The following is a 72089-nucleotide window of genomic DNA, read 5'->3' on the forward strand; positions in this document are numbered from 1 at the left end:
ATCTAAGCCATTAAAATGTAGCTTCAAAAGTAGTCAACTGATCTTGAAAATGCTAGTGATGTGCAAAAGCCGCAACTAATCATGGGCATAGAATTGGAATGGTAAATAAAGTATATGGTCATTGATGTGGTGTCCTGATACCAGTCAATGATCTTTGTCCCTCAAGAGTTGTACCAAATCCCTAAGACCCTGAATAACGTAAGCAAACATTACCAGAGAAAAAAAAGAACCATTGGGCCATAGAGAGCTCATAAAAACTTGGGAAAGAACTAATCACCCAATCTTTTCCTTTCACTCTTGTTGTCTTACCTCTTAAGTTATTTTTTTGACAAAGCAGTTGTCTTAGGTTCTCTCTCTTTCTCGCTCTCTCTCTTGTGTGTGTGTTGGAACACTCAGGCTTCATTGCTTTATATGGAACTTAACAACAACTCTACACATTTTCACTACTAAGGTTGTCTTTTGAACTTAATATCTTCTCATAGTATATGTATAGATTCTTAATAATGCTTTTCAGTTTTCCATATTTTTAATTGTTTGTTTATCAAAATAGTTTTAAAGTATAGAAAACTAAAGAGCTTTATTGCAAATTCAAATTTATGTTTTCCATAATTTTAAATGGTGCACATTTTCATTTCTGACAATAAACTCTAACATATAATCACACTTTTAGATTATCATTTTGTAATTTTTAAAACTCTGTTTAATTACATCGATTTTACTTGTACAACATCGTTGTTATGAGACTTTATAAGATGCCAACTAGCTGGTTGGTCGTAGCGAAGACTTGATATCAAATTTCACCCAGGTTGGGAGATTGCCTATCCGTCTACCTCATTGTATAAGTCTTTCAAAAGAAAAAAAAAAAAATACTGTGAGATTTCTGGATGATTAATAATAGTTTTTCGCAAGATGAATCAATCGGCTGATGGGTTAGCCCACCAAGTTCATAAAGTGTATTCGTATCGTATGTTCTTAGGCCATAGAATGCAAAACCTTACATTTTATATGTATTTATACTCTTCCAAACCGAGTCTATAAAAGATGAATAAATAAATAAATAAATATTGAAATCATGGGAAGTTGAGTGGGCCAGGAACAAGACTTTGTTAACCTGAGTGGTCATGCCCCGCCATGTGCTATTGTGACGTAAGCCTCGCCGTAGACGAAATATATCAAAATAATGGAGTGAATTCGGTCCACTGACAGAGACGGAGCAACCACCTACAATGCTACTTTTTTAATGAGCATCATGGGCAAGATACCCGTTTGCGAATCCGCTTATGCATCCCTGACCTTAAATCCGTTTTAAATTTATCTAATTTTTCCCTTCAATTTCTCAAAATTTTCCCATCCCAAACCTGTTAGGCCCCACCGATTAAACATTTTAATTAAATGTTTTCTACTAAAAAGAGCGCCCAATAACATTAAAAGACATGTAAGATTAGTATTGATATCATTCATGCTACGTCTATTTAACAGACTCATAAAACGAAGTAGCATATGTATGTTATAAGAATTCTCATTTTTTAAATATCTCATAAGATATGTGGCGAAATCCTAGCAGTGTTCTTTAATAGATGACACTGAATCGAAGATTCTCTTTTTTAATGGGAGTAAAATACTTTCAGCTCCGTCCTTTCGGGACCTCGGGATCTCTCCTTATATATAGAGGTTTAACTCATAATGAAGACATCATTCTATCACTTAGAACCTTTAACCTACCCTTTGCCCTCAACCTTCCTTCGTCCTTCAAGGTAACCCCTGCATGTAACCTTACCACCACATTCATAGATGGAGTAACCACCTAGTGTCATGTTGGATGTTGCTTCAACGAGAATATGGTGTTTCCTCTTTTGTTATTATTGATCATGTTCAATACAACTATACAAGTAGTAGTCAATAAAAACGGTGGAAGCTTAGAAGAGTGACTCATTGTTTATTGCTAGCTGTTATGCGATCAGCTTCCATCAGGGCAATCCTATATTCACACCATTCTAACAACCTTTCCTAACCTTGCATTGGGAATATCTCCCCATGAAATAAAGCACATAAATACAGAGATATTCTCAATGCAAAGCGGTAAAGGCTGCCCAAACAGGCTTTGCCCTGACTGAAATCGGACTTGGCCAATGCACTCTTGTCAATACTCAATAGTGTGATGGAGGAATTATGATCTACTCACACAAGCAACCTCACAACGATCTCACAGGCACATCATACCATGCATTGAGAACATTTTTTGTAAATAATAATACATAAGTACGGGAGATGTTCCTAATGCATGGTGGAATGTGCCTATAAGGTCAGTATGAAGCGCCATGTGTGAGGAGCAAATCCATCATTGTGATTGTGCATTTCAAACCATGTTACGCCAAGTTTATAAGATTCTCTCTCCGACAAAGATCAAAATATTGATATAATGAAATTGGATTTGGTTCCCACAAAAGTGGTCTTTCGCACCATCTATACAAATGATTTGTAGTTATGCATTGGAAACATTTCTATATTTTTATATTTCGTATGTCCCCAATGCCTATAAAGTGTAAGGTGTTGTAAGGATAATCCAAATGCATGAGCACATCAATACTTCCACAAAATCTCTTTTTGTTTTTGATTTTTAATCTTACATAATTCAACATAATCTATTTATGGCCTAAGGCACTATAGAGATTTTCATGAAACAATGATTCGGGGAGAGACAAAGAGATTTTCATATTTTGCAGGAGAGAATTCCAATCACTCTCCAAAAGAGAGAGAGAGAGAGAGAGAGAGAGAGAGAGAGAGAGAGAGAGAGAGTATCATTTAATGAACAAACACACTAAATTTGGCAAATTACTTTGCTAAGACAGGAAGCACTTCGTGACCTAGGCCAAGCACGTCCCCACAGCCTCAACTGCCCATAGACTTACACCCCAAAATCCCCAAGAAAGGCTAGGCCAAGTAAGTTAAGGTGCGCACCTCGCCTAGAATCCTCGGTGATACAACTCGACCTTGGCTTAACTACCTTGACGATGATGGAGAACAGGCTCGGAGAGCTAAGGCATTCGCCTCCCTTTCCTTCTCGCTATTGGCCTAACTATCTTGATGGGGATGGAGAATAAGCCAGGAAAGCTAAGGCATTCACCCCCCCTTCGTTTCTATTAAGGAAAGAGGCTCCAAGCCCTCGGCGGCGTAGTTTGGCCTTAGTTGGAGTTCTTTAACCTTGTTTCCTAAATGAACGTCTAAGTAATAAGCCACTACCTTTTTCTCTACCTGTGACCTCTTGGAAGAGGACATCGGCCCCTAGCACACCAAAAAAACAAAAGCACAAAGAAAAGAAAAGAAACAGAAGCATAAACAAGGCACAAGTTATGCAAAATGAGTATTTCATTGATGTCATCTTTGAAACTTTACAAAAAGTGGCATCGAGTGGGAGAGAACAAGCCCCTTACAAAATTTTGGAGAAGATGAAAAAAGGGGAAGGGGCAGCAAAGGACGACTCTTCAGGCTTTAGCGTTCCCCTTGGCCACATCAATTGGCATAGGTTGCTCTCCATCGGGTAGACCCTCGGACGACTGCACTCCATCGGCTGGAAGGGACCCCTTGGCCAACGGATCAGGCTGAATCCCCAACTAACTAATGTCAAACTAAGGCAGCAAGGTCAACACCTGCGTCTTGGTGTCCTTGATGCCCTCTAGGTACAAAGCGGCACCTAAGGCAACCATTAAAATTTATTCAAAATCTATTAAACATTAAAATTTAAAATCAATTAAGTAGTCCACAAAACAACAAAAGAGTTTAAGATCTATAAAAATAACTTCATTAGCAGCCTAAGATCTTCCAAAATCTATTCAACTTCTTGTTCTTGAAAGCAAATTAATAAACTCATAAATTTAGTAAAGAAGTAACAATATTTAGATGGATTGGAAATACATGTTTAAAAATCTAATCACCTCAAGCACTCATTATGTAGTAAGATTAGACACATTAATAGAACAAGCCGGATGGAGCACCAATTTCATCTATCAAGACTATTAAAAAGGAAAATGAGCTTTATATTATAAGTTTATAATAATAAAACAAAAGGAGAGTACAACAAATAAGTAGGAATTGAAGTACATGTTTCTATCTCTTCAAGAACTTCTAATTTTTCCTCAATTTGAATTGGGTTTGATGGACCTTTTAACCAATCTTGGGTACAGATCAAAGACTTAACAATCCTTGGTCTTAATGAACTACAAAATTGGTCAAGCACTTTACCTCCTGCACTAAAGGCAAACTCTGAATCAACGGTTGATACATGAATATCTAAGATATCTTTTCCTATTTGAGAAAGTAGACAATATTTGTGGCTATTCAATTTCCACCAAATCAAAATATCAAAACTTGAGTTCTCTTCTTCTAGTGCATCCTCTAAGTAGTAGTCCAGTTCTGATTTCACAATTGTTTCTTCATTTCTTAAAATCATACGATATTCTCTTAAAAGATTCAGATGATTTAATAAACCCCTTTACTCTACCATTACGAACTTCTCGTGAAGGTTCAATTGATAAGACAGATGATGAATCTACACTACAAGAAAATAGACCTACAGCTACGAACAAAACCGTAGCTATAAATTCAAAAATTCGTAGCTATAGGTCTATAGCTACAGACTAGCTACGGTCAAAAAATAGTAGCTACAGTCGCCGTGGCTATAGGATATAGCTACGGATGCTAAAACCCGTAAAACTAACCTATAGCTACGACTGTGGCTAAAGCCTTAACAAACCTATTATATGCAAAATTTTAGCTATGGTTTTTAAGTTATTCGTAGCTACAAAATTGACTTTATAGCTACGGTTGTGAAATAAACCGTAGTTAGTAAGATGTCTAACTATAAAATTTGCATCTATAACTATGGCTTTTTACAAATATGAATCTATAGCGACGGTTTAATTTGACTGTAGTTAGAAAGTATAAATTTGTTGCAACGAATTCAGGTTGTCCATGGCTAAAAGTGAAAGCCTATAGCTACGGGTTAAGCAGTCTGTAGCAAAAAACCATGAATAGCTATTGCTTTTAACTACATGTAGATAAAATTGTTAATAATGATTGATAATTAGATCTTGAATTTCTTTTCATTACTTTTTTAATCCATTTTCCCTCTATCGAATACAAGCACAACTTATTTCATTCATAATATAAGATGAAACTTGAACACAAAATTTTAATAAAACATTATATAATGAAGAAATGAATTACATCTCAAGGGTACTTTTAATGCATCCATGTATTTAAAATCTATTACAAATTCAAGGTTCTTGAATACTTGAAACTAAAAGCATAAAAATTTATCTCCTACACGTGTGAAGTATCTCCTTTATCATGCTCAACCTATAAGAAAATAATAGAAAATAAGTTAAAAATCACACTTTTAGAGATATAAAATCATGTATGGAAATTTAATAATTAACTGTGCAATACAAACTTGCCTACTTCATCCCAAGCCTAATGTTAAACAAATCAAAAGTGCAAGGATTGAGATCAAACCAGAAACAAGGCTTAGGATTTGATACGTTTTTATGAATAATTTGATAGTTGTATATTGTTTTGTTTTGAGACAATGTTAAGGAAAACTATGTTCCCCAAGGAGGTACTCAACTAGAGCACTCTTTCTTCATGTTGTAGTTTTTAATATATTGAAATTAAATAATTGTCATTATTTCCTTGTGGCTACCGGTGATAATTTCAATCTTCACAAAAGGAATAAGAAATAATGACATTTTAATAAATTTTAAGAAGTAATGAAATTTCATGAGCTATTTCCATGTAGTAAAGAGATTACTGTTTGGAAATCTACTTGAATCTAATGCATTAGTTAAAGGAATCAGTGGAAGTTAATAACTTGAGTCTGACTTTTGAATCTTCTTGCTGTAAGAGCAACCTTCCCAAAATCCTTGAGATCTATAGACTTCTCATTAATCCTTTCCAATTTCAAAACCAACTTTTTTTCTCAAAAATCCAAATTGAACCCAACTTTTCACCCTTTTCATCGATAGCCCCAACAAGCCCAGCTGATCTCTAATCACCTTGCATAACTTCAACCCTTGAAATATTTCCTTAAGAGTCTAGGAGTGACCAAACGACATTAGTAATCTTTTAGTCATTGCCCCTCAGCCCTTCATTAGTAATCCTCTTAATAGAAGAAAAAAGAATACATATCTTCAACAATAATGTACTTCAAAAAAACTACTACTCTTTATACAAGCAAAGCTTAAAGAGTGAAGCAAGTAAAACAATAAGTATTAGGCTTCGAAAAAAAAAGTAAAACAATAAGTATTAGAAGGTTGCCCCTTAGTCACGAGAATCTTCATATTGCCTTTTTTCAAGAAATTTCTCTTGATATCAATAAAAATATTATAACTAAAGTTTGAATTAATGTATTATCGAAGAGTATTTTCAAGAAATCATTAAACTAAAAAATCTATCATATATTAGTGCATACTGAGTTCATTAAGAAAATCCAAAAAAATATGTTTAAAAGATTGTTACAACAATAACCAAAACATAAAAATGGAAAAAAGATCATGTGCACTTTATGCAATTAATTTATCACCTTATTGCTTTTTCCTCTAAAACCTAGCTTTAGAATATATCATTGTGCCAAAGGATTTTCTAAAATGAACTTTCAAATCAAAATTAATTCAATATTAAAGCCAAAATTAATTTTCAAATTCATTAACATCTTTTCATCGGTGGAATGTTTTCCTATTCCTAAAAGATAGGGCTTAGTCATTTCCAGGAAAAGTAGAGGTTCTGAATTTCTTTTTATGGAGAAGATCCAAAGTGTTGATCTTCTTCAAACTGGCTTCCCACACAAAAAAGCAAAATCTAAAGGGAATAATGTGAGTGCACCAGACTGTCTTGAACGGGAAAAGTTAAGTTATTTGATCTTTCTTGATTAGAGCTTTGGAGTAGAATTTGGTTGAAAACTTACCTTCTAGGTGTAGGGTCCAAACTCAAGTGCGAGGGGTGTTTGGGGAAAGGTACACTTTCTGAGTGAGAGTGTAAAGGAATCTAGATATTCCCTCAAGTTCATTTTCTCTCAAAAGTCTTCTAAGGTCTAGGTTCAGGTTGTACCGAGAGTGATGTGAGGATAGGACAAGGGAAGGAGATGGGCGCTTCATTGTTTCGGGTTAAGGCTATAGAGGCAAGGATAAGACAAGGGAGATGGGTTAGTTGACATTAGCTAAACCATAAGGATAATTTAAGAAATTTATCATTTTATGTAAAGAAGATAAAGGACATGTGGTATTAATCAGTGCAACCAGCGGCTGTACAAGGTTATTGCTGAGAAGAGAGAAGAAATGGCCGAGTCAATTGCCATCAGCGTTGTTGCTCAAGAAATCCTTAGCAGGGTGATCTCCCTTGCTGTCCAAGGGATTAAGCTCACAAAGGATTTAAGGGAACAGTTTACATATCTGAAAAACAAATTAGAAATGATCCAATACGTGCTAGAAGATGCCCAGAATCGCCAAGTAGAGGATGATACAGTCAAACAGTGGTTGAAGAAGCTTCAGGATGTAGCTTATGATGCAGAGGATGTGCTGGATGAGTTCACAACGAAGACTCATCAACGCAAGACGACGACGAGAAAGAGAGACAAGGTACGCAATTTCTTTTCCTCCAACAATCCGGATGTAGTTCGCTTTAAGATGACCCAGAGGATTAAGAATATAAATGAATCTTTTGACCAACTTGAAAAGGAGGCCAACGTGATCCAACTTATGCGCACAAACAGAGGGACCGTTGGAAGTCGAATATACCGACACACCCATTCTTTTGTAGATGAGTCAGAAGTATTTGGAAGAGATGATGACAAAGTGAAGATTGTGAACCTTCTAGTTAATCCAAATGATGGAAATAAAGTTATTTCGGTCCTCCCCATTTTAGGTATGGCTGGTCTGGGAAAGACCACCCTCGCTCAGTTGGCCTTCAATGATGGCTTAGTAGTGGCTCACTTTGATGAACGTATATGGGTTTGTATCTCGGTAGTTGAGAAGATTTTGAAAGAAATCCTAGAGAGCCTTGGGGAAATGAACGCCTTATCAAGTCTGGATGTGATGCTCCGCAGACTTCAAATAAAGTTGATGGGGAAGAAATTCTTGCTGGTACTTGATGATTTGTGGGATGAAGAGCGGAGTAATTGGAGTATATTAAGAGATTTTCTTTTGAAAAGCCAAGCGGCCAGAGGGAGCAAAGTTATTGTGACTACTCGCAAAAGTGAGGTTGCAAAAATCATGGGTACACTTCCCACCCATCACTTAGAACTATTATCAGAGGAAGAGTGCTGGTCTATATTCAAAAAAAGAGCATTTGCTGAAGGTTCAGCAGCGCAAGAGACTCCAAAGCTCATTGAAATAGGAAAGAAGATAGTAGACAAATGTAAAGGCCTACCTTTAGCCGCAAAAGCTCTTGGAGGTTTGATGTACTTCAAGCAAGAGGAAAAAGAGTGGGTGTCCGTCCAAACAAGCAAAACCTGGGATTTACCAGAGGCTGGATCAGCTGGAATCTTACCTGCATTGAGGTTGAGCTATGACCATTTGCCATCACATCTAAAGCAATGCTTTAAGTACTGTTCCTTGTTCCCTAAGGATTAAGAGATTGATAGAATGATGCTTATACAGCAGTGGATAGCCCATGGATTCATTGATTTCCTAGGGCCGTCCAGCCAAGCTTGTAGAAGACAAAGGGAGGAAATTGGCAATGACTCTTTCAATCACTTGCTGTGGAATTCGTTCTTTCAAAATGTAAAGAAAAACGAGTATGGAGACATAGAAACAGTGAAGATGCATGATCTTGTTCATGATCTTGCACAACATGTTTCCAAGGCCGAATGCTTAACCTCTGTTGAGAACAGAGAGGTTGAGGATGTTACTGCTACTTCTGCTGTTAAGGACGAAAAGGTTGAGGAGTTGACTGTTACTTCTGATGTTCGACACTTGTCTGTATACGCTCCAAATTTACCAAAAATATTAGAAGTCTCAGAATCATATGAGGCGAACAAGCTGCGAACATGCCTTTTGTGGCGTAGTTTTGATGATCTTATGCATATTTCCGGCTTACTTGAAGATTTTTCTGTTGAAATGCCTGCGTGTATTAGATTTGATGGGCATCACTCAGTTGCCATCATCAATCGGCAAGTTCAGGTTATTAAGATACCTAGACCTTTCAGAGAACCAATGTCGCACATTACCCGAGTCGATCACCACTCTCTTTAATCTACAGACACTAAGGCTCAAGAATTGCAGGAAGCTTGTAGTGCTTCCCAAAGAGATGAGAAAGCTTATTAACCTGAGACATCTTGATCTATTTGGATGTATTAGCTTGCAGGAGATGCCAATCGAGATGGGGAGATTACGTTGCCTCCAGACGTTACCCATGTTTATAGTGGGTCGGGACATTGGACAAGGTATTGAAGAGTTGCAACACCTAACAAACCTTAGAGGTCTATTAGCAATTACAAATCTCGAGAACACCAGTAGTGCAAAGAGAGCCCAGGATGCAAAATTGGAGGACAAGCAGAATATCCAGCGATTGGATTTGGAATGGTGCAGGACATTTGGTAGCAACACTAATGATGATGTGCCTGATGATGATGTACTGGAAGAGCTCCAACCACACCCAAATTTGAAGGGGTTGCAAATTAGTAATTTTTAGGGCAGTAGATATCCTCGGTGGATTAGGGAGATTGACTCATTTCTCCCCAATTTGGTCGGAATATCTCTCCATGGATGCTTGAGATGGGACAATGTTCCCACACTTGGTCATCTAAAATTGCTTAAGATTCTTGACCTACATCAGATGAAATTTAGACGTATCCAATTCCATGGAGTCAGCAGCAGTAATACTGGTAGTGTAGGTGGTGGTGACAACGAAGCAACAACAAACACATTGTTCCCATCGTTGAAAACCTTGTGGCTGACAGACATGCTTATGTTAAGACAGTGGATGGAAGCTTCTACCTGCTCTTCCTTTTTCCCTTGCCTTGAGAAGTTAATCATCAAGAAGTGCCCAATGTTTACAGTGACACCAAATTGTCTGCTTCCTTCTCTCAAGATATTGCGGATTGAATCTTGCAATGCCAGGTTATTAAATGAAGGATCATTTGCAGCCAATCTTACCTCTCTTACTTCCCTTCAAATAAGTGAGTGTGAAAACCTTACAGTTTTACAGGAATGGCTACTGATGAACAACAAAAATTCCCTCCGCCATTTGACCATAACAAAATGTCGCATGCTGGAGGCTATTCCCAGGGAAAAGCTACAAGTCCTTACATCTCTCAAGATGTTGAGGATAATTGATTGCCGGCCTATGCCTGATATTTTATGCCTGGAAGATCTTCAAATGTCGGAGATCAGAAAATGATCTTGAAAGATTGAGAGCTGGGCAAAGAATTTCGGCTATCTAGAGTCGACGGAGCTGTCAATAAGGCTCTCCTCCCTACCATCCCCATGTTAGTTCACAGACTCCTTGTAACAGTATCAGTTTTAGATTCGTTATAGGGAAAACTAACGTGTCATGCAGAAGGAGCCCTGTTGACAGCCCAGGCTGTCACATGGACAGAAAGAGATTTCTCGGGTTTTCTCGTGTTCAAAGGTCACACACTGCAAAGATCTGTTAGGCGTGTCCTCTCCATCATTTCCCACTTTCCTTCATTTTGTAATGATTGCTCCATTGGAAGAATCAGAGACTCAGAATATTGTAAGTGAAATTGTAATAGTGCCCTTCTCTTTCCTCAGTTTCTCTTGTCACTCTCTTTACCAGCATTATCAATGAATTTTATACTGTGATGCCTTTCTTCTTGAACTAATTATAGGATATAAATAATGTGTCTGTATATATATATATATATATATATAGTTCCCTCAGTTTCTATAGTTTTTTGAAAATTTGATAATCTTAAATTCTGTTTCCACCATCCCAATTCCCAACTCAAATTTGTTTCTACATGGTAGAATTAGTGAAGTGTCTGTTTTTATTTTGATAAAAATATGAGAAGAGTTTTAACCAAAATTTTCCCAGTGAGGATCCACCCCAAATTGGGGGGCAAGGATAGGGATGATTTTTTCATGTGAAAATGGGGATAAAAATATTTTCATCCCTATTGGTGGGAATGGAGAAAGTACACTCTCGCCCCTGCCCCACCCAGTTCATGTCCCATGAGGATCCCTGCTTGTATGTCTACATGTATGCAAGTATGTATATATACATACATATATATCTATATATATCTATATATATATATTAAAAATATGTTGAATATATTTGGATTTTCTAATACTATTATAAATTTTAACTATTTTATTTTTAATTTTTTAAATAAAATAAAAATAAAAACAAAATGATTAACATCATAAAAAAATCCCAAGGAGTTGGGATGGAATGGGGATAGGGATTTTCTGGTGGCAAGGACGACGACTGACTCCCCGCCCCCACCTGGCCTCGTTGCCATACTTAATTAAGAGATAAATAATAATCCTAAAAATAAAATTATTTTAAACTTGACCAAAAATGAAATTATTTTATTGTTTGACACAGACCAATAATTCAACATTTTGGGTCAAATGTGTTAATATTTAACGTCATAAATAAATACTAAAAATTAATAAAATATAAAATACAATAAATGAAAAAAAATTCAGGCACATGCTTAATATTATGTAGTTATCATATTAAACAAAAAGTAGGTGTGACATATCATAATTATTTTTTAAACACAGAAATACAAAAAAAGTATAGAAAAAATATAACACATCTATAATTCTATAGTTACATTACTATTAAAAGCATGAATAAGTTTGTAGAACTTTCTTTTTACTAAAATACTCATTTTTAAATTTAGACCCTATTTAATTGTGAGATTTAAATTGTAAATTGAACTACTAGTTTTCACTTCATTCAATTTCTTTATTCAAATCTTACAATTCTTTGACAAATGAAAAAAAAAGATACACTAAAAAGACATAACATTATAAAAAGAAGAATTTAGCCTAGTTGGTATGCTTGTTAATGATATTTGAAACTTCACAACTATATCCAATTATCACATATTTGGATGAAGTGTTTATGTAATCAAACTTGGATTTCATAAATTGCATTCGATTAAGAAAAAACACAATCAAATAAAACAAAAAAAAATTATATATATTTATAGAATTTTTTTTATACATTATTACTACCATTATCATCATTTAGAATTGCCACATACAAAGCACGTACAGGGTGAATTCTGACTAAGAGACTAATTGATAAAACTTTATTAATTTTTTTTTTGTGTAAAATAGTTTTTACTTATCAATGATAAAAAGGGTAAATTGCTAAAACATTCCTTAGAGTTTTTGGGCATTGTTGAAACCTCCATTAAAGTTCGGTAATTTCAATCACATCCCCTAAACATTTTAACAACTGATGCAAATAGACCCCCTCTATTAGAATTCTTTAACAAGAGGCATGAGAAAATGTCAAAAATACCCACACAATTACTTTTGACCAAAATGTTTATTTTCCCAATTTTCTCACCATATTTATCACTACTCGAAACCCTTCCAATCTTTTTTCCCAAATTATTTTTTTAACATTTTAACAACTGTTGCAAATAGACCCCCTCTATTAGAATTCTTTAACAAGAGGCATGAGAAAATGTCAAAAATACCCACACAATTACTTTTGACCAAAATGCTTATTTTCCAGATTTTCTCACCATATTTATCATTACTCCAAACCCTTCCAATCTTCTTTCCCAAATTATTTTCTTCCAAACTTACCCTTCATATTAATTGCTCAATGGTAAAATTGTAGCTTTAAATTCTTATTTTTTTATATTGTTCATAAAGTTTGTATTGTTTTTTCCTTAAAAACTACCCTCAATAGCAATAAGACGGGTATTTTGGACATTTCTTCTTCTTAAAGGATTCTTACAAAAGGAGTCTAATTACATGTCAGAAAGTTCAGAAAAGGTGATTATAATTATCAAATTTAAGAAAGGAATCTAACTCTATTTTAAGTTTTTTAAATACAAATTTAAAAATAAAAAGTTAAATATTTTTCAATTTTTATATAATAAATTAATGTAAATATAACATATTGAATTTATTATATATAAATTCATATATAATTTAATATATAAAATATACTTTTCATAATTTTAAATATAATTATATAAAATTTATGTATTAAAATCAATAAATATTATAATATAATTGAATTGAGAATTTAATCAAATGAGACGAAATCAAATCCAATTACATAAATTATCAAAAATTGAAATATTTAGATCAAATCTTGGATTGGAACATGGATTTTCAAGTATCATTAACCGGCCTATATATTTTGGCTATTTCAAAATTATGTTTCTCTTCCCTATTTAAAACTTGAAGGATTTGTGTCCTGCATGACATCTAACGTTGATTAATGGTAAACTTTTTACTACTCTCGCAATTTACCCTAAAACTTTTTACCACTCGTGCAGATCTCATTTCAACAAAATGGGCTCACGGTTACGAGAGTTGCACAGCAAATATGGCTTCGACCACTAAGAAGGCTACGGAGGTTGCAGCAATATTGAAGCTGAAGCCGCATCCCGACGAAGGATTCTACTCGGAAACCTTAAGAGATTCTTCGGTTATTGTCCCTAAATCTCAACTTCCACCCCGATGCAAGTACCAAAAGTCGCTTATTTTTTTATTGATCTTATAAAACAGCTTCTTTTGATGCAATTACCTAACTAGTTATCAATGCATTGATGTTTACCATTGTGGGTTCCTCTGTATTTGGGCGTTCATCTTGTTGTTTTCCCCTTTCAATTGCTCTTTGGGCTTTCTTGCTGGTTTCTCATAAGAGAAATGATTTGATGTTTTCCTGGTATTTTGTTGCATGTTCTTTGATCAATGCATTTCAGTTGCGACTCTTAGTTTTCTTGAAATGGAGAAATAGACTGAATCACATTGATGGGGGGCAAACAATCTATCCGATTGACCTGATATTGAATACAGAAGGTGACAATTTTTAGATTGTCCGATTAAGACAAATAAGCGAGTAAACCGATTTCATACAGGCTAACTACCGTGATTTTCCATTTTGAAGCCTAATAAGTTATCTATGACCCTATTAATCCAGACTCTGGAACTCGTACATGGATTAGAGTAATATTTTGTTAATATTTTGTAGTTTCCCCTGGACCTTATCCATAACTTGCTAATGAACGTCTGATTTGCATTCTGTCACTTGTTTAGGTATACTCTATTCTTTCATTGTTTTGTGAAGTGTTGAACTTGATATGTGTTAGTTAAGTTCACCAGATAGTGCTTATGGCTGAGTGCTTGTGCTTGTCTTTTAACTGTGCTCTTCCTTGGGAGTCCGTCAAGTTCACTGATCAGGTTATTTTATTCTCTGTCATATTAATAGTTTTTATAAGGCATGACTTGATAGGTTGCTGTAGCAGTCGTAGGTTTAGTGTGAAATCTGTTCAAGAAAAAGAAAAGAAAAAAGAAAGAACAGAGGAGGAGAAGAAGAGAAGAAAAAATGGGAGAAAGATAGGGGCGGGGCATATTTTGTAACTGAACCGGTAGTACCGGTAACCAAAACCGAAGCGGAACCTATCGGTCAGTAAATTTTGGGCTTATTCTTCTTGTGTGTGGGGGGCGGAAATTTGCAAAGGAAACCTTCAGGGAGGTGGAAGAAGATGCTAAATTCCAGTCAAAAAGAGAAGAACAAGGGGATGCCATTTTCAGATGCTAAGGTGGCTGGTTCTGGTTCTGGGAGAACTGAGGAGATTGGAAGTTTGAAGATTATTGGAGATGTAGAGGTGAAGTTTAGGAGGGATGGCCTGAGTGCAGCTCAATTTTTTGAAAAGAATGCAATTTTTGAATTAGAAAGAATCGATGCTAAAAAGGAGGTTGATATAAAGATGGAGAAAAGTACAAATGCAGTAAGAAGATTTGGAAGACAAAACCAACGAAACTGTGCAGGCCTCAAAAGTTTTTGCCAGGTTAAAGTTGGGAGTATTTGGAGCAGGATTAAAGAAGGGGAAGAAGATAAGGAAAATAACCCAGACGAGAAGTGAGATGTCTGTTTTAGATAGAGGACAGGATGAGAAAATGGATAAAGCTTGAGTCAGAAGGTTGGGTAGGCTCAGGGTGTTTTTTTCTTATGTGTTTTATGGCAAGGGTTGGTTGCGGGATCTGCAGTTGTTTGGTTGCTTTTGTCTCTTCTAGTGATTGGTGGAAAGGGTCTCTACGATATTTGTTTCTTTTTTTTGGTAGTTTTATCTGGTTTTGTATTATTGTAGGGCTGGTTTTCTGTTTGAAGGGTTAATTTTGTTAGGGTGGGTCTATCGTATTTGGGTCTGTTTTTACTGGGTGATTCCTTATCACCCTGTTGTGTTCTCTTTTCCCTTCTTCTATAAAGTTTAATTTTTATTTATCTTCAGAAAAAAAATGAAGAGACAGTTCTATTGTTACTTCCTTTTTTATCTCCTTGACCTTTGATGGATGTTGGTGTGCCTTTTTTCTTCAGCTTTCCTATGTTTTGCTGGCTATAAATTCAACCTCTTAAGGTCTTTGTGTCAGTTAGGGTACTGTTTTAACACACATGGTTGCTGGTGAAGCAAGGCTGTTGAAGGCTATTAGATGGTCATATATTGTCGTTTTTTTTTGTATGTATCTTGTTTGCATTTAGATTTCTGGATTTTGCTCCCTTTTGTAAACATATTGGAAAAATGCTTTTATAAATTATTCAAGTAGGCATTCCGTGGTGTGCTTTGGGTTGGTTCAACACACCCTTTCTTTGTATGAATTTGGTTTTTCATGCTTAAGATCTTTGGTTATTCCATTTTTTTTTTCTGTTCAAGAATTACAAGGATTTTTTGTTTTTTGTAAATGGGATATTCTGTTTCCACCAGATGCTATACTCATTTGAAAAGTGAGCACGAAGCATGGTCATCTAGAAGGTTTGGTTTGATGTAGTATGACCCTAAGCATTCGATTTGAAATTTGGCCTATTCCAGTCCGTGTTATTTCTTATATTTGTATTGTTTACATTCTTCCATCTTACTAGAGCTTATATGTAGACAAGGTTGAGCGTCCTGTCAGCACGTCCATTTACTTCTTGCTGCCATCAGGGAGTGTAGCATGTTTCCACCGTATCCCATGTGCAGAAACCTTTCATTTTTACATGGGGGAACCTCTAACGGTATGTAGATAAGTTTTATTAGTTAATTTACAATTTCTACCTACATGTCAAATGGGTGAACCATTTATAATTTAATTTACATTTTTCATATGATACCGTTATTGAAAGACTTGTAAGTTGAATGAAGACTTCCTTTTTTGAATATTAACTTCCTTATTCCCATTATATGCAAAGAAATCTGATTCCCCAGTTAAAACCATCTGTCTGTGAAAACCAATCCTTTTAAAAGCTGAACACACCAAAGAAAAGCAGATACAGATAAATATAATCCATTACAAATGAACCTCTGGCCTAGGCAAATCCCAGTTACTTCCTTGACAGTTGATACCAGTTCCAACTAGACTATTACCAAGGAAGTTGGCCGATCTTGGGACCCACTTGAAGGCACAGTTCAGGTTCCAAGCTGGTTCTGTGTGTGAAGTGGATGCTTTGTGATGTTATTAAGAATATGGCAGATGAAATAATATATATAACCTGTTTTTATCTATTTTCAATATGGTCATTTGAACTTTTTACTTTGATTGGCTAATTTCCTAGCAAGGGAAATTGATTACGACTTTAGTGAGAAATACTATTTCTTAGAAAAACTTATATTTTCCTTTCAAAAGAAAAGAAAAACAGAAGACGACTCCACTCTATTTAGAGAAACATATTTATATCCAAATTACACAACTGTTATAAGTTCTAGCTCCTCTTCCCCAATAAATTCATCTACAGGTAGTGGAGCTGAACGATGATGGGACAGTGAAGATGGCAAACCTTGGGAACGACCTAGAATCTGGCCAGCGACCACAATACACTGTACCCCCTGATGTATGGTTTGGTTCATACCCCACGAGGGACATTGTCATTTCTGAAGATGGGAATTCACTGGTCAAGGCTCCCACCAGGGGTGCTGAGAGCCATTACTCCCTACTTGGGGTTACCTGTGCACCTGCTTTCCAAATTGAGGACTCTGAGGTGGCAAAACGTTCTGAACTTGTTGCAAGGTTTCCATCAAAGGAGCATTTGATCTGTTACCTCACTTACCCTGACTGAACAGTATCCCATCTATGATTTTTCTGGGCTTTTTGATACTGAGCTGTCAGCTTTCCCAATGATCTTCTCCAATTTGTACTCTGGATGCTGAAATGTTGTGCAGTAGCAGGATCAGAACAGTTATATTTCTTAGATATTGCTAAGATGCAAAGTAATTTGAATGCATGGGAATGACAAGGAAATTCATACAAATCTTACAAATATTGATAAAATTTATTTTAATGTTAAAAATATTATAAATAATCTGACCCAAGAGTTATTTTAAATAAGATATAAATTATAGGGATATTATCTAAAACTTATCATCATTTTCCATATTTCTCTTAAACTCAACATGACTTTTCAAAACCTTGGGAGAGCCCCATGTTGCGGAGTTTTATTGTCCAAAACTCACCTTCCATTAGTGATCATTAATAGAAATTGACCATGCATGACTAAACTATTGTTAGTGACCATTAATAGAAATTGTCCATGTAAGCGTTTAAATATTTTACATAAAGGTGTAAAGTGGGTCGTGTTGGACCAGTACGGCATGGCTCGCGGGTGGTTCATGCAAAGTGTTGGCTGTGTCATGCTGGTTCGCGGGTTGTTATGGGTCGTGTTGCCTTCCTTTGTGAAAAATTTAGGAGTTGGCTTGGCATGGCTCACGGCCCAGGCTTGTGCAGGCCCATGCCGTGTCGTATCACGGGCCGGACTGGCCTATGGTCGAGTCTTGGGCTAGGTTGGGACCATGCATCGGGCCAAAACTATTTATATAAAAAAATTGGCAAAAAACTTAAAATTTTAATTTTATATGAATTTTGTGTCTATGGTTGTTTATATATACAATAATTAAATAAATTAGTATAGTAAAATTAAAAAATTATTTATTTTCTTAATATATTATATACTATATATAATTATATAATTATAATTTATATTATATTATATAAATAATATATGCGGGGCGTGTTGGGCTGGGTCATGCCAATCGGGAGGCCGACCGTGTTGGCCTGTGGACCTAAAGCCCCAGAACTAGCATGACCTGCATGATCATGCTGGGCCTGTCACGACTTGCGAACCGTTGTGCCATAGGCGGCATGACCTGATTTATACCTCTAATTTGCATGACCAAACTACCCCTAAATGGCTTATCAAGCTTATTAAATATTTTATAACAAAATTATCCTTGACATGGGCCTAGGCCCATACTATTTCAAGCCCAGACTAGGCTTGACCCAACCTGGATATATTTAAAATATGTGCATAATTATTATATATGAGCAATCAAGGATAATTTTGTTATAAAATATTTAATAAGGTTGACTAGCCATTTCAGGGGTAGTTTGATCATGTAAAATACTTGTGTTTTCATGGCTATTAATGCTCACTAATGGTGACTTGATAGAAATCTAATGGAAGGTGAGTTTGGACAATAAAACTCATTGAGAGAGGGTTTTTGGAGGGTTTGAAAAGTGATGATGAGTCTAAGAGAAATGTGAAAGAGTCATAATGAATTTTAGATAGGATCAATAAATCATACAAAATAAAAATACGTACTTTAATAGTTTATATGAAGTTATACATAATAACATAGATATCTATATGCCAATAAGTAGCTATTAAACAAAACTTCATTAAATTTATTAATTTTGCATCTATTAAACATAACTTCACTATGTGAGTACGATTTGTACATGGGCTATAAGTGCTTTGCCCATGTAGAGACTTTATGTGGTTCTCTATGTCCATCATGGTTGAATGCACATTATTGTCATATGATGTATATGGACTATTGAATGATCATCCACTTAATAGACCATTCTCTTGTTTCCTCTCTAAAGAGAAAAACTGGCAAGAACACTAGTCGATTTAGGGACCACTAAAATCAAACTTTATGAAAGTTTATGGGAGCTACTATGGTAAGACCTAAACTTACCTAAGGATTGATATAATTATTTCCTTATCAATGATATAAATGCTAGATGATAGTGAATATCATAAGATGATATTTTTAAAGGCATTTCATTATTAGCATGGAAATGAGATGAATTGGTGGGCAGAGATGCACTATAAAATTATGTTATTTGATTCATTGAGGTAGTTAGTTGAATTGCTTCATTGGATGATAGGAGTGTTGTAGACCAGTAGGAGGGGCCTATCTTAAAATGGAAGACTCTTTCATAATACATTGGGGCTTCCGATATAATGGGACAATACTTACTGATTAGAAATGTTTATCTTAAAATGGCTATGAACCTTGTCTAATTGAGGCCAAAGGGGAAGATCATGGGGCATGGCTGGATGCATGATCCTTCACAGAAAGTGATGTGGTTATGTAGTTGAAATAGTTGGCCTTGTGCACTTATATTATTCCCTATATTTCCAAAGGCATAAATAATGTTTCCATTATTGAGATAGAGGAAAAATCTCAGAGATGAACAAATGAAAGTGGAATGTAGATAAAAGTTCATTCTATGTATATAACATGAAATAGTAATTAGGTCATAGACTAATTACTTATGTAATTTGTCAAAAATGGCACACAAGTCATTTGCTAAGTTTCTAGATGATAACAAACCAAAAGGACTCAACTATGCAGACTGAACTAACCTTAATTCGATGCTCGCATCCAAGGAATTAGACAAGATTGCTAACTAGAAAGCATTAGAACATCTTGGTGAAAGAGCCTTTGAGGCTACAAGGAAGGAATATCAGCAATAGGAGGAAAAGAACTCTCTTGCCTGTTGTTATATTATCGCCTCACTAGACAACTCTATCTAGAGACAATTTGATAAAATAACAACTTATAAGAAAATTCTAGATAATTTAAAGGCCTTGTATAAAAAGCAAAATCATTTTACATGACCAAAGGTCCACGAATTGATGACCACTAGGATGTTTGAGAACTAGCTGGTTCATGCCATGTTATGAAGATGATAGGATTTATAAATGAATAGGAGGCTCTTAGCTCCAAATTAAATGATAATACAAAAATTGATACCATCATGAATTCTCTTCTCATGTCTTTTAATTAGTTTGTCTTCAACTACAACATGAACAAGCTAAAAGATAAATTGTAAGAACTCGACAATATGTTGCAAAGGGCCAATGAGTTAATTAGAAAGGACAAACCAATAGTCATGTTCATTGGAGGAGGTAAATCTAGCAAGAAAAAACATAAGGGCAAGAAGAGGCCTCAAAAGAAGAATAGTAAACTAAAGAAGTAGAAGAAAGACAAATCATCAAATGAGTATTATTTCTGCAAGTAGATTGGGCACTGGAGGAGAAACTATCTTTAGTATTTAAAATGCTTCAAGAAGAAGAAAGAAGATCATTTCAAAAGGTAAGTTATAGAAACCAGTATGTTGGCCATTTCTGCATCCTGATGTATTGACTTTGGGGTTTCTACTTATACATATAATGATGTGCAAGTGACTTTGGGGTTTCTATTTATACATATAACAATGTGCAAGGGTATAAGGAAATCAGAAGGCTAAGTGATGACAAAATTGTGTTCTACATGGGTACATCTACAATAGTTGCAATTGTTGTTATTGTGGGATTAGTAGAATTAGTTTTTAGAGAATGAATTGTTATCCTCAAAGAATGTCTTTATGTTCCATAACTTAGGGAAAATTTGATTTTCGTTTCTAAGTTATGTAAGGATAGTTATTCCATTCTATTTAATAATAAAATTACAATTAAATTAAATAACAAATTCATTGTTTATGGAAAACTTGAGAGTGGTTTCTATATACTCCACCATTCTCTAGAAACTAATATAACCGAAACTACTTTGGAACACATCGTCATGAAAAGAACATAAGAAATAGTTAATCCCATATGTCTATGGCATTACTGACTTGGCCACATAAACCTAGAATGAATCATAAGATTGGTGAAGGATGATTTATTAGATATTATCACAATAAAAGATTTACTAATTTATAAGCTTTGCCTTCAAGGCAAAATGACTAAGAGGTCATTTACAGGTAAGTCTGAAAGAAGTACAAACGCACTTCACTTTATACATATGAGAATGTATGTGGTTTCGTTATGACACATACAATATTCATATTTTATGATATTTCTTGATGAAAATTCTTGATATGACTATGTGTTCATAATGAGACATAAATATGAATCATTTGAAAAGTTTAGAAAATTTAGACATAAAGTTGAAAAATAATTAAGAAAATAAATCAAAACCCTTTGATCAAATCAAGGAGGTGAATATTTTTTTGACGAATTCAACGACTATCTAAGGACAATGAGATTATATCACAACTATCTCCTCCTATTACACCATAATTAAATAGTGTATCAAAGAGAAAAAATCAGACTTTATTAGATGTGGTTTAACCACTCCTTATCTTCTTAGAGTTACCTATATCCATTTGGGGACATTCATTAGATACTACAATCTACATGTTGAATTGATTACAACTAAATTAGTTCTTAAGATTCTATATGAATTTTGGACTAACAAGAAACAAAGAGGTTCCAATCAAGTCAATTCCTAAGACTCCATAGGGAAAGATGCTTATGATTGAATGTGTGCAATAGAATGCTAAATTAGCAAAGATGTTAGAAGTTAGATCATCATCTTTGACCTTGTCTTAATAAGAGCATGAGAGAAACCTTACCATTATTTCTAAAACAAAAGAGAAATGCATTATTCTATAAGAAGAATTGCACCAATTATGGGAAAAGGAATATGACTTGATGGTAGCACTATCTTCTAGGGAAGCTACCATTAAATATGTAAAGCATGAGTTTGAATCAATAAAAGCATAGATGAAAAAGTTAGATCAATCCTAACATGTTTTGTTGTTGATCATGAGGCCCTTCAATGTTTAAAGGAACAAGCCAATGATAGGAAGCAATCAATTGACTCCTCAATCTAGATAAAGAATGCGACTGGGTTTCCTCCTTTTTTCTCTTTTGAGTTTATTGTTAATGACAAGATATTTCCATGGATTTCTATTGGTTATGTGATAATGAAACTCAATTTCTTATTTTGTTTGACCATTTATAGTTTAGGCTCATGTGGACTAAGAGCATTACAAAGAAAGATAGAGGTCGTGATCAATGCACCAATTATAAGTGATGCACCACTAGTGCGCCTATATGAACATTATAAAATAGTTGGAACTGCTGTTGGTGTTCTAATTGCTTAAAATTCAATCCATGTAAGTTTTATGTACCATGTCTATCTTTTATAGTTGAAATATTTGAATATAATTTTAAACTTTATATGATATGATTTATAGGTTCAACCATTATGCTAAGTATATCCGCGTCCACTCTTGGTGTCTCTTTAGAAAAGTATGGAATGATTGTAAATAAAAATTTTCCCTTGGAAACAATGTGATATGTAAAAAATGCATAAGGTTTTCAAGGTGTTTATTTTATGTTTTCAAATAGGTTATTTGTTAGAATGGAATCAAATTGAAAAACAAAAACATATTTTGATTCCTTGTTAGAAAGAGCAAAGTAGTTTAACTTGTGCTATCTTTGTGGTTAAGGAATTCAGACTTGTGTCAATCTGGCATAACCTAATTTGGTTAGGGTTAGAATGCTAAGCTTATGTTGGGTTAGGTTAAGAGCCAAAGTTACATAAAAGGCTTGACAAAAAAATCAACCCATCACTCCCAATGAATCAAAAAATAAACACAAAATCAACCCAAAAGCTACATAAAAGGCTTGAACCACAACACTGAAAACACTTTTGGTTACAGTTTTTGGCGCTAACAAACAAACATGATAGGAGTGAACTAAAGCCCCTAAAGGATTGTTTGAAAGCAGCTGAAGTGCTTGAATTGAATGACTTGTATTTGTGACTATTGTCTTTTAATGGATAAAATGGTCATATGATAAAATAACTCCCAATGATTCAAATTGTCTGAACTTTCAAACCCATACCCATTAAGTGCCAACCCAATTAACAACATTTATATGGTTGATGCAGATGAAGTCCTAAAGTAAGTGGACTAGTGGAGTCAAATGAAAGGTTGGAAACTTGAACCCCTCCAAACATTCATTCCTATTGTCTAAACTCTAAAGAGGCACACAATCTTCTGATAAGACAATTTTGACATTTTGAGGAATAAAATAAAAGATTTTTCTTCCAGTTGGTGAAGAGAATTATTCTTCACTTCATTTGAGGAGTACAACTCAATATTTGTTTTGATTGCTCTCCTATGCATGGTTCTTTTAGGTTAATATTAAGTTTCCTTTCAGTTTGTCTATTGTATGGTTTAATATAGTTCCATTTGATCCACATAATGTTCACTTTCGGTCCATTTCTTGGCTTATTAACTCAGCTTTAGCAATCTTTATCCTTATGGGTTCTAGAAATGAAGTCCATTTACTAGTGGATTTTTAATGTAGATCATACATTTCTGTGGGGAACATCTTATTGTGGTTAGATATATCATGCAACTATCAAAGATATTTGCAAGAAGTAAAATATTTAAGACCAAAATACACCAATCACTTTTGAAGGTTTAGCATGGCATGAAGATGGATGAGTATGTGTAATTGATTTATAATTGATCTAAAAAAAGGTATTTCTTATAATCAAATTTAATTGTCAAGGTGCTTAAGCAAGGGGTGGATGAAATTTATGTTACAATTTTTAAGTTGAGTGCTCATAGTTACACGTTGCATAGCTTATTCTAAGTTCTAAATGGCAAGATCAATCAAACTAAGGCCATGTTTGGGAGTGCTTAAAAATAAGTGCTTATTTGAGCCAGGACCACACCATTAAGCACTTATTGGTGTTTGAGAAATAAGCACAAAATAAGTGCTTATTTTTTTAAGCCCAAATTTCCAGTTTTTTTAAGTACTTGTACAATAAGCACTTATTCAAAATTTTTCTTCCAAAATTATCCCTAGTTGAATTTTAAAACACCACTTATAAAATTATCCCTAGTTGAATATTATAAAAGTACTTTTGTAAAAGTGCTTTTATAAAAATACCTTCATAAAATGATTTTATTAAAGTACTTTCATAAAAGTGCTTTCATAAAAATACTTTTATAAAAGTACTTTTGTAAAAGTGCTTTTGTAAAAATGCTTTTATAAAAGTGCTTTCATAAAAATGCTTTTATAAAAGTACTTTCATAAATGTGTTTTTATTCAAGTATTTTCATAAAAGTGCATTCATAAATGTACTTTTATAAAAGCGCTTTCATAAAATTTGAAAGAAAATGAAGGACAAAATAATTGCAAATGCTTATTTAAGTGCTCATTGAAGAAAAAACTACTAAACACCCAATATGAAATAAATGCTTATTAATTTAAAACAAGCACTTGAAAAGTTGGGTGCCAAATGCAAATAAGTGCTTATTTGAATATGCACTTGTTTCTATGTACTAATTCAATAATCACTTATTGTTAACATAAGCACTCCCAAACATGACCTAAGCACCTCTCTTAGGGGATTCATCCAAGTAGGTATGGCTCGCCAAGGCCTCTTTGTGCCAACATAGGACAAGCCACTACAATACAAACAACCTACAAAATTAGGCCGACGCACATTACACCTCTACTTTAACATGGAGACTTGACATTACAAAATAGGTTTGGATTCAAGCTACGCTGAGCTGAATATCTAGCTATTCAAACTCGACTTGCCAATACACTATGAGGGTTGAGCTTGATTTGAGCTAGAGACTTGAGCCCAAATTAAGCTCGAGTCAAAAGCTTGTAAGTTTGAGTTCGAGCACGACTATGAGTCAAACGTTTAATAAAAATAAAAATTGTACATTAAAAATTAATTTTTTATTTGAGATATAAAAATTAAGAATATAAAAACTAGTTATTATTATATATATGAAATAAAAATATTATATATATAACATTTTTATTTTTTATTTGTATATATATATATATATATATATTATTTTATATGTAATAGCTCGATTAGGCTCACGAGCCTCATGAGCTGACCTTTATTTGGCTTGAGCTTGATTTAAAACAAGTTGAATCGAGATTTTCATGAACCGAGGTCGAATAACTCAAAAAAGGCTCAACTCATTGCCAACTCTATTTATAGAAGATTGTTGCCTCTCATTTCATTGTAGCTGAAGTCAAAGTGGGGTCCAATGTCAAAAGGCATTTTGGGTGTGACTATGATCCCATTAGTGGCGGATTTAAGTTGAGCCAAGCCAAACACCTGGCTATTTGAGCATGTCTCACTAAAAAATTATGAATTCTTGAGCTTGAACTTGAGTTTAAGCTCAGCTTGACTTAAAAGCTCATAAGTTCAGGTTCAACTTAGCTCAAGGCCAGTTGTGAGCTAAGCCTCCTATAAAAATAAAAATTATAAAAAGTAGTTATTACTATACATATAAAGATAAAATTATTATATATATATATATGTATGTATGTATGCATGTATGTATGTATAAGCTTAATTTTTTTTTGAAAAGTAAAGGAACTATATTAGCTAGGAGAAATTAATATATATACATATATATATATATATATAAAGAATAAAGAAGGGAGGTGAGGGTCCTCTCACCACAAAGCTTACATGTATCATCTCCTCTCCTTTCTCACACATGTACACATCTATTTTTATACTAAATCATTAAAAACCTCATGGGATTTTATTGTATCTAATAAAATCCATATTTACTCTCTAATAAATCTCTCTCTCTCTCTCTCTCTCTCTCTCTCTCTCTCTCTCTCTCCCCTTAGTAGTCAATGTTTGAAATATTTCCCCTCCCCACTAAATCTTTATTTTCATCTTAAATATCCCTTAATCCCTTTTGGCTCTTTCTAATAAAGTAGGGTGTAATGTAGATGGATTGGGTTAGATTAAGGATCAACCTAAATATGAACTTTAGCTTGGACCCAAATTTGCCCACCAATGTACGTAGGGTGAACCAATTTAAACAAATCATTGCTCGTTTCTTTGAGTTACCAGGTTTTTTCCTCTATTTTGCTCCTTTCCTTACGTTCATGTTTTATCCTTTATTTTTATTAATTTAATTTAATGTAGATTTGTTTAATGGATTGTTCTGGTTCAAATGTGGTAAGAAGAACTAAATTTGAGTTTTTTTGTTATCTTCAATTTTAAAATTGCTTTTTTTTAACTTAGTTATTAATCTCATGCTAAGCACCTTTTCTTTTACTTTATAAGACTACACGATGGGAGATAACCCATTACCTCAACCCAAATCTATGTTTACAACTAACTAGATAAGGTATCAATTGAGCCACTATCACTTAATTTATGTGCTTCTCATAATATACAATCCACATTCCAATTAACTTTTAACAAAAAATTACCATTCTCGATAACAACCGGATTAGATGGATTTTGATGGAATACAATTTGGGCTAAACAGAATTGATATGAGATACTAGCCACAAATCAAATAAAATAAAGCACTATAGCATACAAACTCAAAACTTCATAAATTAGAATCTTATCAGGTAGAGGCTTGATTAAATGCCCACGGAAACAAATACCCTGTAGATTATTGAATACAATCAAGCCACAAATCTTGAAAAATCGTTGTGAGATTGATCTTCGCGGTAAAAAGAATCACCGAGCATTCATAGAAGACCTGCTTGACTGTGTCCTGACTTTGAACACACAAAGACAGTGTGAATTGGGAGGGTCTAAAATGATGTCTTTTACATTCAAATACTTATCGTAGCATAATAACGCACCACGTGTTCCAAAACGTGCGCGTGTTTGATACGTGCGAGGTGAATTTAACTCGTTTCATTCCATCTCGCTCCTTTCTCGCCCCTGATTCTCTTGTTCAAGTGTATTTATCGGCGAGTGTAGCAGCGTGAGCACCCAATCCATAGTAATCCTGATCGCCCAAGCCGGCCGACCGGTAAGACCCTCAGCGGCAGGCTTTAAGTCACCAGAAATCGGATGCGGTCTTCCGGTAATGGTTTCCACCGGTTTCCGTTTCTTCTCTAACTCTTCAACTCCGTTATCGCGAGTGCCACCCTTCGGATCCGTCGAATTGGATTCGTTGAACGATTGGTTTTCATAGTCAGATTCTTCGTCGGTAACAGGTTTTCCATCGACGTTTTCTGACTCATCATCTCTCTCCTTTTGTCCCTTCTTATCTCTGAATTTCTCCGACTGGTTTTCCAGCTCATCACAGTCGGATTCGTTGAACGACTGGTTTTCACGGTCGAAACATCGTATCGTTCAACCTCACGTCTAAGCTCAACGACTCTAAGTTTTCTCAACTCTTCGAGCCACAAACTTTCTTATCATTCGTTTCGGATTCGTCTTCTTTTTCGTTGGTTTTGTCATCTTTCAACGTGAATCGACCTTTTGTCTACAGTTCTGAGCGGTTAGTAGATGAAGGGTAGTGATGCAGCTCAGGATAGGATAGAAACTATCGACAGCCGTAGTCTGCTTCACAGGTATGGCTATGGAAGAAAGGCACACGAGTAACAGATCAATGAGATAATAGAGAAATATAGAAGAATATAGAAAGACTAATGAAAGAATTGTGATCGTGTGTGCACAGTCCTTTTATTTTTATATACACTCCTATGCATCATTAACAGAATAACCGCTTGTATCTACCAATAACAAGTATTGACAAAATAATAGAAATAAGAATGTAACAAAACTCCAACTAACTCTCTAACACTGACAACTCAGCAAGTTCGGTAACTGCACTGCATCAAAAAAACCCCCTCCTCAAGAACCTTTGTCCTCGAAGGTCAAAATTGGGATACTTTTGACAACGGTCATAATAAAATTCCCAAGTAGCCTCCTCGGGTGGCCGATTGTGCCATTTAACGAGCACCTTTATAGCAGCAACATTCCACGTTTAACAAGTTTTCTATCCAAAATAGCTTCAGGTATCTTTGGAACAGTAGGATCCACCACAAAAGGAGGCACATCAGAAGCAACAGGAGAAGAAACACAACAACGCTTCAACTGAGAAACATGGAAGATGTTGTGTATCTGAGCACCCATAGGAAGTTCAAGTTTATAAGCAACAACCCCAATTTTGTCAAGAATTTTGTAGGGACCATAGTACTTAGGCCGAAACTTGTGATAAGGCTGCCCTGCAACTGTCATTTGCCTATATGGCTGCAACTTTAAAAACACCATATCTCCAATCTGAAACTCCCTTTCACTGCGATTTTTATTTTCCAACTGAAGCATTCGGTTTTGGGCCCTCTGCAAATAAAATTTAAGAGTCTTCAGCGTAGCCTCTCGTTGTTGCAAACTACGATCAACCTCAACATTCTTCGATTCACCGGGCAAATATGGCAAGTGGAGTGGTGGAGGCTGCCCATAAACAATTTCTACTACTGGGCAAAAGTAGAAATTTTCTGCTCCAAAAGATATTTAATACTCTTTTGATATGTTTTAATAATGAAATGTCGATTGAGCAGATAAGTGCTCTATTTCTGAATTGCAAACAAGACAGCCATAAGCTCTCTTTCATACTCAGATTTCCTTTGATGCAGAGGACTTAGTGTACGACTAATGTAAGCAATAGGGTGGTGATCTTGCATCAGAACAGCACCAATTCCCACCCCTGATGCATCTGTCTCAATGACAAAAGGTTTATTGAAGTCTGGGAGGGCTAATACAGGAGCAGAACATAGGGTCTCTTTCAGTTTATCAAAGGCCTGTTGTGCTTCAGCAGTCCATACAAATTGATATCTTTTTAGTAAATCAGTGAGGGGCTTAGCTATAAGACCATAGTGCTGCACAAAATGCTTGTAGTATCCTGATAAACCCAAGAACCCTCTTAACTGTTTAAGTGTTGTGGGAGATGGCCAATTACGCACAACAGCTACTTTGCTAGGATTTGTAGAAACACCTTTGGCAGAAATGAAACGACCGAGATACTCCACTTGTGAAGCAGCAAAGGAACACTTGCTTTTCTTGATATAAAGAGAATTAGTGTGAAGTCTTTGGAAGACTAACTCCAAGTGCTGAAGATGAGCTTGCAAACTTCGGCTATAGACAATGATATCATCAAAGAAAACTAATACAAACTTCCTGAGATAAGGTTTGAAAATGTGATTCATCAAATTTTGAAATGAAGAGGGAGCATTAATGAGCCCAAATGGCATCACTAAGAATTCATAATGGCCATCATGAGTCTTAAAAGTTGTCTTATATACATCGTTCTTGTGCATACGCAATTGGTGGTAGCCAGATATGAGGTCCAACTTCGTAAAGATACTTGCACCTCCCAACTCATCCAACAAATCATCCAATAAAAGAATTGGAAATTTATCTTTAACAGTTTTGCTATTATGCTCCCTGTAATCTATACAAAGCCTCCACGTACCATCTTTCTTCCCTACCAATACAACCAGCGATGCATACGGACTAACACTTGCTTGTATAATTTCCTTATCAAGCATTTCATTCACTAGTTTCTCTACAATAGTTTTCTGCAATGAAGGGTATCTATATGGCCTTTTATTGACAGGTAAAGCCCCAGGTTTCGTAGGTATTCGATGATCAAACCCTTCCCTATAAGGAGGTAATTCCACAAGTTCATCAAACAAAGAAGCATACTTGTTCAATAGTTGTTCGACTGCCTCAGGTAATGTAGAATGTTCAGTAGAAATAAAAAACAGAGAAGATGTTACCATATCAGAATTGCCTCCTGGTGGACATAATTGGAGTAGTGCTAATTGGCTTCCTTGTAACAATGACTTAGACAATTGTTTACCATCAGCATGCTTTAGTTTGTTGGCAGTTGCACCTCTAAGCACATGCTTCTTGCCCTCTACTTTAAATTCCATCTTCAGTTGTTGAAATCCCAGACTATAGGCCCCAATGTGGACAGCCACTGAATTCCCAATACCGCATCACAAAATCCTAGAGGCAATACCATACAATCTATAGTGAAGGTAATACTCTGAATCTACCATGAGAATTTCTTGCAAATTGTTATAACAATGACCTTATTTCCATCAGCTACAGATACTGCCATAGGTTTGATTGCTTCCACCTTACATCCTAGTTTCTTCACAACTTGTTTATCTACAGTTGTGAGTACTTCCACTGTCAATCAAAATCTGCAAGGGACATTTACTATAATAACCAGTAATCCTCATAGTTTGAAAGTGAGAATTCCCAGTTATGGCATTGACAGAAATACAAGGGCCAGTTGTCTCATCTCTATTGCATTCCTCGACACTATTGTCTTCTTCCTCTTCTTCATTCAACTCAGCCACATACAGATGTGCTTTCTTGTGTTTTAATTGATGGTCGGGAGTAAATGGCTCATCATAGAACATACACAATCCTCTAGCTCTTCTCTCTGCCATCTCAACTACTGTATAGACCTTGGGTGGTTTATCAAGAACAGGCATGTTCTGACTCCTGCTAGGTAATGGCACTGATGGGTTCCCAAGATTCTGTTTGGATGGCAGAGCCAGTGAAGGAGTAGCAGGGTGCAACTGTGATTGCCCATAAGCAGATGGCTTTGAGAAGCCATTTTTGTTGTGGGAGTATTTTGAATGTTTATAATTCTGTGCAGATTTGAAAAGCTTTGCAAGATTAGTTGCGTGTTGCATTGTTTTGGAGTGGAACATCCATACATGCATTTGAGTCTCATACTCCAATCTCGTAACAAAACAACTCATCTTATACTCAGTTAAATCTACTCTGGTCAAGATGTTTTTGAACTGATCCATATAATCCATGACAGAACCCGTCTGCTTGAGAGACATCAACTCCGACATAAGATCGTCGAACACAGGTCCAAAACAATCTGAAATAGCCTTAGCATAGTCTTCCTAATTCATTGGCTCCATTGTCAGCCTTGATTTTATCAAAGCTTGATGCCACTGGAGAGCTTTTCCCTCTAAATGGATCGTAGCCAGTTTAACTTTAATTGTCGGCGATGTGTTGTCCAGAGAGAAAAATTGATCACACTTGTATAGCCAGCCCTTCACATTTTCTCCATTAAACTTTGGAAAATCAACCTTCGTCAATCTAGTCGAAAAGGAAGAATCAGTGGAATGGTCGTCTACATGGTTGCTTCTTGGACATCCTCTGCCGGAATTCTCCCCTAACTGTTCTTGCCTATCCCGCAATTGTTGATTAGCCAAGGCTGCGATCATATCCCACAACCCAGCGATGGCCTGCTCCAACTTGGCATTAGATTCCTTCATCTTCTTCGTCAAAGACTCCTCCACCTCACGAATAGAAGTTTGTTGTCTGGTTGAGTCCGCCATGGCCAAGGTTCGTTCAAGCTCTGATACCAATGATGCAGCTCAGGATATAAACTATTGAGAGCCGTAATCTGCTTCACAGGTATGGCTATGGAAGAAAGCCACACGAGTAACCTATAGAGATCAAGGAAGATAACAGAGAAATATAGAGAGAGAGTAATGAAAGAATTGTGATCGTGTGTATTCCCTTCCGTCTATGCACAATCCTTTTATATACACTCCTATACATCATTAACAGACTAACCGCTTGTAACTACCAAGAACAAGTATTGACAAAATAACAGAAATAACAATGTAACAGAACTCCAACTAACTCTTTAACACTGACAACTCAACAAGCTTGATAACTGCATTGCATCAGGTAGAGCTTTGGTTTTGTATTTCCATGGCGACGGAGTCTCATTTATAGATCCCGTGCCGGTTAACAACGCATTCTAGCAATAGGTCCTCCCGTACCCCATGTTTCCATCTCTGTAACCCATTATTCGCCATGGTTTCTCATCTCTTCCTTCAACCACTCTACAAAGTTGCCATCTTTTTCTCCCTTTTTCTTCAAAACTAGGGTTTCTCTTTTTTGTTTTCGTCTTCTTTCTTCCCTTTTATTTCTCTTGGATTTTTGTTGTGTTTCTCTTTTCTTTTTTCACACAGCAGAAGAGTTCAACTTTAGTCCAGGTTGTTGCACGATAGCTCGTAGAGGGAGGATGAGCTTCTGAAGCAAAGGCTCTGAGACTTGAAGATGAGCTTTTGAAGCAAAGGGAGGATGTCGCAAGACAGCTTGATTTATCAATTAAAGCAAGGGACTCGTCAAGATCGGAGGTCGTGGTTTCTGCTCATATGCTTGTCAAGGTCACACATTTCAAGCATTCACATGTTTCTAGGATGCGTGGCACGCTCTTACGCTACATGAACAATGCCCGAAATGAGAGTGTCTGGACTGAAGCTGAACTCTCCAAAGAAATAACCCGAGAGGAGGTATTGGAAGTTTCCTATAGGCAGGTTTTGACATCAGCCCCACAAGCGTTTCGTATGCACATCTCATCATGCACTGAGAATATCTCTCGTACTTTCATCGGCATCAGTACACGGTTGGGATGTACCATGGTGTCACAAGTGTTCTCTTCGCTGCACCATCAAGTGCCATCCACCGTGCCTATAGCCGCCACTTCAGTGTCCAAGTGTGTGTCATGGGTGGGTTATGTATGTATGGATTGCCAATGGCATTCTTATAATTACTTAGTATGATTTTTCATCCTTTTGATGTATTTTTATGTCACTCCCCCAAAAGCTTAACGTACTATTTGAGGGGAGGTAGGTAGTCAAGTGAGTCATAAGCGTGTAAAGGTTAAGCACGAGATCCCCTCGACACTGAACTGTGTGATTGTGCTTGCCATCCATTAATGCAACACAAGTAGCCTTTTTGACTAATTTGTGTGTCATCTTGTTGCTTTTTTTGTGTTGTTGCTTATTACATAGACTTATTTGTCACATTCGAGTGCCACATGGGGCCCCAGCGACTAGCCCCATGACAATGGGGCATTGATGTTTATACAGTAGAGGCCATTCTCATGACGTATAACCTACCACTTAGTACTTATCAATCCTCTTGACACGGAATGGGATCTGCTCCTCACACTTGGGCGCTTCATATGCATGGAACGAGATATGCTTCTCACACTTGGGCGCCTCACATTGACATCGACCGTGCATTGGGAACATCTCCCATGAAAAATAACTTATAAGTAGGGGAGATATTCTCAATGCATGGTAAGATGTGCGTATGAGGCGCTTTATGTGAGTAGTAGATTCAGTCTCCATCCATTGGGATCATCTCTCGTGAAAAATAAGTTATAAGTATGAGAGATGTTCCCAATGCATGATAAGATGTGTGTGTGAAGCGCCTTATGTGAGGATTTCGGATATGCTTTTCACACCGATATCACGCACATCTTGTCATGCATTGGGAACATCTTGGTGCCCATGTTGAGGAGTAGATCCCGTCTCCCCTTTGCCCACTTCTCACCATGGGACGGATGTCGATTGACCAAACCAAATTACAACTACTGGATCATCGGCGAAACTCTGGTAATCGATCTTTGCTCGTCTATCCACTCAAATTCTGATCTTCCACCCAATCGTCCTCATAAATTAACCTCATGGGTTCTATTTCTTGCTCGACTTTTAGCAATGGATGCAGAAAAAAGAAAAAATTGTATTTTATTTAAGTTGAACGAATTGGCAAGATGGATTGGATTCAGGTAGTCGATTCCATATAGTTGGGATAAGGCATGATGTTATGATAATGATACACCATGGTCATGCTTTCCTTCAATAGAGTGTTTTGGTGCTTCCTCCCATGGTTTAATGATATGTTACTGACGTTGACGTTGGGGATAGAACTAGGTGTATGCGAAAGTTGGCGAAAAACTTTTGTATGGGTAATTTCATCCAACACCTAGAGAGAATTTCAAATTTATTGCTGCTAAAATGAGTCGCTTTTCCGTGTTTTCCACCGGCCAATGGTCTTACCTCTTACGCTCCTTTGACGAAGGTGAACTCTTCATAGGTCATCAATAGACCTATTCATGGGCCAGGTCGGGCCAGGCTTTCACTTTGTATTAACAGATTTTTCTAAGGCCTGAGCCTGGCCCGACCATCGGGCCTATAACTTGGGCCTGAACCTGACCCTCATAAAAAGCTTGAAGCCCGATCCCGGCCTTCATAAAAAGCCTGAAGCCCGAGCCTGGGCTCGAGCCCGAAATTTAGCCTCTGTTGTTACTACGGCTGAAGCGGCTGAATAGAGAGAGAGAGAGTGAGAGAGAAATTATAAAGAAAAAAAATATGTATATATTAAATTATAAATATATATTTCAATAAATATTATATTATTTATATATTTTATATAATATATAAAATATATAAAATACATATTATGTATTTTGTAAAATATATAATGTTGAGTCAGGCCGGGTCGAGCTCGGGCCGAGCTTTTTTGACAAATCCAGAGCCCGACTCGTAACATAGTCGGGCTTACTGTGTTAGGTCCGAGGTCAGGCCCGCAAGCCTAATTACATGACCAAGCCAGACCAGGGTGCGGGCCGGGCCATCGGGCTACCTGGCCCATGAACAGGTCTAATCGTCAAGATAAAGAATCCAAAAATAGAAATGAGATGGAAAGAGAATCTCTCCAATCCCCAATATATCGTTATCTTTCTGTTAGAAAGTTCAACTTCCTTGCCTTTCTTACTAGGTATGGCCGGAAGAAATGGGGAAGATGTACTTGTTTCCCTTCTAGTAGCAGTGTTGCTTGACAAAATTACCTCTCCTGCACGCTGAGAGAATTTGGATTCATGTGGGGTGTTGAAGATGAGTTGGGTGAGCTCTCTGATGTGCTTGAGAGTATACATGATATGCTTGATTTACTAGAGAACGCTCAAAGGGAGAATAAGGTGATAAAGCGTTACCTCATGAAGCTCAGAGGTGAAGCTTACCACATGGACAACATACTGGATGAGTTCGCTTATGAAGTTATCAGGGAGAGAAATCAGACAAGTCAGAGTAGGAGGAGGAAAAGAGTAAGTGACTCTCTCTTCTTTAGTTTAAACTCTGAACAAAAGTTACGCCAACATGAGATTGCACCTCTGATAAATCAAATCAATGAGAAAATAGTTGAAATGGAAAAGAAGCTTGAAATTTATTATCTTAGAAGTCTAGAAGTAAAGAAAGTTGAAACAATTAAGAAAATAGACCTTAGATGGAAGACTAGTACCTTAGTTGATTGAGATCATATTTTGGATGGAAAGAAAGATGTGGATGCTATAAGAAGCAAGTTGTTGTCTAGCCAACATAATAATGAAAGGAGGGTTTTTGTTGTTGCCATTGTTGGAATGGGGAGACTTGGGAAGAATAACCAAAGCAATCCTAGAATCGGCATTTATGGAACCATGTGAACTAAAGGAGCTAGATCCTCTTCAACGTGAACTTAGAAAGAAGCTAAATGGGAAGAAATTTTTGCTTGTATTAGATGATGTTTGGAGTGAAAACCACCGAGATTGGGAGAAACTAAGAGTTTTGTTCAGAGATGCAAAAAAAGGGAGTAGAATTATTGTAACCACTCGGACCAAGAAAATTGTTTCATCCATCAGGGACACTATTTATACTCATAATTTGGAATTTTTGTCAGATGATGATTGTTGGACATTGATAAAAAAAATGCACATTTGTTGATGAGAACTCTGTTGCATCAGACCTAATGGCTATTGGCAGAGAAATTGCAAGGAAGTGTAAAGGTTTACCCCTGGCAACAAATACACTTGGAGGCCTTCTGTGCTCTAAACTAGAACTAGAGGAATGGGAAAATATATTGGCAAGCAACATTTGGGGCTTAGACAAAGGAAACAGATTGCCAAACTCTCTAAGCTTGAGCTATCATTATCTCCCATTGCATTTGAAGCAGTGTTTTGATTATTGCTCTCTGTTTCCTAAAGACTATGTATATGATAAATAATGTTTAATTGAATTGTGGATTGTAGAAGGCTTTGTCTGCAGTAAAGAAAATTAAGTACTTGAAGACACAAGTGATCAATATTTTAATGATTTATTGAAGAGGTCTTTTTTTCAATGTGCAAGCAAAGAAGAACCCCATCATTCTGAGAAGTTTGTGATGCATGAGCTTATGCATGATCTAGTAGAGTCAATATCATGGGAAATTTGTTGTAGAATTGAGAGTAGTGCCAAATCATATTCTATCTCCAAAAATACTCGTCATGTGGCATTACTTGACTCCTACAGAAGAGACTCACTAAATGTAAAGTACTATGAGTCTAAGAGTGTATCCGCCTTGATGTCCCTGAAATATGGTGTCATGAATCACATCCTTAATGATCTATTGGAAAATTTCAGATGCTTGCGTGTGTTAGACCTGAGAAAAACTTTCATGGAAACACTTCCAGATTCCATTGGCAATTTGAAATATTTACAGTACATCAACCTCCCCTATGGTCTAAACTCCTTGCCACGAGGAATTGGAAGATTATGTTGCCTCAAGACATTGTTGCCTTGTTTTCCTGTGGCTACAATCAATGGTGCTGAGCTAAGAGAGTTAAAGAACTTGAAACTTCTTGAGGGTTCTCTTTGCATTTCAAGATTACATAATGTATCTGATGCTATAGAGGCAACAAAATATAATTTAAGGAATATGTTGAAACTTGATTGGTTGGTATTAGAATTTGATGGTCAAAGTGACAGTAGTATAGATGTTGGGGTGCTTGAAGCCCTTCAGCCTCACATGGATCTCCAACTTCTCCTCATGTATGGATATTATGGTGAAAATTTTCCAAATTGGATGTTGAATGCACTTGGGTGTTATAATAAGCTAGTTTCTGTATGTCTCTTTGATTGCTTGCAATGCCATTCTCTTCTGGCTCTTGGTGAGCTACCTTCACTAAAATCCATGGTTCTGGATCACATGCCTCTTTTGGAGGAATGGCCGGGAGCAGAGAGTGGTGAATTCCTTTGCCTTGAAATGCTAAAAATTTTTTATTGTAAGAAACTAAAAGAATTGAGTCCAGCACTTGGATCGATTTCCAAACTAAAATTCTTGATGATCTATCTCTGTCCTAGTCTCACGTCCTTACCAGAGGGACTACTCAACCTCACTTCTCTCAAAAGTTTAAATATTACTCATTGTTCTAATACATTGGCACATCTTCTTGATGAGAGTCTTCCCCCAAACCTTACTCATCTTAAGATTAATTATGGTGTGTCCGAGTCCCTACCTAGGGCTTTGAGAAACCTATCATATCTTGAGAAACTCAAAATTTACAAATAATTGGATCTCACAAGTTCTTCAAATGTTAAGGAACTCAAACTCTTAGAATCTCTAAATGGTCGTCATGTTTATATTCTTGCTAGATACTTTTCTGAGCTGCCCACCAACCTTCACTGTTTGATTGTTGACTATGTGGACTGTACACACCATCTACCATTGCATTCCCAAGTGCAGGTAACTGGCTACCTTCACCTGTCCTTCCCCACTTTCCTTTACAATTCTTTTGTTATTCTCTTTTCTTACTTTATCAATCATTTCAGATGGCAGGAGGATGAAGAGATGAAAGATAACTAAGTTCAGTAAAGTCAATTATTTTTCTTGTTCAGTTTATCCTCAAGTTGACAAGTGGTAAGTTGTAAATAATACTTCCATTGTGGATTTAGACACTGGTATAGCATTTATCATCCAGATACCAATCAAATAACAAAAAATTATGGATCTTTCTGTTGTGTTGTTCACTGTTTTTAATAGATTTCCCAAAATAGAAAAATGAAGATTTATCAGCTTTGTGAATGGGGTAGAAGGTTATTGTTTCAGCCCCCGTCAGTTCATTGCCTGGTCAAGAATATTGTATTTAGCTTCTCTTCTTGAGCATATTTGTTTTTAATTAGTTTTGGAAATTGCTTTTCTGTTGGATCTGAAGAAAGTTCTTAAGACACTGGATAGTTAGGACCATCATTGCATAATGCAATATATGGTCCAAATATGATAGAAATACTTTGCATATTCCAGCTACCATTTCAAACATAAAAGTTAATTATGTATCCAATTTTTCATGGAGGATCATAAATTGATTACATGCCCATATCACATGGACATGCATCAGAGTCTAACACTCCACAAATTATTGGGGACACTTACTATATACATTTCATTTTTTATCTCTTAGCTTATTTGACATAAATGAACATCTAATCTACAAGGTAAATGCCAATTTTCACATCAAACATTACTTAGTAGAAAAGGCAACATATTTTGCAGGTATAGAAAGAATATGAACTATTTTAATAGCATATGCTTTTCCATAGACATGTCCATGAGTTCATATTGTCTCATCTTGCTAATTCAGATTTGTGGGCATACATCAGATTCCAGCCTCCATGTCTGTGTTTGAGTCAGACTCTTGGACACTGAAGAACTTTGTTAGAACAATGAAGAGATCAAATATATCTATTTTTTCTTAGAAAGTTCAAATTAAGACATCTTTGGTTGTGTTATCATTTCTTCCTTGAATATTTCTTGGGACCTTAACTTCAGAAGACAACCAAGGGACTAGGATTCTTTTGATATTTTGATGGTTTAGATTTTCTCAATCTTTTAGGAGGGGTTTTTTGTCCAATGTTGGGGAGAGAACATCAATACATGCTGAGTTGTAGTCCTTGCTTCAAGCTTGACAGTTGACACTTAAGGGCTTCTCATACCTGAAAGTTAAAGGATATCTTTTAAATGGTGATATGATGGATGAGGAGCAATCTATCCAGTCTTTGAATGCTTTAATGCCTTTAGAGAGTCTAGGTCTTTGGCATTCAAGTTGAACACCTTGTTTAGGTGGGTCTGAAAATCAACAAATTATCTAGTAGATTCCTTTGGCTAGAGAAGTCATGAATAGGGATGAGTTATTCAGGGTCCTAGTCAAGGAAGTAGGTAATCTTGTACATATTGGAAACTTTCTTGTAGAGAGTTTCTAGCCACAAGAAAAGAAGTTGAAATTAGATTCCTATCAAGTGCTTTTTATCAACAATAATGTGGCCTATCAGGTTATGATAGTGGTGGAAGGCAGAGCTCTGGAGAGGTGGCTAGTGAGGTATAAGAGTATTCCTATCATCAAGGAGGAAATGTAGTAAGGACAAGGTATTCATACCTCTTGTGAACCTGCATTACTTGTCAGAGCTGGAAAAATTGTTGATTTCTATGTCAACACTAAAGAGTAGGTGTAGTGCAATAGTAAAATCTTAAGCTTAAAAGTATAAGAATGTCGGTTTGAGTCTAGAAAAGTTGCTTTGTGCAAAAATTCTAGATGTAAGGTTCATATCCAGTCTACCCCTCCAGAGTCCCTGTATAGCCAGGACCAATAATAGCCCTTTTGTCAGTACTGAAGACAGGGGATAACCTATTGTGCCATGTTGTAGTGTTGATTAGGGTGCTCCTTTGGGCAAGGCATGATTGCCTTAACTCAGTGAATTGGTAAAGCAAAGTGAGTTCCATTTGATAGATATTATTATCTCTTATTGTCCACTAGATGTTCTTTTTTTTTTCTATCTTTCCCCCTATCAGTCATGTGATGGACTTTAATGTGTTCTTTGTCAATCTATGTTATTCTTTGCTGGCTATGATTCTAGCATCCTAGGGTGTTAGTGTTAGGGTACTATTTTTAACATATAAGGTGGCTGGTAAAATCTTAAAGAATGTTGGGGATTTGGAAGGATGGGTTTAGCAGCTATTTTGAGATATCCAGGTATTCTATGATGTGCTTGTGAGTCGGTTTTGCATCCTTTCCTTGTAGTAGTTTTGCTTGTCATCAACAACATCCTTGGATTTTGCTATGTCTTCAAGAATCATCATTGGGAGTTTGGGTATTCGGTTCCGGTGGATACTATAATCAGTTGAATAGAGCACATGAAGAAAAATTGCAAAAGAAAAAAAAAAGCAAAACAAAAATAAAGAAAAGGCTTGATTTGGACCTAGTATGTGTAGACATTTTGTTTTCTCCATGTGATTGTGTTTGAGCTTTACATTGGTGTTTTCTTAAGATTGACAGAAATGAACTCAAGATGAATCTTAATTGATCCCTTTTTTATTTTCTTAGTTTTTATTTGTTTTTTGCACATTTTTCTGTCTTACAAAAACTTATGTGCAGACAAGGTTGTGCCCCATATCTTTATCTTTACATCCATTTACTTCTTGCTGCCTTCAGGGAGTGCACCTCCTTCAGTGCATAAATATTTTGTTTCTATACAGGAGAACCACTTTTGGTACACAAATTATTTGTCTTATCTGTGAATTTGTGATTTCTAGCTACAAGTCTACTAGGTGCAGTGATTTAAAAGGCATGCCTAGGCACTCAGGCAATGTGCACTTTAAGGTATGCGTCTCACCTAGGCCCCAGGAGCAGCACTTTCAAAAGGTGCACACTTGGTGCACCTTGTGCTTCAGCCTAGGTGTGCACTTTTTTGTTATTTTTTAAGTCTAACAGTTGGTTGGGAGCAGAGCTCCTGGACCCTCCACCAAGCCCCTTGAACATTAGCTAATGTTGTTTATTCATTCATCATGAAAAGGTATTTTTAGAAGATAAATTAAAATTAAAAAATAATTTTTTTTGTAGGGATTAAGAATTTATGACCCTAACATGAACTTGTTTGGGCTTGCCTCAAGGGGCTTGGTACAATGGCAGTTTGTAAAATTAGGAATAGAAGACATTTAACATCACATTAGCTATTTGAAATAATGCAATTGGTAAGAGATAAAGAAATTAAAAGTTTGACATTCCTGAATATTTTAATTTGAGTTAATAGGATTTTTAAAACATTTGTTTAAAATTGAAGTTTGATTTTTTTGAGTAATACTATTTTTAATATTTTCTTAATTTATTTTGATTTTTTTTACATTATTTGCATTTTTTTTTAATTTTGCACCTTACGTTGCACCTTGCACCTCAGGCACAAAATTGCCGTTGTGCTTTTCTTGTGCCTTGTCCTTTTAAATCACCAAGTAGGTGAATAGATTCACATCTTTCATCAGATAGAAAGTGATTGAAAGACTCATAAATAGGAATAGGACTCTCTTTAAGTAAGAAAAAGTGGCTCACCAATAAGATTGGCCAAACGGTTGAGACTTGAGCAGATTGAGATAGAGGGGGATTCCAAATTGGTAATTGGGTGGATGCAGTCAGGCCATCTGGGAATTTGGCAACATAGACAGTTGATAAGGGAAATTTTTAGTATAACGAGGGAGGTAGGTGCTTGTTTTAAATGGGCAAGAAAATAAGCTAATGGCTTAGCTGATACCTTAGAAAAACAAGGGAGAGCTTGTACCGGGCAGTGCTGTAATGTATGCTATTTATCTGCTCAACTTCATCTACTAGGGTTGATTTCTGTACTTCCGTATTTTAAAACTCATTAATGAAGTTACTGTTTCCAATCAGAAAAAAAAAGTGAATCATGACTTTGTGTGGTGATGTCCTCTATTATTTTTTTTTTTGTTTTGATAAATAGTGGTCTTTATTATTTAAAAAGATCATAGGTAACTAGACCTTCTCCTAGGCAACAAAGTGGCAAGGTGAACACCTTATTGTAATAACATTCAAATAATTATATCTCATTGATATGCTGATAATACATTCTATATACTATATATACCATGTAGATTTTGTTTTGAAGTTTTAAAAAATTGAAATTTAAGAGATCAAAGGGTTTTGAGAAGAGAAAAAGAAAGAAAGAATAGACATATAAAAGATATTTCTATTTTATTCTTTTTGTATTTTTCCATTCTCTCTCTTTCTTACATTCAATAAAACGGTAGTTCCACCCTTGTTCTTTTTCTCTTTTATTTTCTATCTTAAATTTTTATCATATAAAATTATGGCCTTTTTTAGTGGCTAGTTGATATGAAATTACTCTATTAAATATTTATTATGTTATTATTACTTTTGAAAATATTATAATTAATGCATTTAACTTCTATCTTTTAGATATGTTGATTTGCCATGTTTTTGGAGGAAATTTAATATTCTTAATAAAGAGAATTGCTATTCTTTCAATTAATATGCATAATGAATGGTATATAAAACTGGGAAACTAGCTAAAATGTGGTTCTTTATTTATAAAATTCTTATCGCCTAAGCAACTAGGTGGCCAACTATCACCCAGAATCACCTAGACACTTTGACAACTTGTTAAAAAGATGAGCAGATAAAATAACAGATACAACTTGTCTTTGTTGAATTTTATTAGCGCCCTGATTTGGGCACATTCCTAACTTGATAAATGGGGCACAGCCATTGAAGAAAAGGCAATATGTAGGGATGCCTGATTTTTCAAAGCATCACTTTTGGTTTATTCACTGAGGGTGTGTTCCCTTTATCAAAAGCAGGGTGTGCTCTAATCACAACTCTTTTATTGTGATCACTTGTGTTTGCAATTACTATTGCCTAGAAAGGGAATTGATTGCGATTGGTGGAACATATAGTTCTCTCTTTCAAAATTTTATATTTCTCTCTCTTTGAAAACTTATCTCCTTAGATAAAAATATTTTCTTCTCTAAGTAACAATCATTTTCACTTACCACTGTCTCCCAATGCATCCATTCTATAGGTAATGAAGCTGAGCAATTGATTACAAGGATGATCAATCCTGGGAATGACCTAGGATCTTTCCAGCCACTGCAATATAGTAGCTACTGACGGATCTGTTCATACCCAGGGAGGGACGTTGCCATTTCTGAAAATGACAACAGTACAAGAAAAACGCTCTAAACCGGTAGTCTAGATCTGGCAGTCTTAATAGGACCGCCTCCTCAAAACCTAAATATGAAAAAAAAAATTAAAAATAGCAGCGTTTTTTGGGAACCAGCAAGGCAGTTCTAATTCTGAACCGGGGAGAGAGAGAGAGAGGGAGAAAAAGTTAGACAAAACTCAAAAGACAAAAGTTCTCCAAGTTCCCGCGTTCTCTGCTATTCGCATGTTTGACAAAGGCAAAAGGTTTTGCTCACAAGAATCCTTTGATGGAGAGAACATTGCTTTTTGATAAAGAAGAGTATTTTTGTTGCAGAACTCCACTTAGAAGCATCATCAAACCTTCATTCTTTGACTGAGAACGCTGAGAATGCAGAAAGAGTTTGAGAAGGGATAGAAGCTCAAAATCAATGGCATTACAAGCTCAAAGAAGTTTGAGCAGGATTCTTGCATGCATGAACCGCTTGAGAAGGCTCCTCGCATGTGTGAACCAACTGATTAGGAGAGGGAAAGATTCCTTTCCATCGATTGGGAGATCTCCATACCAGCATCAATCCTTATTCGTTCAACCAAGAGAAGAGGAGGTAATTCTATAATCCTTTGATTGTTTTTCATTGTTTAATACTTGTATTTTGGGGATAGTGGGTAATAGGTTTTTTCTCCCAATCCAACAACAGCTGGTTGAAAAGGAGTTCTGGATAGGAGGCCGAAGGGTTTTTGATGTAGATAACACATTATTTTTTCTGCTTTTTCATTCATTTAAATGGAGATGGATAGGGGTTTTGGATGTAGATAACACTTCATTTCTTCTAAATCTATGCTAGTTGATGCATTCGCAGGTTGCAGACTTTTGATTGTCAAGGCTACTAATCAGGGATGTGAGGGGCCAATACCTTCTGTAATTCTGTTAGTATCACTTGTGTGCCTGTTTTCTAAATTGAGAAGTGAGGTAACATTTTTTCTAACTTATTTTGTATTTTCCTGCAAGGGAATTCTTGTTATGTTACCTAACCTGTGAGAAAAAAGGTCCCATAGACAGTTTTCTATGGGAATTTGAACCTGAACCATCATTTTTCAATGATATCTATCACCCTAGCCCTCTTTAAAACCTCAAGTAGAAGGTGTTCAAACTACCACACCATGTGATTACCAAATATGATCATCCAATGTGCTGAGATTGTTGGCCTTCTCAAATCTTTCCTCCTCTGAGAACTGAGAAAAATTGCACTACTCCTATTGTTTGGTTACCATGAATCTTGTTTAGATTATATGGTAGAGAAAGTAGAGAATAAGAAACGAGGAGGAAGAGATCACACAGGAAAAAACCCAGCAGCTCCTATTCTTCTCTCATTCAATGGAGACTCCGAATCAACTCCCACCTGGCAGGTCGTGTGATATATAGAGATTACTAAAAAAGGGTAAGTTACAGTGACCCCTTGTACTTTAAGGGGTATGGCACTTTGTCCAAAACCACTTTTGCAACATTTGGTCCCCTATACTTCCATATATTGCAAAATCTCCCAATGGCGTTGATGCCTTGGTGGTGAATGAGAAATTACCTGGTTGCCTATATATTGTTTTTCAACTTTTGAAAGAAAAAAAATCAAGAATAAGTGATATCTAATGTTGGTTGATGCCAAAGACCATATATTCTACCATATGAGAACTCTAGCTCGAATCCATTAATATATTTATGGATACTAATTTGACAAACCATATTTGGTTTGATTGGGTAGATCACTTGGATAGATGAGATTAATCCATTGATCTAAAAGAGCACTTCAACGGCCTTGATTTTTGGGCTGAGTTGTGTCATTATTTGGTTGAAATCTTGGTATAACTTAGATAATTGATATTAATCCATTGATCTTACACACACACACATACGAGAGAGAGAGAGAGAGAGAGAGAGATTAGTCCATTGATCTTAGGAGACCATATTTGTTAATCTTAGCCATCTAAACAATGTATTACCCAATGTTGGCCCCAGCTATGTGAGGTATTGGGAGGGGTAGACTGGGTACAGTCCTAACCTTTAGGCTTTATTTATATCCATTGATCTTAGGAGACTAGATTTGTTAATCTTAGCCATCTAAACAATGTATCACTCAATGTTGGCCCCAGCTATCTAAGGTCTTGGGAGGGGTAGACTGGGTACAGTCCTAACCTTATTTATTGGCACAGGGTTGTTATCCTAAGACTAAACCTGCATTCTCATGCTTGCCAGCCCCAAGATTTTACCATTACACCAAGTAATAGCCCTAGATTTTCTAAATATATCTATATCAAATAAAGTAATGTACAAACATGCCAAAGATATGGATTATCAAAATGGCCTCCTAAGATCAGTCAACTAATCTCTGTCATTTGTATCGAGATCATAGTTGTGAAGCGACGCCTAGGCGACAAGGTGCTCTTTGAGGATCGCCTCGCCTAATTGCCTAGCGGTTTTCTACTTCTTACTATAAAATACTACTTTATTCATTTTTTTTTGAGATTATAATTATAAAATAGACATTATTAAACTAAAATAATCATTTTGCGTGTTTATATACTAATTTTTTTTATTATTTTATTATTTATTAGGGTTTAATCAACACAAACATTGCTAAATGCTGTATTGAACCCTCAAAGACTTGAAAACCTGAACCAATAAGTAAGGAAGAACTTAAAATTTTATCTAATCAGCACATTTTCCTCTTCCATATATTCTTCTTCTTCTTCTTCTTCTTCTTCTATTACTACTACTACTATTACTACCAATACTTTTAATTTTCTTCTTTTCCTATTACAAAAATAAGGGTTTAGCCCCTATATTTTTTGAATTTTATTTTCTTTCTTCTTTTTCTTCTCATGAATATGCTGATTTTCTTACTTTAATATGAAATTTATACTTTTCTTATGAAAATCATGAATAATTATTAAAGAAATATGGTTATGGTACCTAGGGAACTACCCTAATATCTATGGTTTTGACATACAAAATCCATCGCCTAGGCAACTAGGCAACAAGGCGTCCCCCAATTGCCTATCCTTGCCTTGGCGCCTTGAAAACTATGATTGAATGACAGGTTGTCGAAGCCCTCAAAATTATTACTAGTCCCACAATAAAATATTTGCAGTAAAAGTGGTTTTAGGTCGAATCTCACAGGGAGCAAATCAATAATCTCTTAGTCGAATGGGTAATGTAATTGAGTGAGAGAATTTAAATACTGAAATTAAAAGAAAAGAAAATAAGTTGCAACTTAAACATGAGAAAATCAGTCTTACCGAATTCTGCTTCAAGGGTTCGGGTTGAATCGGCTGGCCATCGATCCTAGGTACATTTCAGCATTCTTGCTATTCAAGCATTTAACCTTAGATTTATTAGGATAGCCATAATAAACCTTGTGTTTTCCTAATTCAGTTGACCAAACCCAGCATTTGATCAACACTTATCACCACTTAACTAGGTACGATAGCGTCCATATTAAACAATGATAACATTAAGATTTGTGAAAACAGTTAAACCAAAATAACAATAATTGAGATAATTGCAATTATTGAATCTTGTTCTATCGATTCCTATAGGTTGAATCATGCTAAAACGTTGGTCAAAGGCTGTCACAAACAATTGATCCAAAAAGAAATCAACCTAATTGCTATTTGCACCATTGTTTGTGACAATTACAGATCACCGAAATCATGGATAATAATAGGAAAATCAACATTAGTTCAGTTTGTCAAACTAATTAACATCAACGTCCAATAAAAATATGCACAAGAATCAATGAATACTTGAATTAGAAAGCAAGAAAATAAAGTAACTATAGAACCTCACAATGACACAATCGAACATCCCCCTTGAACTAGAAAAAATAAGCTTAGTTACTCATGATCTGCACAATCTCCATGCCTTTCTTCTCCATAGCCGAATTGCTTTCTTGAGCTTCTTGTCTCCTTGATGATCTCTTGGATCTTGGAATGAATGATGCTAGAACTGGTTTGCCCCCCATTTTATATAACCAAAGGAGATGACTGTTTTCCAATTTCTTCTAGGAGATCATCTTATCTGTAAGGAGTCTTGATCTTCTTTGAACTAATCCTATCCTATCTCTTATCTAATCCTCAACCTTCTTATCCTTATAGGATTACATTCAAAGTTTAGATCTAATAAGATTCTCTCCCTCTTGGGAGATTACATTCGAATTAGGACTCTAGACTCTTGCATCCGAGTTGGGCTTCTCTGCTACTTGGGCTGCTTCCAGGTTCTTCTGCGAGTTGGGCTTCGGCTGTTAAATGGGCTTAGCTGCGAATTTGCTCCGACTTTGGACCCAGTTTCGTACTCGATGCAGACCGAATCAGTCAAAACCCAAAACATAAGAGTTGTGGGCCTTTCTTTCTTCTTTCTAATGCTTCTTGAATTGCCCAATTCGGAGTCCGAAATTGTGAGTTAGGCCCAAATCACTGACTGTCGCCGAAACTGTGTAAAATCACCCGAATTGGCATGTTTCCTTCCAATTGCCTTCTTTATTACCCTGAATCGAAATACAAGAGTAATGAGTGCATTTAAGTGCTAAAGTAGTGTAAAATGATGAAATTAAGGGGACAAAATAAGGTTCTTCTAAGTCTCATCAAATCCCTCCACACTTAAACTTTGCCCGTCCTCGGGCAAGGTAAAAAAACTCAAATAACACAAAAGTAACTAACTATTGATTTTCATTCTTTCTTTTTCTCTACACGAGGCCTGGTTCATTTCATGCTTTAGTTCAGACTTGGTAACCTTCCCTCTTTCATCTCTTTCTCCCTTTCTTCTCGTCCAAGAGTGATCGCAAATCACTCTTTCTCATGGTCCTAGGATAAATTGGCAATCAAGGAGACAAACCTTCCCGAGGTTGAAACTCCCTGGCTGAACGGCTACTCATTGCTTTTGACAAACCAATACAGCCAGATTCACTTACCTTTCTTTGTTTCTTAAACCAAAACAAGGTGTGATTATTGCCATAAGTTTGCTATGTATCACATCTCCACCACTTAGTATGAATTCGTAGGATCTGAAGGTGAGAATGGGGTTGGGGTTCTAGGGTGAGTGCATTTTATGCTCCATCTCACATTGCTTTTGTTTCTAGATGTGAGTGCATTTTATGCTCCATCTCACATTAGTCACGATTCTTTTTTTTTTTTTTGCACAAAAATCACAGGGTTTCGTCGCTTGATCCATGAATTCATTGATCATGGTCTCAATATGCCTAACACAACAAGCTCTAGAATAATCAACTAATGTTTGACAGATAATTATGTGAAAATCAATTATGCATCTTGCCTATTGATCGATTAAAATCATGAGGTACCATATTCAGCCAAGAAAGATTCAGTTAGTCATGCTTGCATCATATCTTATCTATTCAGCCTAAGCACATGATTCTTGATAAGTTAAAATCATTCAAGGATAAGCTTCCAAGGAGCAGAAATTTCAAGAAGGTAAGGTATCCCAAATTTCCATCAGATTTTCCTAATCCCCCCCCCCCCACTTAAGTTATACATTGTCCCCAATGTATGTGATTATGCATAAAGCTGAAGGATTTGGGGGTACTTCCCTGTTCGCTTTTTTTTTTAAGGTTCATTCTAAACACAAAAATCAAAAACAAATAAAATAACAAAATTAACTAAACACAATGGGTTGCCTCCCACAAGCGCAATTGTTTAACGTCGTTATGTTCGACCTTCCCCCTTGTTACCCTAACTCTCGTGGTTGCAGCTTCCGATGTGCTCCCCTTCCATCCATCATGGGCGGGTTCAAATCTGGATTAGGGGCCTTCGTATCCAATTGTGCACTCGATTCTAACTCCTCATTCATATCTTTTTCAAAAATTTCCTACACAGTTGGATCAAAAGTGTCAACCGAATAGATCGAATGGTCTTCAATTGGGTACTTCATAGCTTCAAAAATATTAAATTTAACAGTCTCTCCGTCACATTCGACGGAGAGGGTACCCTCATCCACATCTATTTTGGTCTTGTCCGTTTTCATGAATGGCCTGCCTAATAGAAGTGGGGCTGAACCTTCGATCGTGTTCTCCTCCATCTTCAGAATGTAAAAATCAGCTGGGAAAATTAAATCATTAACCTGCACCATTACATTCTCAACAATTCCTTTTGGGTAGGCGTTAGAATGATCAACCAATTGGATAACAGCTTTAGTTTTCCTTAAAGGACCTAATCTCAAAGCATAGTAAATCGAGTATGGCATGGCATTGATAGATGCACCTAAGTCTAGCATGGCATGCTCGATTTGCTTATTGCCAATCACACAAGGTAGGGTGAACATACCTGGATCAGCATGTTTTTCTGGTAAGGTTCTCTTGATCACGATTGAAACGTTCTCTCCAATTCCTACCTTAATGGGGCTTTCGTTTGAGTCTTGTATATCTTCTTCTTCTTGTCTTTTATCCGCCTTCCTTGGTGAGGTAGGTTCTAGCTACAGTTCCTTCCCGCTTCTCAGCACCACTACACTTACATTCTCCTTGGGGTTGACTATCATTTGTGATGGTAGTTTCTCGGAGCTCTGTGCCTCCAACTTGCTAATGGAAGTGGCAAGTTGGCTGATTTGATTCCCCAAATTCTGAATGCTGGCTCTTGTTTCCTGCCGAAATTGTTGAGTATTAGTAGCTAGAGCCTTAACTATATCTTCTAATGACGTACCTGAATTCGGGGGTTGGCCTTGCGCTGTGATGGGTGTTGAAAACTGGGGCTGTCGACTGGAAAAAATGGGGCTGATATTGCTGTTGTCTTCCTTGGTTCCCGTAGCTTAGGTTTTGATGACCTCTCCACCCCGGATTGTAGTAATTGGAGTAGGGATCACTTTCGTTGGGGCTGGCCTGGGAATCCTCCTATGGCACTCACTTGCTGAATCGACCCATCCTGTAATGATGGACACATGTCCGTAGGATGACCAGGAATCGAACAGATACCACACACCCTAGCAGTTTGAAATTGTCCTGAAGCGAGTTGTCTTACCAAAGCAGTTAGGTCAGAAATCTGATTTTCTAAATTTACATGGCTTACCTCATTAACCCGTCTAATGGTACCGTCTGTCCTTGCACCGAACTGCTGTGAATTTTCGACCATGTTGGAGATTAACTCCCTGGCCACTTCGGGTGTCTTGTTCACCAAGGCTCCTCCACTGGCTGCATCGACCATACTTCTATCCATGGGCTGCAGCCCTTTGTAGAAGTATTGGATTAATAGTTATTCGGGTATTTGGTGATGTGGACAGCTAGCAACAAGTTGTTTAAATCTTTCCCAATATTCGTATAGTGTCTCACCACCAAATTGCCAAACTCTACATATTTCTTTTCTAATATTTGCAGCCCGAGATGCAGGAAAATATTTGTCCAAGAATATCCTATTCATCTCATCCCATGTGCGTACTGAACCGAGAGGAAGAATATACAACCAATCATTTACTTTATCTCTTAAAGTAAATGGAAAGGCTATGAGTTTTACCTGGTCCTCGATCATACCTTGGGGCTTCATGCTTGCACAGGCGACATGGAATTCCTTTAAATGCTTATGAGGGTCCTCTTTTGGAAAACTATGAAATATAGACAATAATTGTATCAAACCAGATTTCAATTCAAAAGCTACCTCAAGAATGGGGTACGTGATGCATAAGGGTTGTTGGTTCATAATCGGTGCAGCCAACTCCCTCAATGTCCTCTCTCTGTCAGCCATTCTTTCTCCTTCTTTGAAGATGGGAAAATCACAAGTGGGCAATTCGTAATCTGAATTCACCCTTTTTGGTGAACGATCCTTCCTTTGCTTAGCCTCCTTCCTTAAATGATGGGTGTTCCTCTCAATTTCAGGGTTGTACTCGAGTTCACCTCGTTGAGAAGCACGAGTCATAAAACAAAAGAGGTTAACAAAGAGAAGGTAATAGCTAAGAAATTAAAGTTGCTCCCCGGCAACGGCGCCAAAATTTTGACGGGTTGTCGAAGCCCTCAAAATTATTACTAGTCCCACAATAAAATATTTGCAGTAAAAGTGGTTGTAGGTCGAATCCCACAGGGAGCAAATCAATAATCTCTTAGCCGAATGGGTAATGTAATTGAGTGAGAGAATTTAAATACTGAAATTAAAAGAAAAGAAAATAAATTGCAACTTAAACAAGAGAAAATCAGTCTTATCGAATTTTGGTTCAAGGGTTCGGGTTGAATCGATTGGCCATCGATCCTAGGTACATTTCAGCATTCTTGCTATTCAAGCATTTAACCTTAGACTTATTAGGATAGTCATAATAAACCTTGTGTTTTTCCTAATTCAGTTGACCAAACTCAACATTCAATCACCACTTATCACCACTTAACTGGGTACGATAATGCCCATATTAAATAGTGATAGCATTAAGATTTGTGAAAACAGTTAAACCAAAATAACAATAATTGAGATAATTGTAATTACTGAATCTTGTTCCATCGATTCCTTTAGGTTGAATCATGCTAAAACGTTGGTCAAAGGCTGTCATGAAAAATTGATCCAAAAAGAAATCAACCTAATTGCTACTTGCACCATTATTCATGACAATCACCAAAATCATGGGTAGCAGTAGGAAGATCAATATTAATTTAGTTTGTCAAACTAATTAACATCAACGTCCAATAAAAATATGTATAAGAATCAATGAATACTTGAATTAGAAAGCAAGAAAATAAAGTAACTACAGAACCTCACAATGACACAATCGAACCTCCCCCCTTGAACCAGAAAAAATAATCTTAGCTACTCATGATCTGCGCAATCTCCATGCCTTTCTTCTCCATAGCTGAACTGCTTTCTTGAGCTTCTTGTCTCCTTGATGATCTCTTGGATCTTGGAATGAATGATGCTAGAACTGGTTTGCCCCCCATTTTATATAACCAAAGGAGATGATTGTTTTCCAACTTCTTCTAGGAGATCATCTTATCTGTAGGGAGTCTTGATCTTCTTTGAACTAATCCTATCCTATCTCTTATCTAATCCTCAACCTTCTTATCCTTATAGGATTACATTCAAAGTTTAGATCTAATAAGATTCTCTCCCTCTTGGGAGATTACATTCGAATTAGGACTCTAGACTCTTGCATCCGAGTTGGGCTTCTCTACTACTTGGGCTGCTTCCAGGTTCTTCTGCAAGTTGGGCTTCAGCTGTTAAATGGGCCTGGTTGCGAACTTGCTTCGACTTCGGGCCCGGTTTCGTACTCGATGCAAACTGAATCAGTCAAAACCCAAAACATAAGAGTTGTGGGCCTTTCTTTCTTCTTTCTAATGCTTCTTGAATTGCCCAATTCGGAGTCCGGAATTGTGAGTTAGGCGTAGATCACTGATTGTCGCCGAAACTGTGCAAAATCACCCAAATTGGCCTTGTTTCCTTCCAATTGCCTTCTTTATTGCCCTGAATCGAAATACAAGAGTAATGAGTGCATTTAAGTGCTAAAGTAGTGTAAAAGGATGAAATTAAGGAAACAAAATAAGGTTCTTCTAAGTCTCATCATTGAGATTTCAACTGATTTAGCCCATCCAAATGAGATACCAAATCAAAACATCTAAGCCATTAAAGAAATTTATAACCATGGATTAAACAAAATATTAATACACCATTCGCATGGTTGGAATTGGTTGATTGTCCTTAGGATGCCACTTCCATGGCCTAGACTTTAGATGATCATGGGTACAACACTTTTTTCTTTTTCATTGGGCATAGACTTTTTTAAAGAAGTTGGTGTTTTTTCTTGAATGGCCAAGATTAGTTGAATTCTTGGTAATGGTTGGCCAAGATTAATTCTTTACTCTTGGGAGATCATTTTGGTCGTTTAGATTCTTTTGTTGCTTTGATACATTGTTTGGACGACCCAGATTACTTTAAATTTCGGTACATCATTTGCATGATTGGGATTAGTTTAATGATCTAAAGAGCATTTTCATGGCCTAGAGCCATACTGGTTGGAATTAGTTAATTGATCTTAGGATGTAATTTTGATGGTCTAGATTTTAGTTGTTTGTTACATCACTTTCTTGGCTTAAATTTTTTAAAAACTTTGTTGCTTTACTTGAATGGCTGAAATTAATTGAATTGTCGGTACACTGTTTAAATGGCCAAGATTGATTCCTTTCACTTCGCAGACCATTTTGATAGCTAAAGGTTTTTGTTTTTCTCTTGTTTTCTGCGTGTTGATTTGGTACATTTCTAGATGCCCTAGATTTGTTGAGAGTAGCATCGAAATTAGATATTGTGTTGATTTGATACAATTCTAACAAAACTCTCCTTTTCTGTGTGTTGATTTGGTACATTTCTAGATGCCCTAGATTAGTGCACTTGTCATAAGACAATCGTGATGGCCCAGATCTTTTGGTTAATCAGGTACTCATATGGATGGGTTAGCTGAAATCTTGATACGTTATTTGGCTTAGATTTTCGGTGTTCTTCAGCACATAACTTTATTTGGCTTAGATTTTTTTAACAAAGTTTGGTGCTTTACCCCAATGGTTAAAATTAGTTGAAAATCGAAATAATGAAAGGTTGTTTGGAATTTGGATGGCTAAGATTCTAAGAATGTTTTTTTTTTTTTCTCTTTTCTATTAGAACATTTTGATACTTCAGAATTCTTGTATTTATTTGGTACATTTTTTGGATGGCCCGGATTTGTTGAATCTAGGCAAATCGTTTATTATACCACTTTCATAGCCTAGATTACTTGAAATCGTTGATATCACTTGGGTTTTTAACAATGGTTTAAAAAATGACTCGGAAACGGAACCATTCTGGGCATCAGTTTCTGGGTCAATGGTTCAATCATCCGGTTCAAACGGACGGCCTATTCTGACAGAAAAACTAAAAATAATTAAAAAAATAAAAAAAGGTAAAAAACCATTGAATGGATCAATAGGTTGACGGTTTGATCGCCTGAATCAATGGTTTTTTATCAGATTCCGGGTTTTAGATAAAACGGATTTTTTTATCAGATTCCGTGAACGCCCCTAGTGCACCTGGGTACTTTATGTCAAGAGATGCAGTGGAAAACAATATAAAGGACTAAATGCCACATCTTCCAAATCCACTACAATTGTAAGTCTATCCCTACCTAAGTTATAAAAGTTCTTTAAAGAGGGCAAATGTCTAAACTACTCTAGCTACATACACTACTTAATGCATAAATTTTAACAAACCCAGTGATGCTAAGAAAATTAAGGTTTCAAGCATTGGTTTTAGGGGTATTGATATATGGTATGGGTGGAACGTCGGATGGCTAAAACTCGATTCCATAAGCTCAATTTCAATCCATCCATATCCACAATATCCAATCCTTAATTGTAGGCATTTCTCTTTCACCAACTCTTAGATTTAAGGCATTCAAATTTAAAAGGGTTTCTCGCATGAATTCATCTAATAAATCCATATTTTCTCATTAAATTTTTATAATAAAGGTCATTTAATAAGTTCTATCAGGGTTGAACATAAGTTCTATCAGTACAGTTCAGTACCAAAGCAGAATCTGGAATGGTTTCAGGGTTGAACACCCCCCTCCCTACACACACTAACACCCTTCAAAAGAAAAAAGAGAGAAAGAAAAGGAAAAATAGATTTATAATATAATAATAATAATATTTGTTCAAAGATCATCATTATAATTTAAATTACATATTATATGCATTCAAATATTAAATTAAATTAAAGAAAAAAGATCAAATCATGTAAGTGACTCAAATGGGCAAATAGATTGTTTTTTGTAACCATGTGCTAGACAGTGTATGCCCTTAGCTTCAATCGGCTTGATGTATATTATGACATTTATTATAAATGAATAAAAGCACATATTTGATTCATGTTATATGTTGTGTTTCTATGTAATACCCTTAAATTGGACATTAATGGGACTCGTGTTAGTTTAAAATTTTCACAGCCGTTGGATAGACTTGGGGAGGTTTTTCTTGCTAAGGCTAACACTGATGTGCCGCCAAGTGGGTTGGGGTTGGCTTGTCTCAGCTGCCAGGGTGAGACCTGAGGTACATGTAATGTGGATTTTCTTGAAACCCTAAATTTGACTAATTTCCAATATTGCCCTAGACCTTGGAAATAGATGGGCAGAACGGGAATGTTACACCTCACTCCTAGACTCGATTATGGTATTGCACTAGATGTTGAATTGGGCTGTCTTTGATATGTCAATCAGTGAGATCTTTAGAGGGGGTCAAAACCTGCATATGTTGGGGCAGTCTGAGAATTCATCTGAGTAGGTGATCATAGTGACAAGATTAGTCCATTTGTCAGATAAAGTGAATGATCGGGGAATGCACTCTCTTTGATGGAAACTTAAAATGTCGATAGTTGATTTCAAATTGTTGATATTTGTTTTTGCAAAATACAATTATATAAAGATATACATATATATTATGGTTTCATAAAATGTTTACAAAAATGTTTTAATTCCCAAGATCCATGTGAGTAAAAAGTGCAATACTATACCTTACAACCAAGGGAGAGATCGTCTCTTATCGGGCAGTGTTTGATCATTATGGGCTGAGAGTGTAAGACCATCGAGGGATAATAAACTTGATAGGCTAATCTCACATCTGCCCATAGTCCTTGGGCCTTCATAAGATGGCTGGACCTAAGGACTATTTAGTGTAAATGTTGGGCGTGTTAAGAGCCCATATTGATGGACTCAGAGGTTTGCTGTATTCAGTAGGGAATTCAGCCAAAACTTGTAACAGAGGCTAAGCTGAACCCATGTGGCTTATGTGGAGATCAATGATAGTGTCCCATGCCATACAAAGAGAGCCAAGCTAACCAGCATAAAAAGGAAGTGAGCTTGAAAGCTTAATAGGCCTAAAGCCCATTTTGAACTAGGTTAATTGGATTAATTAAATAAGGGGTGAATCTAGGTATGGATCAGCAAATAAGAATAAGAGGATAACTCTTATCCACTTAAAGAGTCTAGTTCCAAATAAAGATTTGGATTAAGAAACTTCTAATTGGATTAGGAGAAGCTGATCCTAATCTACAGATAAGATAAGGGATAAGCATTATCACTTAGAGAGTCTAAATCCAAATAAAGATTTGGATAAAAGAACTCCTAATCAAATTAGGAGATTAATTATTTAAGGTCTATATAAGGGAGGAGGGCGAACTGGAATAATATACAGACAGTTTGACTGACTTTTCTACACCCAGTTCTCTCCCTCTATTCTTGCCGCCTTACCCTGTTCGATCTCTACCTCTTGGAGTATTCAAGATTGGATATTGATATTGTTTCTTGGTGGAAGAAACAGTCTTAAAGTTATGCTCACATCCCTACATAATTCTTGCTGAAGAATTGGGGTTCTTGCTGAAGAATCCACTTGTTAATCTTGTATCACCCTAAGTTGTGTCTTCTTTAGTGGAGGAAGGATTTGGTACCTTCTTTGGGCGTGAACACCTAGGCTAGGAAGAGCTTTTTTCTTGGATTTCGTATTAGGTATTTCTCTCCCTAATCTTGCTTTCAGATTTGGTTTGGTTTTGTTTCAAAAACAAACCTTGAAAAATACAGTTTTTCTAAATCAGGGAATAAGATTCCCGGATGGGAGAAAGAAATCTTTGAAATTTCGCCTACCTACCCTGCATGTTTCGGCCATCCATATGATGGATCTCCCATCCCTTCAGTGGTGTCAGAGCCAGGTTCAAGTCTTGAACCAAATCTGGATCAGATCTGAACCTGTACAAATGAGCAGAAATTGTTCTACCAGATTTGTACAAGTTTGTTGTTTTTTTGAGAAATCAGTTCTTAGAATGGGCATTTAGATCTGAAATTAATTCTTTATTATTCTTTAATGATTATGGAATGGTTTTGTAATTGTTTCTTGGATTCTTGGGTTGTAGTGTGATGGGGATCAAATTCTTTAAAGGTGGCAAGATTTGCACACCCTGCATTTTTTCATTCTATTCATTTTGGTCAGTAAATATTTTTTTATTATTTTTAGAAAAAATTTATAGGATTTGATGTGATGTAATTAATAGAAAATTAGGTTTTTCTATTTTTATTTTGTTTGAAGACTTGCTGAAATGTGTGGAGGAAGAGAAGACCTTTTGTAGCTTGAGAAATTGTCGTTTGCGATTTGTAGATAACGATTTCACTATCTGCAATTAACCCTTTGTTTTGTAGGTGTAAAATCACAAGTACAACCCTCTGTTATGTTTTCTTGCTAATTCTTGATTATCTTTAATCAGCTATAATTAATTTCAGATCACAATCTTGAATTGGATCTTGCAATGGACACCAAACCATAGGCCGATTTGGCCTAAGATTGCTCCAAACTGGTTGAACCAAACCTGTGTTTCAATAGGGATCTGTTCTCAGCCCCAAATTCTGATTTGGGCCAGGGGTTTGATGGCCCGTTACAAGATGCTGTTTGGTGCACCCTGGAAAACCCAGTTTTATTAAGTTAAAACTGCATTAGCCCTAATTTTGCAATTCAGCCCATATACCTAGATTATGTTATATGATAATGTTATGGGCTTTAATGGGCTGATATTGATTTAACTTAATTAAGGGTTTTACAGTTGATTTAATTGATTGGATCAATTTTTGTATTATTTCATGCATGTGATATATGATGTTTGATGTGCTACGTACATGGGACATAAGCACTTGGCCCATGTTCATTCGATAGTGGCTCTTTCGCACACAATGACTGAATGGACATCATTGCCATGGTGTCCTTAAGATCATTGGATAATCCCCCTTCTTGATGGGCTCACATCAGCTTCCTCCACAAGAGGAATCGTGCGGAGTCCTAGACCATTTAGGGCCCATCTAAATCTAACATTGATAAAGTCGGTGGGAGCCACTTTGGTTTGACCTAAATAACAACTAGGGCATAATTACTCGTTCTCTCCAGTAAAATATAAGTGCATGTGATAGGAAATTCGTATGATGAACTCTCTAAAGGCCTTCCATCATTAGCATGAAGATGGGCTTATTAGTAACGAGGAGATGCACTATAAAATTGGGCTATCCGTTTGTTGGTGAGTCTATTGGATTGTTTCATAAGATGATAGGGGCATCATAGACCGATGTGGGAGGGGCCTATCCTAAAATGGAAGACTTTCTCACAGTACCTTGGCGTTTACGAATATGATGGGTAATCACTTACTGGATAGAAATGTTTAACCTAAAATGACAATGAATCTTATCTGACAGAGGCCAAAGGGAAAGTTGATAAGATGAGTGGATATGATCCTTCACAGAAATTGGTGGGGTTATGCAATTGAAATAGTTGACTCTATGCACGATATGTGATTTCCCACATTTCTAAAGACATAACCGCAGTTTCCGTCACTGAAATGGGAAGGAAATCTTGGAGATGAATAAATGGAAATGGAACATAGATTAAAATCCATTTCTATGTATATAACATGAATCAAATCAAATTGTTGACTAATAATTTGCTTTGCCCTTTATCAAAAATGGAAAATGGACAATTCATTAAATTATTGGACGATAATAAGCTTAAGGGCCCAAACTATGCTGACTGGTTCAGTAAATTTATCCTGGTTTTAACGTTCGAGAAATTGGGCATGGTTGCTAAAAACCCTACTCTGGATCATTCGGGTGATAGGGCTTCTGAGGTCCGTAGGAAGGAATATCAAGAATGGGAAGAGAATAATTCTCTTGCCCAGTGCTACTTCATAGCATCCCTTAACAATCTAATATAGAGACAGTTCGATCAGATCAAAGTGTCCAAGGATATCCTATATAGTCTAAGGACAATGTACAAAGAGCAGAATTGCTCTACTCAGCAAATTGTCTTAAATTTGTTTATGATCGCTAAAATGACTGAGAGACAAATGGTTCAAGACCATTGTCTAAAGATGATAGGCTACATTAATTAACAGGAGGCTCTCGAGTCAAGGCTTGATCATGTCACCAAAGTTAATGCCATCCTAAACTCCTTGCCTCCCTCCTTCAATAAGTTTATCATGAATTATAACATGAATAAGCTAAATGTTAGCCTTCAGGAACTCAACAATATGTCATAGAGGGCCGAAGATCTGCTAAAGAAGGATAAACCCATAGCCATGCTTGTTAAAGGTGGCAAATCGGGTAAGAAGAAGAGGAAGGCAAAGAAAAAGCCTTCAAAAAAGGTTAGCAAGCCTAAAAGGCAAAAGAAAGACAAGATATCGGACGCCTGTCACTTTTGCAAGCAGACCGACCACTGGAAGAGGAATTGTCCTCAGTACCTGGAGACTAAGAAACAAGATAATTTCAAATCTTTCATCATAGAGACCAATTTGTTGGTCACTTCTGCTTTTGGTGTACTGACTCTAGGGTTGCTACTCGTGCATGTAATACATTACAGGGGTTCAAGACAAATAGAAGACTGAGTGATAGAAAAGTTACGCTCTACTTGGGGACTTCTGCAATAGTTGCAGCTACAACTATAGGAACTATAGAATTAGTTTTCAATGAAGGAACCATTGTACTTAAAGATTGTCTTTATGTATAGAACTTAAGAAGAAATTTGGTTTCTGTCTCAAATTTGTGTTTGGATGGTTATTCTATTTTATTTAGTAATATGATTATTATCAAATGGAATAACAAATTTCTTATTTACGGAGAACTCGAGAATGGTCTCTATGTTCTCCATCCTTCTCTATAAATAAACATAACCGAAACTACATTGGAACTAAACCCCAAGAAGAGAACACGTGAAACAATTAATCCTACGTGCCTGTGGCATTACCAACTTGGCAACATTAACATAGATCGTATCACAAGGTTGGTAAATGATGGTCCTTTGGATTTTCTAACTATAGAAGATCTTCCAACCTGTGAACCTTGCTTTTAGGGTAAGATGATGAAACGGTCGTTTACAGGTAAGCATGAAAGATCTACAAGCATGCTTGACCTAATACATATTGATGTATGTGGTCCCATGAATGTTAGGATACATAACTAGCACATTTATTTTATATTTACTGATGATCATTCACAGTATGATTACGTGTACCAAATGAGACATAAGTCTGAATCCTTTGACATGTTCAAAGATTTCAGGCAAGAGGTCGAGAAACAGTTGGGGAGACAAATTAAAGCCCTTTGATCAGATCGATGAGGTGAATGGCGTATTAGAGAGGAGGAACCAGACTTTATTGGATATGGTCCGATCACTTCTCGTACACTAAGAACTACCTACATCCTTTTGGGGTACACATTAGAGACTGTGATATAGGTACTGAACAAGGTTCCAACCAAATCCTTTCCTAAGGCTTCATATGAGCTATGGATGGGTAATAAACCAAGTGTAAGACACTTGAAGATTTAGGGTTGTCTAGCACATGTTAAAAAGACTAGTACAGACAAATTGGAATCCAAGACCATTCGTTGCTTATTTATAGGCTACCAAAAGCTCTGTAGGATATTTATTCTATGACCCAAGAAAGCATAAAGTGTTTTATAGTCAAAATGTCCATTTCTTGGAAGTACATCCTAAACAATCATCATCAGGAAGTTGTTCTTGATGAGGAGAGCTCAGGGGTAGTGGGAGATGTCACACAAACTCTAGATAATAACCAACCTAGGAGATCTACTTGAGTATCTAGGCCTCTAATTCGTTACGGTTATGATCAAGAAAGTTACTTGATGGAAGCCATGAACAATGAGGAAGATCCCGTGACTTATAGGGAAGCTATGTTAGACATAGATTTCTTGAAGTGAGTAGATGCAATGAGAGTTGAGATGGACTAAATGGAGAGCAATGAAGTTTGGACTCTAGTAGATCCACCCCCTAAAGTGAAAGCAACTGATTGCAAATGGATCTATAAGAGGAAGAAGGGCCCCGATGGTAAGATTGAGACCTACAAGGCTCGTCTTATGGCGAATGAGTACATTAAAAAAGAGGAAATCGACTATGAGGAAACCTTTTCACCCATAGCTATGATTAAATCCATTAGGATCCTGCTAGCTATAGCAGCTCACCATGATTACGAGATTTGACAAATGGATGTCAAAATTGCAATCCTAAATGAGCCCTGTGTTTATATGGTTACATGGTGTGTAAACTCAATCGATCCATATATGGACTTAAGAAAGCTTCTAGGAGCTGGAACATCCGATTTGACTATACTGCCAAACAGTTTGACTTTGAGCAGAATCCAAATGAGCCCTATGTTTATAGGGAGACAATGGGAGATAAGGTTATATTATTGGTTTTGTATGTAGATGACATTCTACTCATTGGGAATGATGTAGGAATGTTAACTCTGGTGAAAGTATGGCTTTCACAGTAATTCTCCATGAAAGATCTTGGAGAAGCCTCTTACATCTTGAGACTTCGACTCTATAGAGATAGATTGAAGAGGATAATAGAATTATCCCAATCTACTTACATTGACAAGATTGTCAAGAGATACAGCATGGAGAACTCAAAGAAATGAATTGTTCCTTTCAAGCATGGAGTCACTCCCTCCAAGGGTATGTCTCCCAAGACTCCCGAGGAGATTGAGTCATTAAGAGAGGTTCCCTATGCCTCAGCCGTAGGGAACATCATGCATGCCATGCTGTGTACTCGGCCAGACATTGCTCAGGTCGTAAGTGTGGTATTCAGATACTGATCTAATCCGGGACAAGAGAACTAGATTGTTGTAAAGAACATACTCAAATATCTTTGAAAAACAAAAGAGTTTTGTCTGGTATTCGATGGTATTTTACTACAGATCCTAGTGTATACCGATGCCAATTTCTAGTTAGATCTAGATGATAGAAAGTCTACATCTAGTTACATATTCACGATGGGGTCCTATGTAGTAAGAATAACAGTCCACAACCCAAGCCGAGCACATTGTCATAAGTGAGGTTGCCAATGGATGAAGTGGTTCATCTTAGAATTTGGAATCCTACCACCATTGTATGACAACACTATTGGTAGAGGGGATGTTCAGATTTAGACGGTAGCATCGGCGGAGAATGTGGCAGACCCATTGAATGAGCCATTGACACAAAAAGTGTTTGAGAAATACATGAGTAGTTTTGGACTCTAGCTTGTACCCGATTGGACCTAAGGGCAAGTGGGAGTTGTTAAACAGTGTATGCCCTTAGCTCCAATCAGTTTGATGTACATTATGACATTTATTGTAAATGAATAAAAGCACATATTTGATTCATGTTATATAGTGTGTTTCTGTGTAATACCCTTAAACTGGACACTAATGAGACTCGTGTTAGTTTAGAATCTTCATAGTCGTTGGATAGACCTGTGAAGGTTTTTCCTACCAAGGCTGACATTGATGTGCCGCTAAGTGGGTTGGGGTGGCTTGTCTCAGCTGCCAGGGTGAGATCTGAGGCACATGCAATGTGGGTTTTCTTAAAACCCTGAACCGGACCAAACTCCAGTATTGCACTGGACCTTAGAGATATATGGGCAAAACTGGAATGTTACACCTAACCCCTAGACTCAATTATGGTACTGCACTAGGTGCCGGATTGGGTTGTTTTTGATATGTCAATCAGTGAGATCCTTAGAGGGAGTCGAAACCTAGGTATATTGGGGCAATTCGAGAATTCGTTTGAGTGGGTGATCATAGTGACAAGATCAACCCCTTTGTCGGACAAAGTGAATGATTAGGGAATGCACTCTCTCTGATGGAAACTTAAACTGTCGGCAATTGATTTCAAATTGTTAAGATTTGTTTTTGCAAATATATTTATGTAGAGATATACATATATATTATGGTTTCACAAAATGTTTGCAAAAAGGTTTTAATTCTTAGGATCCATGTGAGTAAAGAATGCAACACTGTACCTTGCAACCGAGGGAGAGATCCTCTCTTGCCAGGGCAGTGTTTGATCATTATGGGTTGAGCAGTTAAGTGTAAGACCATTTAGGGATAATAAACCTGATGGGTTAATCTCACATCTGCCCATAGTCCTTAGGCCTTCATAAGATGGCCAGACCCAATGACCATTTAGTGTAAATGTTGGACCCATTAAGAGCCCATACTGATGGACTCAGGGGTTCATTGTATTTAGTAGTGACTTTGGCTAGGCCTTATAACAGAGGCTAGGCTGAACCCATGTGGTTTATGTGGAGATCAATGATAGGGTCCCATGATATAAAGAGCCAAGCTAGCCAGCATAAAAAGGAAGTGAGCTAAAAGCTTAATGGGCCTAAAGTCCATTTCAAACTGAGTTAATTGGATTAATTAAATAGGGGTCAAATTTGGGAATGGATTAGTAGATAAGGATAAGGGGATAACTCTTATCCACTTAAAGAGTCCATATCCAAATAAAGATTTGGATTAGGAAACTTCTAATTGGATTAGGAGAAGTTGATCATGATCTACAGATAAGATAAGGGATAAGCATTATCACTTAAAGAGTCTAGGTCCAAATAAAGATTTGGATCAAGAAACTCCTAATCAGATTAGGAGATTAACTATTTAAGGTCTATATAAAGAAGGAGGGCGAATTGGAATAATATAAACATAGTTTGACTGACTTTTTTGCATCCAATTCTCTCTCTCTGTTCTTGCTGCCCCACCTTGTTTGATCTCTACCTCTTGGAGTGATCAAGATTGGATCTTGATATTGTTTATTAGTGGAAGAAACAATCTTGAAGCTATGCTCACATTCCTACACAATTCTTGGTGAAGAATTGGTGTTCTTGCTGAAGAATCCACTTGTTGATCTTGCTTCACCCTAAGCTATATCATTTTCGGTGGATGAAGGATTTGGTACCCTCTTTGGGTGTGAATACCTACGTTGGGAGGAGCTTTTTGCGTTGATTCCGCATTAGGTATTCCTCTCCCTAATCTTGGTTTCATATTTGGTTTGGTTTTGTTTCAAGATTTGGGTTCTAATATTCTATTTTCAAAGTATTTTGGGATTTATTTTAAGGCAAATTTGGTTTCAAGGCCAACCAATGTCAGTTCGGATAGGGTCTAGTAAGCCCCTAGACCTTGAAACAGTGGGGGTCGGTTGAACCTACCCATCTTCTTACCCCCTAAACTCTATGGCTCATAATTTTTGTTAGTATAAAAATTATAAGTGTATTTAAACTTGGGACTCTAAGTTGAAAGTCAAAAATTCCAGCATTCCACTACAAAGCCATGCTTCATTAGTTGTCATAGATACATATTTATAAATTTTAGCTTTTTTCAGACATTTTCTTTTTTAATTTTAGGTTTTGTTTGGTTTGAAGGAAAAAGTAAGGAAAGGAAGGGAAATGTAAGGGAACTTTACAAATATTGTATACATTTTCCTATCTTTCCATTTCTTTCCCTACCTTTTCCTTCAAACCAAACGTTACCTTAGTGCTTGTTAGTCCAAATTTTAAAACTATGATTATTGAATTGTATATGCTTATAAATATAAATGAGTATTATATTGGTTTCACAAGAAGTAAGATATGCATGCATATTTTTATTTCTTTTGTCTTCTTTCATTGTTGTTTCGCAAGTGCGTTCCATTTGTTGATGTTTTAGATAATATTTGTGTGGATAAGGTAGGAAATTGATACATATTGTGATATTAGTTAGGACTTATGTGATGCATGGGATTTATTTAGTTGGGACCCATGCAATGCATTGAATTAATGTAGTCGATTAATTCATTGTTTTCAACCCACCCTTGACTCGATTCATCGAATCGTTCAAACCATCACCCAGCTAGGATTCCAAGTTAGGTTCAGCCAAGACCAGCCAGATGGTAAAAAAACCAATATTTGGTCAAGAATCATTCGATCCGACCGGTTCGACTGTTGACCCATTCAACCCAGTGACCAGGTCGCGGGATGCACATTCAATGCAAGAAAACTTTTGGACTCGTTCGACCCGGTGTTTGATTGAGGTGTTTTTTTAGGTAACTTTTCTAGATCTATGCATCCAAAGGCATCGCAGGCCCCTGCCCCACTACTTTTGCGAAAAAAGCCCATTTTTTGGCCTCAAATTACAATTTTAATATTTTTATAAATAAAAAATTAAAAACTGAGTGAAGAAAACATAAATTAAATATAAAAATACAAATATCATAATATAACATATTTATACATTATTTATTGATAAAATATATATTTATACAAACATATAAATATACACTTTAAATATAAGTGGGACTGTCTGACCCGTTTGACAGTTGAATTGGTAACCCACGACCCAGAGGCAAAAACGGTTAGGCCTCTAGATCAGTTTTTAGAACATTGAATATATTTTAAGGGTAAACTACAAAGCCCCCTGCACTTCAACTTGCGAGAAAGTCCCCCCTCAACCTTTGTGTTGCGACAAATATCCCCTCGTCCGTTAAATCAGATGATGGAAGATGCTAAATTACCACAATGCCTCATTTCTGATCATTTTTTTTTTCTTTTACATTTTCTCTTAAAACCTAACTGACCCGAAAACATAGAAGTTAATAAAAATCATTAATAAAAAGGAACACTCACCGTTGGAAAAGATTAAAAAAAAAAAAAAAAAATCTGTTTCTTTGCTTCTCGCTTCCTTAGCTTTTCCAAACTAAAACCTATACGTTTGTATCGTCAGTTAAGTTACTCAAGAGCTCTGTTGGTTTTCGATTTCTGTGGTTTTTCAGTAGACGAGCATCGCTTTCCCACCTTGGTGTTGTCGCATGTTTTTGACGGGCTCCCTACTTGATATCTCAATGCCCCATCTTTCTTTCTGTTTAGATAACAAAAAAAAAAAGGTTTTTCAGTAGACAAGCATCGCTTTCCAACCTTGGTTTTCTTTTCCTGGAAATTTGACAGAAGTGGATTCTTTTCCTGGAAATTTGACAATGGGACTGACTTTCTTGAGTTGTCTCTCGGATAATGCATGCTTGCTCGGAAGTCAGGAAATCTAACTGATGGAATGTCAAATCCTTGATTAGTACTATCTGGAGGATATTCATTGATGTGTAAAAATCCCTTGTCAAATTCAATTGTTAATGTAGCTACCACATACATTCAATGCATATTGAGATGCATCTCTTAAAACTGCAAGCATTTTTTATACTCTTTATATTTCTTTTACTCCAAACCTATTTGGGCCCATTTAAAATCTAATAAATGTTCAACCCAAACAGGCACAAGTAGCATTCTTACCTTTCTTGATACAAACCAGAATGGATTAGCATAAATTTAATATACTGATAACACAAATATCTTCATGAAATTTTGGGTACAAATAGCCTCAAATATCTCCATAAAATTTCTATAAGTTTATTGATAACATACAAAAAAAATGTGATTTTGAATGTAAGAAATGTAGATCAACATAAATTTAAACATTCAAGAAAAAAAGAAATCATAAAATATTATAAAAAATCTTAAAAACTAACCTATTTTTGTCATATTTTTTCAAATTTTAAAAAATCTTCAAAAACAATTCACAATTCACAATTGTTTCTTACAAATTTTTGTAAATCCAACACTCTAAAAATGAGGTTTGGAATTTTGCGAACCAAAATAGATTAGTAGAAATAAAGTAAGAACTGCATCAATTTAGCCCAGATTTTCATTTTTCAATTTAGCAACTTCGGTTGGCATGTCTAAGCAATTGAATGGGAAGGGCCTTGGCCACTTGTCTACAACAAGAACCTCTACGGCTCTACCTCTTAGTCATCTGGTTCAAGTGTCTTAGACTCAATCATAATTGACATATATGATATTACTTCGTTTTTGGTAATATAACCTTAAAATAATATTAAATAATAAACTGTTTATATGTTGACAAAGCATAAAAGTTTTTAATCTAGATTCTCTTATGTATTGTCTATAAACTTAACCCTTATAGGCACATAAACATAACAAAAATTACAAAAAAAGAAAAGACAAAAACAAAGAGACCTTAATAAAATTAATTACGTTATCAATTCGGGTCTTAATACTCGTCAAAAAAAAAATATTCGGGTCATAATACATTCGAAACAGCAAAAAACGGTTGCACTTCAATTATAATAGGATACAACTCAATTTCGTCGGTTCAGTTTTCGCAAATAGACCCAATCCATTGCCAGCTCTATTCCACTGTACAACCCCCGCCGGCATCCAAATCAGATCTATTCATGAACTGCGTATGAGTTGAGTTAGCTACTTAGCTTTCGACAATATTTGAATGGCCTCTCCCCAAATCAATGTAAATTGTTCATAAACCGAGCCCGAAGCCAGGTTAGGTTGGTAGAGAAAATCTATGATACTGGAAAAATACGATACCACAAAATCCATTTGTATATTTATCAAATTAAAAAACAACTATTATAAAAAATTTTGGATATGCAATTCTTATTTACACTATTATTTTTATCGGTGTAAATGAATGAAATTCAAATCAAATGAAGTAATATCTGAATTCAATTTGATATCTAACGGATATTGAAAATCAATGTTCAAATTTAACTAAATATTGAATATTCAATTCAAATAAAATTAATATCCATTATTGAATATTCAATTCAATTTGATATCTGAATTCAATTTTAGGTAATTAATAAATATATAAATTATTTATGTAACTTAAGTATTATATGAAAAAATTAAATTAAATACTTAAATATTTTATAACTTATATATAAGAATTAAGTTATTAATTAAATTTGAATATTTATCCGATTGAATCAAATTATCCAAATTTGATTCGCTTATGTCAGATCTCAAATTCAAAATCCAATTTTCGGAAGCCGCTGACAGCCCTAATTGCTACTTGAATGCAACAATTAAATGACCAAATCAATGGGTTTGTTGGAATGTGACAGGTTTTGGATGAGTATGACCAACTCATTTTCTCCTTCAGGTGATGGGGGCCGAACGCTCCCACCGTCTGGGTTAACGACGGGTTTAAAAACAATGAATTCGGTTTTTGCATTTCCCCGATGGATAATCATAGGCACTCTCACCTTCACGGCAATATCACAAGATAGAACCATATTAAGGAATTCTTGTGAAATATAAATAAAATATTTGATAGTGGTAGAATATATATACACATCCGACTTCCAATTTATACAACCAATCTTTACAAATTTCATCTTTTCTCAAATTCACCTAACCCTATCAAGCTGGAAAATAAAATAGCAATCACAAATACCGAACAAATCACCTCCAAGAAATAATTAACCCCAAAAAGAAAATGAAAATACAGATACCCCTCCAACGCAAAAATTTCCCCAAGGAAAAACAATACATGAAAAATGAAGGCGCTCAACCATCTAGTTTTCCAGACTATTCACTGGATTCCACTTTCACATTTCCTTACGGGATCCATCTGAGCCAAGTGAAACACCACAGGCAAGCCTTGCACTGTTTGAGGCTTTGAGCAGTACATTTCAAGGTCTGGGAATGTAAATATCCACCTTTATCTCCGGTAACTGCTACCAGAATAAGATAAATATCTCTGTCATTGTATTTCACTAAGGCCGTCTAGCACTGGGATGCAAAGGAGATGGTGGGACCGGAAGATGGAAGTGGTCTCTTCACAAATTGATGTTCTAAAAGCTCAGAAGCAGTGGGACGGTGATGTGGGTTAACTTGTAAGCACCGGAAGATGAAATCCCGTGCATCTGGAGATAGAGAATCAGGTACAGGTGGGAGTATACCTCTGCCGATTCTAAATAGTGCTTGCATCTGTGGTCAAAGGCAAAGAAATGGCTGTCAGAATCCCAAACCAACACATGAAGGAGCAGCACACCATTTCTATTAATGGGACAAGATATTAATTCCCCCATAAGCACTCAACATATAGACTTGGCCAAAAGATGTTCAATAACACATGGAATTAACATGGAACAGCTATAACAAAACCAGAAACAATGGTTAGTGTAACCTGTCAGCCTTTGGTAGAGATGCAACTTAGGTTAAGACCAATCGGGCATCTAGCTTTAGGAAGCCATTGAGACTTGCCAAAGGAGTCCCTATTTCTTTCTTTCTTTTTTTCGATTGGCAAGTCCCTGATTCTCACCTTGGCACTCAAGTGGAGAAACATTAGTAAGATGCTCAGATTCAAAGTTAAAAGGCACCACAGCAGGCCAAGAATTGTTACTCTCCCACATGCAGACACACAACATGCATGGACTTTTTTTTTTTCATTTCAAAAATCAATAAATCACCACTAACTTGGCCTAACGAACTTGATTCAACCAGATTATAATTCAAGCCAACACTTGATTCAACCAGTTTGGAATGAGCCGAGTTAATCACAAGAATTCAAGTCGATGGCATTCCAAGATGGAGTTCTTTGGGTTTTAGAATATCTCCCACTAAAGAAAAGCAACTTATTAGGAACTTTTCACATTATCAAAGCTGATACTAAGTCCACCTGACAACAGAAATACAACTGAATTTTTAACTGAACTAAGGTTTTACTTTCTTAGGGAAAATAATTAGGTTGCACAATGATTTCAGAATTCTTATATGTGAATTATAACAAGAACTCATCTCAGATTCCTAAAAGAAATCGAGTAAAGATGAGAAGATGGGGGAAACTATATGCAATTAAAGAACTGTTGGAAGGACATTAGTGTATAGGTGGGGATTTTGAAGTAGTTAGATTTTCCCATGAAACCAAAAAATCCAGTCAACAAATAACCACTACCACGATAAACTTCATTCAGTTTATTAGTGACTGAATTGAATGAGATCCCTATGCAACAGACTAGCTTCAGCTAGTCTAATTTTCAAGAAAACCCTATATGCTCAAAATTGGATAGGCTTTTGTCACTGTAGATTGGGAAGAACATTGGGAGGAGTCAACATTCTAGAGTTCCGCCTCTTCTTCCCATATTCTGTAGGAAGTTGATTTTTGACAACTGCAATCATTCAAACTAGATTTAACTAGGCTACAGGCAGTCGTTTTTATTTAAATGTTATCTGTTTCACAAGGATGAAGATGTCACGATAAAAGTGGAGAGGCAAAGAGGAGAAAGAGAGGAAGAAATAGTACAGAAGGAACAGAATAGGTAAGAGACTCAAGACCTATAAACTCCCTTTCTTGGTCTAAAAGCTCCATATATTGGGTTTTCCACCTTGCCTAGGCCTAGCTAAGCCGTCACTGATTTTACATCAAGTTCCCCATGAAGCCTCTCCCCAAAACATTTTAGATCTATTTACCCCTTGCCTAGCTAAACCATCAGCCAAGCTGTTGGCACTTCTAGGGAGCAGGGACCCACTGGAATCTGACCTCCAGTTCTTCCACAAATGACTCAATTATCCTATATGTGTATCTGTACTTCCACCTCAATTTTTAAATAGAAATATAGGCTTACCCCCAACTTAAGAAGATGACCCATAAGTTAGTTACTTTCCACTTTCTTTTCTCAAAAAAAAAAAAAAGAAAAGAAAAAGAAGAAAAATAAACCAATATTTTAAAACATAGAGGTGTGACACGAGGTGTTCCACTACCTAGAGGCACGAGGCATAGTTCAGAATGTAAGAGGCATAAGCCTCCTTAAGAGGAAGGGGATGAGAAGAAAGGATAAGGAAGGAGGATCTCATTTTTCTTCATTTTTAATAAAATCTTTTATCTTAAAAAGCATGAAGATGCATTGCCTCCACTCCGACAAGACCCCCCTAACACAAAATAACCATATTGGGCTGCATTGAAATGGGGGGGGATGGAGGGCCCACTTTCTTTCCCCTCACCTATTCTTCCCTTCCCTTTCTTTTCTGTTCCTTTCCTTTTTTTCATTTTTCTTTCTTTTTTTTTTTTGTCTTTTTATATGAGGTGTGCATGAGGACTACACCTCTAGCACACCTCATGAAAAAGCCATATGAGGCATACACCTCTACTTGAGGCATATGCCTCAAAGGTGTCAATGCCGTTGGCCTACACCTCAAGGTGTTTTGGGGGCGCCGCCTAGAGGCACGCCTCCTACTCTTAAAACACTGAAATACACTAAATAATAAGGTACAAACAGGTCCACTGAATTATTGTAGTCTCATCTCCACAGATGGTTAGGAAAAGCATGTCATTATTAGTGATTAATAATAATCAGCATATTGAAAAATACAATAAATAATTTTGTTCCAACAGTAATCTAATACATACACAATAGAATGACAAAATTCCTACTTTTTATTCTTTCCCCTCACGTATCTCTCTCTCCTCTCTTTCTTCATCTCACCACTGCTAATAGCACTCTATCACAAAGAATAAACAACCAAGTTTCTAAATATATATATGTAAATTCAAAATAACTTAGAACCAAACAATTTTGAGGAACTAAGTTCATCCAAGTTTCTTACACTAGAACAAGTAAAAAAAATCCATATCAACATAAAAACAGGAAGGGAGATGGAAAGTAACCTGGAAGAAAAGGAAAAAAAGGAAAGGAAGAACAATGAAAGAATTACCATGCATGAATACAATTAAAAAAAATGTCACTTACCCATTCCAAACTGGAGTAAGGAAGCTGACCAGTTAACATCTCTAAGACAGTGCAACCAAGGCTCCATATGTCAGCTGAAAGTCCATAGCCACTACTCTTAACAACCTAAAATTGCAAAACTTCATAATCAGAAGCACATAACAGAAAATGCACATCATTGGAGCATTCAATCCCATGAAAAGAGACCCCCCCCCCCCAAATTTGATTTCCAGAAGTGTCAAATTCCAATTTCCCCTTCTTTCCCTGCAGCACTACAATGTGTTTGCTTGTTTTGATCATTAAACAATTTGTTACAGCGTCTCAGCATATAAATTATAAAGAACAAAAAACAACTTTACTTAGTAATATTATTCTGATCAAGGTTCAGAATTTTGATACAATACGCCCCATATCAGACGTATTGTATTGTATCAGTGACTTCACAATATGCCCTTTTAAAGAGGATTCGGGAACCACTCTTTTTTTTTAATAAAAAAATATGCCCAAAAACCAAATTTTGAAAATAAAAACTAAAAAAATATAAAAAAAGCATTAAATCAAGTACCAATACGCCCCTGCCGATACACAGGGGGGTATTAAAATTTTAAACTATGATTCTGACATCAACTGATATAACTCATTCAAGTACAATATGTTAAAAATGGATACATGCATGCAAGGGTACTTATGTCTTTGTAATTAATCTAGTAAGGGAGCAGCTAAATATGGGCATAGCAAATGTGCCTCACCCTATTTGCTAATGTTTTCATTCCAATATAATATCTTCTTAAAAGGCAATTAAAGTTATAAAATCATTAGTTTTTATGTGAAAAATAAGAATTTAAGACTCTAGCATGGACTTGATTGGGATTGCCTTGAGGGACGTGGTCGGGGGTCCGGGGGCAGAGCCCCAGCCCATTCGTTAGGCTCAAAAAAAAAAAAGCAAAAAGTGCAGAATTTTAAAAAGGTGCACACCTGGAGGCACAAGGTACATCAGCACACGCCTAGGCACACCCCTAGGCACACCAGTTGTG

At 36.2% G+C, this 72089-nt stretch overlaps 2 protein-coding genes, 2 long non-coding RNA genes and 1 pseudogene across 6 annotated transcripts in view; 4 read left to right on the top strand and 1 right to left on the bottom strand.

The window, feature by feature from the left end:
- The first annotated feature begins 7288 nt into the window (after positions 1–7288).
- Positions 7289–10389, top strand: LOC148852285 (disease resistance protein RGA2-like; annotated as a pseudogene). The gene has a single exon (XR_016099930.1). The product of XR_016099930.1 is annotated as a disease resistance protein RGA2-like (transcript).
- A 128-nt stretch (positions 10390–10517) lies between these two features.
- On the top strand, positions 10518–17442 carry LOC148852286 (RmlC-like jelly roll fold protein). The gene is made up of 4 exons (XM_088947734.1): positions 10518–10725; positions 13493–13678; positions 16091–16212; positions 16930–17442. The coding sequence occupies exons 2-4, from the start codon at positions 13543–13545 to the stop codon at positions 17248–17250; spliced, it is 579 nt and encodes a 192-aa protein (XP_088803860.1). The 5' UTR covers positions 10518–10725; positions 13493–13542; the 3' UTR covers positions 17251–17442.
- A 4431-nt stretch (positions 17443–21873) lies between these two features.
- Positions 21874–23513, top strand: LOC148852287 (uncharacterized). Its single transcript, XR_016099931.1, has 2 exons — positions 21874–22424; positions 23204–23513. It is a non-coding gene; the product is annotated as an uncharacterized LOC148852287 (long non-coding RNA).
- Positions 23514–43041: 19528 nt separating this feature from the next.
- Positions 43042–43802, top strand: LOC148852288 (uncharacterized). Its single transcript, XR_016098718.1, has 2 exons — positions 43042–43303; positions 43559–43802. It is a non-coding gene; the product is annotated as an uncharacterized LOC148852288 (long non-coding RNA).
- Positions 43803–67621: 23819 nt separating this feature from the next.
- Positions 67622–72089, bottom strand: part of LOC148852289 (mitogen-activated protein kinase kinase kinase 1-like) — a 13181-nt gene continuing 8713 nt past the window's right edge. For both annotated transcript variants that reach the window (XM_088945396.1, XM_088945397.1), the window contains 2 exons: positions 71077–71181; positions 67622–68317 (listed from right to left, as the gene is read on the bottom strand). In XM_088945396.1, coding sequence (XP_088801522.1) covers positions 68114–68317; positions 71077–71181 — 309 coding nt within the window. In that variant the 3' untranslated portion in view covers positions 67622–68113. The remainder of the gene's footprint in view (positions 68318–71076; positions 71182–72089) is intronic.

The sequence above is a fragment of the Nelumbo lutea genome, chromosome 5 (genome assembly GCF_056320005.1).
Source record: "Nelumbo lutea isolate HS-2025 chromosome 5, American lotus-T2T, whole genome shotgun sequence".
In the NCBI taxonomy this organism is placed as follows: Eukaryota; Viridiplantae; Streptophyta; class Magnoliopsida; order Proteales; family Nelumbonaceae; genus Nelumbo; species Nelumbo lutea.

Bases quoted from the DNA above. Each gene is read 5' to 3' on its own strand.
- LOC148852286 (XM_088947734.1), top strand. From the start codon at position 13,543: ATGGCTTCGACCACTAAGAAGGCTACGGAGGTTGCAGCAATATTGAAG. The intron at 13,679-16,090 runs GCAAGTACCAAA...GCTTATATGTAG, and splicing joins ATCTCAACTTCCACCCCGAT to ACAAGGTTGAGCGTCCTGTC. The intron at 16,213-16,929 runs GTATGTAGATAA...ATTCATCTACAG, and splicing joins ACATGGGGGAACCTCTAACG to GTAGTGGAGCTGAACGATGA.